Genomic DNA, 69945 nt, shown 5'->3' on the forward strand with positions numbered 1-69945 from the left:
AGAAATTTTAGTATTTTATTTTATTTAGTGGAGGCTTCAAGGTGGATTGATGTGGTCCACAATGTAAGTCAATACGCATATCAAATTATTGATTTAATTGAAAACTACAATAGTTTAGAAATATCATAAATTGAATATACGATTTAAAAATTTATGATTATTTTTAAGTCTTCTATAAGTGCTAGCTTGAGGAGAAAGAGAAGAAAAGCATATGACAGAGGGAAAGCTGGCTAGAATTGTTAGGCGGAGTCCATTTGTGGGAGTTTTTTTTCCTTTAAAGATAATTTTGGATTTAGTTGCTATGGAGATAAAAAGAACAGAGAAGGAATACTAGGGAGAGAGGAACAGGAGGAATAGGAGGGAGGGAGGAGTTTTGGGATTTTCTTTTAAAGATAGAAGTGGAAACCGATGGTTAGGTGTTTTATTTTCACTTGTCACTTATCGAATTATTTTAATTTATTAAAGTGTTACGTGGCGACCATATATTCGTAGTTAGAATGGCTGCATGATCTAATATGAGCAATATGAATTTTGATTTTGATTTTTGGTTATAAATAACACAACAATTGACAAAAACATAGAACAAAATTGTAGCTTGAGAGTTATGAATATTTAGATGTCCGAATTATTTTTGATATATTGAGTGTTAATTAGAACATATGATAAGTTAGCGGAAGAAGGAGTACGTATTGCGGTTTTTATTACCTCATGTACATAAGGTGTTGGCGGTGGGGATACCTGATTTATTTTTTTTGAGATAGAGATCTAATGGTTAAAATTAATGGGTCCACCGATTTAAAAGAGAATTGACCGTGTGATTATATAATGCCACATGGCGATCTAGGATCATTTGTAGGAGACCATGTGGTGGTCTGGTAGCGTTTATAGGAAGTTTAATTGGCTTTTAGTATATAAGTCTATTAAACTTCTACAAATGCTATTAAGCTGCCACGTGCCACTGGTATAAACGCTCGTAGGTCACCACTTTTCATCTCTCTTAATTAAAAGAAATATTAACCTAACCGTCGATTTTCACTTAAATCGCGGTAAGATGTGATTTTATATCTATTAACACTCCCTCCTAAACTCTCATATGTGTACGTACGATGTGTGTAGTAGTAGTACTGTTTGTCAAAGGTGTAAAGGAAAAATACTGTTTGTTAAAAGGCAAATTTTGCTGCAGGGCACTCAAAGATTGTGGTCTTTGCTGTGAGACACCCGAAGATAGTGTATTTGCTCATGGACACTGTAAAAAATTGGTAATTAGGAGCTGGACACTCCTCCCATTATTTTATTATTTTCGATGAAAACGGAGAGAGAAACTTTGGTTAAAGACAAGTTTGCCCATGGGCCCACTTGTCAATCTCTCTTTCTCTATTCCTCTTCCTCTCTTTATCTGTTCTTCTTCGACAGCAACGCGACGCTTTTCATCGCCCTCGGCGCGCCCAACAGCACCAACACGGCGGCCGGCTTCTTGTTCACACTGATGTGCCGCATCCCCATGGTGCCGACGTTCTACGTTGTGACGCTCACCGGCATCAGCTGCCGCAACACGCGTCGCCGGTCTCCGACGCGTCGAGCCGCTTCACGGCGAAGGCACGCCCGCCGCCGAGGTCGGCGCGGTACACGGTCCCGAAGCTCCCCTTGCCGATGCAGTACGCGTTGTTGAAGTGCTCCGTCGCCGCCAGGATTGTCACCGAAGGAGAACGTTGTGTCCTTGCTCCATATCGAGGCCGACGGTTGGCCTCGGCCACAGCGGAGTGGCGGTGGGGGCGGCCACGGCAGGGCAGTGGCGGGAAGATGACGAAGCTGGCCACGGTGGGGCGGCAATGGAGGTGACGAAGCTGGCCGAGGCTGGTGCTCGCTATCACGCTCTCCGTCGCCGCCGCTCTGCTGGTGTCCATGGTCGCGGTGGTGTGCGCGGTGTCATGCAAGGCGAGGTGAGCCACCGACGTCGTCGTAGAGAAGGCGGAGATGTCGGCGAGCGGCGGGAGCTCGACGGTGGCGGCGGCCAGCTTCGTCATCTTCCTGCCGCCGCCCCGCTGTGGCCGCCGCCGCCGCCGTTGCGCCTCTGCTATGCTGCAAGGAAGAAAAAGGGGAAAAAAAGATAGAGGGAGGAAGAACAGTGTCTAGTGGTATTTTGGTACTTACACAACTCTTTCTCTCTCCATCTCGATCGAAAATAATAAAATAATGGGAGGAGTGTCCAGCAGCTAATTACCACTTTTTACAGTGTCCACGAGCAAATACACGATCTTCGGGTTTCTCACAGCAAAGATCACAATCTTTGAGTGTACTGTAGTAAATTTTGCCTTGTTAAAAAAAGGCCAAAAAAAATTAATACTAACGTAGTAACGTTTGTACGCCACCCTGATCCTCACCTCTTGTCTAGTTATGGTGTTCTGCTCCTATTTTTTTTCTATATACTAGAAAAAATACTCGTGCGTGGTAACGGGTGAAGTCTATTTTAATTTTATTATTGCTATATGATATAATTAAGATGAAATTCACTGTGGGGGTTCCCTTGGATATATATATTTATAGAAAATCATGAGCTGCAGTTAGGAGTCCGATCGTCTCAAGTTAGCAGGTGAGTTTTTTAAACAGATTTCTTATATGATTCCTTTTGCATTACAGAAAGTAAACGATCTTAAAAACTGACTCAAATACGGATATATATTTCAAAAAAACGAACTTAAAAACATACTCATACACGGATGACGTATCAAAATAGCAGCAAAATATCTTCAACTTTTATAATAGTAGAGATTAGTTAAAGAAAACACAGAATTTTTTTTTCAAAAGAAGTGGGGTACAAGATTTAGTATTTTTTTAATGCAAATCTAATAGTAAAATTAACGGGTCCACTTATTTATAACAAAATCGATAGTGAGACTATAGAATGTCACGTGACGACCTAGAAGCATTTGTAGCAAGCCACGTGGTGACGTGAGAATATTTATAGAAAGTTTAATGGATTTTTAGTATATAATAGTTTTCAGTCATTTTTTCACCATTTTATTGTTAACTCTCTCTGTCTTTCTGTCCCTCGCTCTCTCTCATGTGTAACAGTGTAAGTATCTCTCAGTATTTTTTTTTCGTTTCTTTCTGTTCATTTATTATTATTTTTTGGAGGAGTGTCTCAATTTCATGTGACTTCCATCTATTGGTTTCCCATCCAATCGGTTCCCATCATTTAGATAAATTGAAATAAAACCATAGTATATATTATTCTAAACTACAAAAACTACGAATTTCATGGAAGAAACTTATGATTCATAAATGTTTACAAAACTGCATAAAAAATATTCATACTTGGATAAATTAAAGTAAAACCATAGTATATATGACCAAAATTGTAGTAAAAAAGAAATAAAATTGCACATTGCATATTAATATAATTTTAGGCAATTTTAGGTGGTTCAAACTTTACAGGCACCTAAAATTTAGCTATACACTCTACAGAAAGTATAGTACTACTTCCGCCCGAAATATATCAACCTACTATTGAATGAAACACATACTCCCTCCGTCCTAAAATATAACAAATTTAGCCCTCAGGATTTATCCCAAAATATAACAACTTCTCCATCAATATTCTCTTTCCAACCAATCACAACCCTCCACCATTTACTTTTCCCACCTACCTCCACTTCTCATCCAATCACAACTCTCCACCACTCACTTCTATCTACTTTCTTAATAATCGTGTCTAACCCTAAAACTTCTTATATTTAGGGATGAAGGGAGTACTATTAAGATTCATAATACTGGTATGTGTTTCATTCAATACTATATGTCATATTTTAGGACATAGTATGAAGAAACCTACGAGGACAGACTGTGCTTGTTTGTCGCACAGTGTAGTTGTAAAAGAAACGCTACATATTAACGGAGGAATTTTGATGTCGATATTTTTTAGATAATGGATTATATTAACCCAGCCTCTACACGTGTACACAGCCTAAACCACAATCAAGAATACATAAGACTCCACCCATTATATGGGGATACCAAATAATAGTGTAATAAAACGGTTAAAAAAGAACCACAGCCTAAGCTTCAATTCTTCTACTAAAATTCCAACCAAAGGTAGAAAAAAACTTCATTACTCTCTTCTCCAGAAAACTGCATTTGGCTTGAACTTTCTCTCCCTCATCTTCTTTAAGAAGCAAAGACCAAAGTCTTGCACAATGAGTTGTCTTGAAAATCACCTGCAAGAAAGATATATGATTGTGATCGTTAAAGACCATGTCATTCCTAGTGAGCCGTAAAGCCTAACAAATTATCGCTATACCAACCTAGGCTACATTTGTCTTTTGAGTCTAGGTTCAACACCATGCAACAAATTCCCAAACATGTGAGTAGTGTTCCGGGGTTGTCTAATTCCGAAGATGAAAACAACGTAGTCCATATGTATGTAGCAAAAACACAATCTAGGAAGAGGTATTGAATCGACTCTTTAGAGTTGCAAAAGCTACATAATAAGCTACCCTTCCACCTTCTCTTAGCTAGATTATCCTTTATTAGAATCATCCTTTATTTACAAAAGCAGCAGCGCGCAGTTACCATTGCTTGGAGAGTGACTTGTTTATAAGACGGCTTGCCCCGTGACTGTTAACACTGAGTTTGAACTTGTCGTTTCGCAGTGTAGGTACGATTGAACTCGATGAGTTAGGTCCAATATTGTTTTTGCCCTACAGTCGAACACACAATGCAATGTTCTCGTGTTGTTTAAGTTTTCACGAAGTGGTCGAGCATTTCCAAGACATTAATTAACTTTATACAATAGGACATGAATATATAGTACTAGTATAACAGCAGAACGAACCATGTAAAATAGAGCAGAAACCCACAACAATTCTTGCTCAAATTAATATTTTGGGCTTCTGCTGCAAAATATTGCTTCCAGACAATACTATGTCATCACACCACAAATTAAAGGTACTACATTTTAGAAGCAATAGAAGTGTATAGTCCCTTCATACTTATAAAGGAAGTTGTTTAGGATAATGTTTAAGTCGAAATATAAATATAAATTATTAATGACTCTCAACATGAAAATATGAAAGTTATATGAATAGATTTATCTTGAAAAACGTTTTCATAAAAGTATACATATATCACTTTTCAATAAATATTTTTATATAAAAAAAATCAAAGTTGTATTTTGAAAACCGTGTCGCTGTTCTATACGACTTCCATACGGAGGGAGTACTGTATAACCAGATCAATTACCGAGCTACCCTCTACTCATCGAGACTAAGGAGCTCGAGCGCCTCCTGGAGGCTGGCTACGACCTCTGTCATGGGCGGACGCTCCTTCCCCTGTGAATGCACGCAGCGCACTGCCGTCCGCGCCACCTTCTCGGTCGCCTCTAGCTGCCTTGGCGTTGGCTTCAGCCCTGGGCCCCTATCGATCTCCTTCATCAAATCCCCAGCCTCCATGTTTGGCAGCACGGATGCAACCAAGCTTGTGGCAACAACGGCGCCGTGCTTCTCGTCGTGAATTGCCTTCTTCCCCGTCAGAAGCTCTAGCATCACGACGCCGAAGCTGTACACGTCGCTCGCCGGCGTCAGGTTCCCCGTGCTCAGGTACTCGGGGTCCATGTACTCGAACGTGCCTAAGATCGGCATCTCGGCCGTACGCTCTACCTCGTCGCAGCTTACCGCCAAGCCGAAGTCCGACAAGCGAGGGGCGTAGGTGGAGTCGAGCAGGATGTTGGACAGCTTGATGTCCCGGTGGATCACCGGCGGCGCGGCGTGGGAGTGAAGGTGGTCGATGGCCCGCGACACGCCTGCTAGTATCTCGATGCGCGTCTTCCACGATGTGGTCACCAGTGATGATGCTCCATCTGATCCGTGGAGGTGATCGTAGAGCGTGCCGTTGTCGACGTACTCGTAGACAAGGAGGCAGTCCTCCTCCTCCTCCTCAGCCGGCGACGACGTCGTCGCCGCCGCAACGCAGCAGCCAAGGAGGCGGACGATGTGGTGGTGGCAGAGCGGGGAGAGGATTGCGAGCTCCCTCAGGAAATCCCCCTTCCTGCGCGGAGATGCGCGTCTGATGGCCACCTCGCGCCGGTCGGGAAGCCTTCCCTTGTACATCATGCTGCCAAAGCCGCGGCCTTCACCGATCTGCCTGTCGACGGCGAAGTTGTTGGTCGCCATCGCGAGCTGTGGCATGGTGAATTTCTCACAATATTCGCCGTCCCCATGGAGTACCTAGTATAAATAACACAAAAGCACAGAGTAGTGAGTTTCATCAAAATAAGGAAGAGGTAGCTAGCTTGATGTACGATTCCTAGCTCTACCAGCCGTCGTTGAAGCTGGGAGTCTGCAGAGGGAGATGCCATGGTCCTGCAAACGCCGTCGCCGGTTGAAATGAGCACTCGGTGGATCTGGTCGAGGCAGCGGATGATGTCGATGTGGCTGATGAGGGGGAGGAAGAGGAGGTAAGAGTCGATCCTAGCCTGCACGCTCCTGATCTTGTCAGCCAGCCGCCCCGCCATCACGAACCGGTAGGTTGGGCCCTTGTGCTGGCAGCAAGTCACGAGCTGGTGAGCCTCCCGGAGCGTGTCCTCCAGCAAGGCCAGCGGCCGCAGGACCTCCGGCCGCCGCACCACCTCCGGGTGTTGCAGGTGCGGCAGCAGGTCGTAGATCATGGACGCGCGGACGGCGAGCTGCTCGCACTCCGCCTTGTTCCGGCGAGCCGTCGCGGCCGCCTGGATGATCTTGGAGATGAGCCCCCCGAGGTCCGCCCCGACCAGCTGCGCCACCGTTGCCGCGTTCCCCAGCTCACCCCACATCTTGCAAACTCTCTCGAGGATTAACTAACTAGTATACTAATTTGCGTGCTGGCCGGCCTTGATACTTTTAAACGGGGAAGAAGCGCAGGATGTAGAGGATTGACGAGGAAGACGCAGAGGCTGACACGTGGAGAGGAAAAAAAAATGAAAATCCCGCGATACCCGATCGAGCTGAGGCTCGAGACGGCATCTAGCTGTCGGCACCGCTGGTTGAGCGAGATGAAGAAAAGAGACGCGTTGCCGCAGCGTCGACCGAGAGGGCGGCGACGACGAGACGGTCGTGTTGTCGTTCGATCGGCGACCCCGCGCGAGTCTGACTAGTACGTGGTCCCGGTAGGAGCGTAGGAGGGCGCGACGGTGCACCGTGTACGTGCAGAGTGCATTTGTGGTCCTCGGGATGCCTATATTCACGAGGCTCACTACATTGCTATTTACTAGTAAGTAGAAAATAGTATAAAGTGTTGATCTCATTTAATCAAATGTTCATATCTATTTATACTACCACTTCAGTTAACGGTAGTAGAAATATAAATGAGCATTATTATAAAAAAAATAGGTGTGAAGTGGTATAATCGTCAATTAAGCGGTGACAAAACTTTTTTTCTCTCTTCACTAACTCCATTCCATTTTAATTCTAGTTGTGGGTTTCCGTGTACAACGTTAAACTGGCCGTCTTATTTGAAAAAAATAATCACACATAAAGTACTATTCATGTTTTATCATCTAATAACAACAAAAATACTAATCTTAAAAAAATTTCAAATAATATGGAGAGTCACATTAGATATAAACAATGCAAAACTACATTATTTATAGGATGGAGGTAATAGCTTTTTCGATGAAATATAAGCGATGTCAGCGCAATGGATGGTCATAGATTGTATTAACAAATTACCTTTTTTCCGTAATAATTTGGCAGTATAATACTATGGGCCTGTTTAGATCCCACTCCAAAATTTTACACCCTATCACAACGAACGCTTAAATATCTGTATGAATTATTAAATATAGGCTAAAAAAATTACTAATCGCACAGATTGTGACTAATTTACAAAACAAATCTTTTAAGTATAATTGCACTATGATTTGACAATGTGGTGCTGCAGTAAATATATGCTAATGATGGATTAATTAGGCTTAATAAATTCGTCTCGCAATTTACTGACGAATTCTATAATTAGTTTTTTTATTAGTACCCAAACACCTCATACAACACCCTATATAATATCTAATGTGATACGCTAAAACTTTACACCCCTACGTTTAAACACCCCGTACAAAGAGCACCGGAGCTCAATTGCTGCGAAGCATATCTCACGAGCATATATTCTCTGTTTGCTGATAACGCGCGGCCGTCCGCCGACCGAGAGGGTGTCACGTGTGAACAGTTTCGCACATTTTGACTGGAGCCAACCCACCTGTCATTTCTCACATGTTTGGTTCGAATGTGGTAACGCAAATACTAAAGGTAAATATTCGGTCGTAGCTGATACCATTGTATCCAATTACGTGATTTGTTTGGTTACGTAACAACTTTTTTTTACACTAGTTAGGTGTCTGTACGTTGCAACGAGAAAATACTATAGCACGAAACAATATATCAAATTTTTTAATATGTTTTAAGTAGAAAGTGTGTCAACAGATGCATGTTGCACCATAAAGTTCATCCAAAAATATTTGTGCAGCAATTCACGGGAAATGGGTAAAATGCCCTATTTTAGAAAATTTTCCCAAGGCTTTCTACACATCATTTTCTCACAAATGATCAACACCCAAACTCTTTGAACATGGCTCTAAAGATGAACCACACTCGCTTCGTTGTGCAAAACACAACTGCATAGGAGGCAGTTAGCACATATGCCCGTACTGATCCAGCTCACAGAAACTGCGGGATCTATTATATACGTCTCCTTTGGAAAAATAATATGACAATCCTATTTGTTTTTTCGAGAAGGGTATTTTTTACCCGACTTCTACATCCAAACAGATATATGCAGTCTAATTAGAAACTTAGCCTGAAATTCGCTCCTACGGAGATTTGAACTCAGGACCTTGGGGTGCTACTCAGATCACTGCAACCACTAGGCTACATGCCCTTTCACAATATGACAATCCCATAGAAGTGGAGAAAAAATAATTATAAATAATATATGTAAGAAACAAATTATATTTTTGGTCATTTAGATAGTAGGTGGCACGGAAATATATAAGAATGCGTAAAAACAATTTATATTGATGTGTATATAATCGGATGTTCCGAAATATATAAAGATGTGTACATAATCAGATGGTGGAAAGGGCGTACTTGCAGCAGATCATCTTCAACTCATTGTACTTGAGCACGCGGACGAGGAGGTTGCAGTATTGCACAACCAATTTCTTGATGCACTGCCTATGTACTTTTTTATCTCTCTGAGAAGGCCATGCAAAAGCTCGGCCCTAATTGCACTCATGAGAAAAGGGCAAGGTAACCAATGATGAACCCATAGCTTCTCAAGATATTCATGGAGACATGTCTAGCGATAATTCAAATATAGTAGCTGATAATTCTCTAATAACATCTAGTGTTCAATTTGGAGCTATTTATTTTGATGAGAAATATGGTAAAAATATGGAGAAATTTACTAGCGCTGGTCTATCATCAAATATATATTTTAGAATCACTAGTAAACAATATCCTTATTTGTTAAAAGATCAGAAAGTAAATTATACTCATAATAATAGTTTAGTTTTTCAGTAATTTATCTCCAAGATTCAGTGTCAATATATTTCACAATATTCTATTTAAGAGCAATGAAATAGAATATTCAATGTTCTACAGTTATATTATATATAGCACATAGGAGCAGGTGATGCATAGTTAATTAATGTCTTTCCTATTAAGTTATTAGAAGGTTTAACAAAAGAATAGTGGAAACTGGCAAAGGGTTTCATGGATAATGCACCAATTAAAAAAAAACTCGAAGTCATCTGATACCTTGCCTGAATTGGAAAGCAAATCAAACACTGCTTCTTGTTGCTTAACTGTAAAATATAGGCTTCTGTCAGCCTTTTGACCCAAGGAATCCAAGTAAGGCCTTGTTCATGGGACGTTTAGATCAAGTGGTGTAAAATTTTAACTTGTCATATCGAATATTATATAGGATGTTACATGTGGTGTTTGGACACTAATAAAAAAACTAATTACAGAATCCGTCAGTAAACCGCAAGACGAATTTATTGAGCCTAATTAATCTGTCATTAGCACATGTGGGTTACTGTAATACTTATGACTAATCATGGACTAATTAGGCTCAAAAGATTCATATTGTGATTTCCATGTAAACTGTGTAATTAGTTTTTTTATTTATTTTTAGTGCTCTATACATATGTGCAAAGATTTGATGTGACCTTTTAGAAAAAAAAATTTCGGGGAACTAAGGCCCTGTTTAGATCCCACACAAACATTTTACACCCTGTCACATCAAACGTTTGAATAACTGCATGAAATATTAAATATAGTCTAAAAAATAACTAATTGCACAGATTGCAATAAATTTGCAAGACGAATCTTTTGAGCCTAATTGCTCCATGATTTGACAATGGGGTGCTACAGTAAATATTTGCTTATGACGGATTAATTAGGCTTAATTAATTTGTCTCGCGGTTTCCAGGCGAGTTATGAAATTAGTTTTTTCATTCGTGTCCGAAAACCCTTTCTGATATCCGGTTAAACATCCGATGTGACACCCAAAAAATTTCTTTTCGCGAACTAAACATACCCTAAGAGGAAATTATGTACGTATATGTAGGTCCAGAGTTAAATGATGATTTAAAAGTTATATTTGGTACTATTAAATTTAAATTTTAGAACCCTTGTTGACTGCATATTTTAGAAAAAAAAACTATAAATCACGCATATCATAGGAAACAAGTTCAAGGATAATAGGATACATATATCTTTTGTCCTTATTCAAAGTATGTAACAAATTGCACTAACATAAACTAATTAGGAGGGGTAGCTTGATGGTACGAATAAAACATATCTTTTAGCAATAATATGTTTATAGAATTTGTTAAAAAATATGGCCCCCTAAAAAAGAATAACATCTTACTTTTTAATTTCTTAGTTTGTTAGACATGCCTTTTAAACAAACTAAGTAAACATTTTTCTAGGTAATGAAAAAGATTATAATAGTTTCGTACAGGGATGGATCAGATACTATATAGTTTAAACTTGGAAAAACTGTCCAAACAAGGTTGATAAAGAAAATATGTTGAAAAATAGTACTTTCAAAGCGTGGCATATGTCATCTGGTAGATATTCCGCTCTTGAAACTTAGTATATAATGATCATGCCCACACAGATACACGTACGGACTACCTCTCTACTTATATCTACTTATATCAGTTGTTATATCTTTCAGCAAATCGTTTCAAACAATGTACTATATATATATGAATTATTTCCTGCCAGAAGAGTGATATTTCATCCTCCCAATAGAGACCGGATGATTAACATGATAATCATTGATGGCAAAGTAGAACGGAAGCGACATGGGTTCTCTACATAAATGTTGGTGCCGTATGAGTCACTAAATATAGCAGTATTCGAAATTGTCCGGATGAATGAGGGGGCATCATAAAACTTTGTATTACAAATAGTACACTGATATTCCAACACACAAGTGGTTCTCTTTATCATTTTAGAGCTGTGTATATATATGTACGATCTAGAATACATGATCAGCAGCTTCACAACGTCAACGTGCAATATACGGTAGATACATTACCCTCAACATCAGAAATGGAGCTCGACAACACATAATCAGCAGCCTCATTCGTGCCGATGGTCATGCTTGAAATTCAAATATATATCGATCCGTTCTATAGTATGATGGAAAGCCCGAGTGAAAAGAACATCTATCTATCTATCTAGAGTAAATTTCATAAAACTACATGTTTTATGGTTCAAGTTGCAGAAAACCACACACATTTTGACACTTGGCATTTAAGTACATATATTTTAGTAGTTTAGTTTCACAAAACTACACTATCGATGAATGGATTCACCCATGAGATGACATGGTTGTTCCATCTAGGATGATGACACGGTATATCCTATTAATTTCGTGATATGGCTAGTAATAGGATGTCATGTCCTTGTCCTATGTGAAACAACCACGTCATCTCGCGGGTGAATCCATTCATTGATAGTGTGGTTTTATGAAACTACACAACCAAAATATATGTACTTAAGTACCAAGTGTCCAAGTGTGTGTGGTTTTCTGCAACTTGAACCATAAAACGTGTAGTTTTGTGAAATTTACTCATCTATCTATTATCTATCTATCTATTATATACTAAAAGTCCATTAAACATCCTATAAACGCTCCTAAGCCGCCACGTGGCGCATTATAAACGCTCCTAAGCTGCCACGTGGCGCATTATAAGCGCTCCTAGATCGCCATGTGGCATTCTACAATCCCACCATCGATTTTCATTTAAATTGGTGAACCCATTATTTTACACCGTCAGATTAAATCTATTTAAAAGTTTATGCTTTCTATATCTGAGATAATCCGTCCACCATAAATATTTACGTATGTACATGGAAATACCCAAATAGTATGTACGTTACTTTGGATGAAAAAAAATATATACCTTGGTACTGTTTATTTGAAAAGAAAACAAACAGCGTAGTACGTACGATAAAAAATATAAAGAAAAAAACTGTTCACCTGGGAAAAAACGAAGGATACGTACCATATAAGCACGATTAAAGATGTACAATGTTATAACCATCAAGGCCTTTTTAAAATATGATCTTATACTATAAAAATAAAAATAAAGTTTATTACTCTACATATATGGTCATTTGGTGCTTCTACAAGTGTTTTTAAGACCGCCACATGACACTACGTAATTTCACCGTCGATTTTTATTTAAATTAATGGACCATTTATTTTCTACCATTGCATTAGCCCGCTTTCTCTTAATCTCCTGTGTATGAGAGAAACTATTTTCTGGATAGTCGAATAAAAAAACCAAAGAAACATACGTACATACCATTAAAAAAAGCTATAAACAATAAATATGTACGTTGGTACAACATCGAAAAAATATAGTTAGTCCTTAAAATAGGATTTTTTTATACTATAAAACTAAATTTATTACTCCAGAAATATGCAAGTTAAACTATATCAATATAAGTATCAAATCAAAGGTATTTAAACACTCATTTTTAAATTATAATTCATTGTATTCAAATGTTGATGACTTACCATAGTTATATTATGATGCTAAATACATTACAACACATGGAGCTGACATATAATAATTAATATTAATTTTCAAATGATTTAGGTGACATATAATAATTAATTTCATCATAATCTTTGAAATAATTTCACATCATATTTTGTGGTGTCAAATATCACTTGACAAATATATAACACTAACTGAAATCGACATGCGTTAAAACGAAACAACATTATGTTTGGTCAGTTACATATGATTTAATTTTAATTTATGAAGACTAAGATTCTCAAATGTTTTTTTTCATATTTTCAAAACTATTTCATTGGTGTTCCTAGGCAATAATCTTGCTATAATATGGCCCCTTAATCCATACGTTTTTCCCACCAGATTAGTTTGTTAACAAATGTGCATTAAACTACTCATGATATATTTTGTTTATAGTCGAGGAATTCTAATATGTCGGGTATAAGTGATAGTTGATAGTTGATGAATGTATGCTATAAGTGCACTCCAAAAAAATAGTTATTTTTTAATATTTTTTGAAAATAAATAAAATTTAAAATTAGTAAATGTGTCTCATGCAATTATGAACAACAGGTCATGAAAACAAACCATACGCTAAAATATTGATCTTTGTCAATATATAAACAATGATATAATGATATGATACTCTGAAGATGGTTATGGTCGTATATCTGTTTAGCGATACATTTTTTAATGATCAACCTCACTCATTTCAAAACGGAATATTGTATTTATACCATAAAAATTTGGGTAGTACTGCTTAATACTAGAAAAAAAAATTATGTCTACACAAAACGTAAAAACAACTATTTTTTTATGGGAAGAATTATTTTCATTACATCGCTTTCTGTAAAGGGTATTGAACATCTTTTACAAGTATAGTTGAGGTAGCCCCAGTGGAGACCACCATTGATAATAGTGCTCACCTTTTACTTACTAATGCAATCGTTTTTGAGGGTGCTGATAGTGAATTAGGCCTTAAAATTACACTGCATATTGGCCTTGAGAGGCACGAGTATGTCGATATGGAACCCATGTTTAGAGGCAACAGAGAAATAAAGACTTTGTATCTCCACCTGTTAGAGGGGATATTCATGTCTAATTTTCAACACTGTTATCATATTTACTATTAGATGTAACATTTTAAGTATATTTATTTATTGATTTAGAACTAAGTGTTGACATAAACATTTAGGTATATAGTGGAGATAAATGTTTTATGTATTAATGATGTATTAGGCTTATTTTGGTGCTACAGATGCAGCTTCATTTATTAAAAAGGCATCTAGCGACAATGGTAAAAACTAATGGTGACAATAGGCGAGTTTACATAATCAGGACAAAAGTGATTTTTTAATATAAAAAACATTCCTATCGTTTATATTAAAATCTACAATATATTTCATGACATAGATTTTTGTTATTATGAGATAAAATATACAATTTCTTATACGTATATGATGAGATATGACTTAATTCTCTTAACGTTATTTTTATAAACATAATGAATAAGATCCCCGCGTATCTGCGCGGGCTTTCTTTCTAGTTATATACTAAAAATCCATTAAACTTCTTACAAACGCTCCTAGGCCGCCAACATAGCACCCCTACAAACACTATCAGGTCGCCACATGGCACTATAGAAAACCAAAAACATCTGGCCATCGGTTTTCATTAAATCCGGTGGACCCATTGTTTTCCACCATTAGATCTATATTGAAAATTTACCATTTAAATTTTCCACAATATAAAATGTACATCGCTCCTCTGTAGATGCACGTATGTACGTCCGTACATAACAGCCCCTCCCAAAAATAGGTACGTACTTTGTTTTCTTTTTTTTCTTTCCCAAAGTAATAATTCAATTCCATATTATCTATGCTTTTATGCTTTGATTTATAAAAACATATGTGATTAGTATTATTAAAAGTTACTCGCTCCGTACGGTAGAAAAAGCATGTCACATTACTAAATTATGGTTTCATTTATTTTATATTACTAGCAATAGTGCTCGTGCGTTGCAACGGGAAAAACACCGTTTGATAGCGTGATGCCTTGAAAACCTTAAATCGGTAAAAATCAAGTCTAATTTGATATATTAACAAATAGGTAGAACCGAGTCTAATTTGATGAATTAGCATAAGATTTAGGATTTAGTTTTAGATTTATTTTTCGAGCCTACTTTGGAGTTTATCCGACGGACATTAATTTAAAAAATCTGAGCCATATTGTTTGATCAAATTTACTTTTGGCCCAGGTCTTCCCAAGCCGGCCCAAACATGGGATGGCCCATCTTCGGGGAGCCGAGTCAATTCGACGGCCCGCAAGCCGAGCAGCTGACCGTGGCACATATGCGGGGCGGTCCGATGCACTTCCGCGGCCCATTGGGCGCAGCGTAATCTGCGGCAGCGGTGGCCCGACGCTAGGCAAATCTGAGCCGTCCGATCTAATGGACGGCTCCGATCATCCCCTTGCCGGATGAAGTGCCGGCCGAGAGAGAGGGGCAAAACCCTAGCTCCCAAATCCCTCTCTCCCGATCCCATTTCTCTCCAGCGATGAGCGAGCGGAACGACGGCGAAGGCGGTGACGGCGAGCTGGTGCGCGCATGCGGTGACGACCGCCGAGTGGCTCCTGCTTCGCCAGCTGGGGGCGCACCCGAGGGCGGCACAAAGCCGTGCCACGGCGTCGGTGGTCCGGCTAGGCGGGTGCGCAAACGGCAACGAGCGCTGAGCGGCATGAACCTCTCAGTGGGAGGAGCGACGCCAAACCGACGCTTCCCGTCTTTGGCAAGGGTGGCGGAGGGGTGCTCCAGGACAACGTGTGTGCAGGGAACCCGACGTGACTGCGAGAAGGTGAAGGTGCGGCGGTGCCGCTTCTCGGAAAGCTCCGGTGACCTTTGGGACTTCAAGTCAGGTAAGTAACCCGAGCCCTTAGCTTAATTGATTTGGATTTTGTCTCTTAGGGTTCTACCCGAAATTAGGGTTCTTTGAATTTGGGGAATTTTGTCGAAAATTTCAATCTATTTTATTCCCTCTTTTCGAGTTAGGGGAGTTTCAATATCGTTTATCCTCTTTTAATTTTGGGAACTTCAATCTAGTTTATCCCTTTGTTCAATTTCGTTTTTTTTTTTTTTGCTCTGGCCAGCGTTTCATCGCGCGGGCGGGGACGGAGGGCGCCTCTGGGTCCCCTCGGAAAGATTGAGATTAAGATAATATAAGATTTTCACGGACGACGGAAGTAAATTCTATCATAAGATACTATTTTATTCTTTTTTTGTTTTAATGTGTTTTTTGCCTTTTTTTAGGAACGATGGAAACGTTTTTAATTTTTTAATTAGTAGAGACAGAGATAGAGATATATTGTATAGTGTCACATATAATATATTCGATTTTTTTTTACCGCGTCATATATAATTCTTTTTTTTAATTGGACAGAATTCGTTTTTTTTTGCCTTTTTTTACCGCGTCCACGAAATCGGATTCTTTTTTTCCCTTTTTTTTCACCCAATTTTTTTTCACCCGATTCTTTTTTTTATCGGACAGATTCGGTTTTTTTTAATTTTTTTCGCCTTTTTTTACACGGGATCGGATTTGTTTTTTTTCCGGTTTTTTCTCGCCTGATTTTAATCGCAGACGGACGAAACAGGGAAAAGTGACGATAGGGAAAATACTAATCTATTAATTAGTTAAGATTTAAAAATTAACGATCAAATATATTATTTTGACACCATGTCCTATATCTCCTACTTTGACTACATTTGATCTAGCTCATTGCCTAAGCTAATAGTCTATTAAACTTCCTATAAACACTCTCAAACCGCCATATGCTACTCCTACGAACGTTTCTAAGCTGTCACGTACGTGGAGCTCTAATAAATAAGAGAAAATCTTACAAATTCTGAGAAAAAAAACAAAAACATCTAACCCTCAATTTTTATTTAATTCGGTGGACCCACTTTTTTGAACCATTAGATTAGATATATTTAAAAACATCACACGTATATATACGTACGTATACGTACTTCCATACTTTGCTACTCACAAAAAAAGAACAAAATACGTAATTATGATTGAAAAAAAAAGAAGGAGGATTAGCCATGCCTCGGTCCCGCCTAATTGCTACGAGAGAAACGTACATACGTACTGCTCAAAAAAAAAACGGAAAAAAATCTCACATGTATAATACGTGCTACTAGCCACAATTGAGAAAAAATAAAATCTCCCGGGTATGTACATACTACGCACCGTTCTTCCCTACTGAAATCTTTATACATACGAGAAACATCCATCCATCCCTAATAAACTTATCTAAATTAGATAAATTAGATGTATATAGCTAGGGAAAATACTACGACTGCATTTGATATTAATTATATTTTCATTTAAAAATTAACATATTTAGCTCTTTGTACATTAAACATTCTGTAAACGCTCTCAAGCTGCCATGTAGTACTTCTACAAACACTTCTACACTGCACATGACATTTTAATAAATTAGAAAAATCATAAAAATTATGAGAATAAACAAAACGTCTGTTTGTCGATTTTCACTAATATATGGTGGACCCATTGTGCGTATGTACTCTCCCACCTATATCCTTTCTCTCCTATTTTCCTCATTTAGTTAGATAAAAAAATATTTTATGATAACAAATTTTAAACAACTATATTATCTAAATTATATAGCTAACTTTTTATTGGTGCACACCATTAGATTATTTAGTATAAAACTTAAAATTGAAGAACCAAGTTAACTATATTTTTACCAAAAAAAAAATCATTACTTTGGGTCATGCATATTCTATGGAATGGCTATTGTTCACTAATCCATACATTTTTAAGAAAAACATGAAATAGATTTTTAAACCTTCTGATTAATAATATACACTTAAATTAGAACAATTTAAGTAGTTTAATTAAAAATACAATACCTAAAGTATTTTCTAATAGATCTAAGATTAAATGTATTTATAAAAATAAACAACTCAAAACTAGGACCTATTCCGTTTATCTTAAAAACAATAATCTCCTCCTGTCCTCCTGCTTTACGTACACCCTTTACCCTCCCCTATGACTCTCCCTTCCTCTCCTCTCCAATTCAACCATCTCGTCTTCTATTTTTTTTAACTAACATAAAATAAAAATAGTCATAGCTATTGTTTTATTTATAATGTTAGATTTTTTTTTAGAAACAAATATCTCCTTTTTTTATCTATTAAACAAAAAGAGAAACAACAAATAATGTTGGATTTTTTTTAGAAACAAAGTACATACGCCCCTATGAACACACACCCTACCCCTATGAGGACCTCTGAGAGATTAGGCTGATATATTTTGAGATTAACGAAGTCACCACGAGTGTCTCATTGTTGATGGATACGTCGTCTACCACTAAAAAATTTTTCAAGTCTGGGACTTGAACCCAAGTGGGAAAGTTCCACCATAAGGAAACTAACCAGTTGAGATATATTCACTTCACAATAATATTGGATATTAAAACAACCATAATTTTTAAGCAATATCTCTGGAATATTCCTATGTCTTTTAAACCGGTGGAACCATTATTTCTAATCGTTAGATCTATGGTTATATGTATTCATGGTACATCACATTTCAAAAATATTATTGTGCAATTATATTTCATCTATATTGTATTCACATTAGGTTGTGTAGTACCTCTTACCAACTCTACATAAAATGTTCATAGATGGACCGCCTCTCAAACTATGTCAATCATTGTGACATCCCGGCCCAGGACTTAATAGGATTAATTGAATACTTATATCAATAAATTGTAACTTATTTTCCGGAAGCCGATCTCCAAAGAACTCTGAGGATAAGCGTGCTTGGCCTGGAGCAATTTGGGATGAATGACCGACCAGGAAATTCTTCCCCGGTGCACATGAGTGAGGACAAAGTGTGCAGCAGTCTATGTCCAAGAAAAGCTGCCAGATGTAAGTGGGCCCGGCCTGGGAGAGGCAGGACGTTACAATCATATTAAGCTATATAAAATTTAGTGGAGCTTTATGTCCCACCTAAATCATCCTCTAATAAACCATGATAATATGTATGCAACTAAAAAGAAAAACATCTTACTTTTATTTTACACTTACTTTTACTTTTATTTTACACTTACTTTTACTTTTTCGTTGACATGTTTTCTAAAGAAAATAAGTATACCTTCCTTTTAAATGATGAAGAAGATTATAAATAATTGTTTATAGATATTACTTAAATATGATATAATATAAAGGTAATAGGTTAGAAAATTATAAAAGCACTTAATGCCGACAAAAACAATTTAGGAGAAATCATGGTAGATGTTCTCCGGTTAATATTTCGCTATTATAAGTATCTCAAATCTAGCATACGACACATGCCTGCACATTCGCGCGGGCTATCTTTTTAGTTATATACTAAAAGTCCATTAAATATCCTATAAACGCTCCTAAGCTGCCACATGACACTCATACAAACGCTCCTAATTTGCCACGTGACACTATAATAGATTAGATCTATTTTGCTTTAAGTATGGTGGACCCATTATTTTCTACCATAAAAACTTAAAAAATTGAAAGGATGTTCCACCCCATCCAACCTGTACATATAGTTCTCACGCCATGCTACCATACATACCATACATAGGTACGTATTGGCCCCTCAACGTCTCTTCTATTTTGATGATGTATTAGATTGAAAACATATTATATGACTATACAATCTAAAATCTCAAATAGCTATTTTTTATGCACGTGCATTAGATTTTGTTGCATAATTTAAGACACAAATTAATAACAAGTAAAGAAATATGTTACATTGGACTAGCGGTTGATCACTCGAGACCCAATTTTAAGGGAAAATTTTATAGAGTTTTAAGCACCTGAATAACATCACATAGCTTATATACAACACTATGAAACACAAAGAATTAATAATAAGTAGAAGAAATACATCATTTTGGTTCGCTAACCATTATATTTATGTTTAAATATAGATAACTCAAAATGGTGAACCCACCATTATTTGGATCTATCGCAATCTATATGTAGCTTGATATCGCGTATAATATATCAGTTAATAAACAATAATAATCTTACTCTGCTTATAGATAAAAGATTAATGGATTATTTTTTTAAAAACAATGACACATAGGGTGTAACGCTTTCACTGTTTATCATATCTTAAAATTTGAACTGAAAATAAGATTTGTATAAAATAAAATAGAAAATAGAAAAATATTCATACAATGTAAATTGAACCAATTGTAGAAATTCATATAATTTCATAGAACCATTATGGTTCTTAATTTTCACTTAAATTGAGACAACCATTACCATAACTATCACATTATTTTTAAGTGATTATATATTAATGGCCTTCCCTTTATCATATTATTGCATATATAAGCCACACTAAGTTAGCACTACATAGTTAGTTTTAAATATTATATTTTTACTATTAAATTTAAACTTTAACACCTTAGGTCGACAAGATGTATTTAAAAAATGCTATAGCTCACATGTATTATAAGGAACCGAGATCTATATCTGTTCTACTTTTAATGATTCATGTGTAAGCCGTATAACAAATTGCGTCAAATGTAAACCAATCAAAATGAGGGTTTGGTGGTACGAATAAAAATTCATTTGTTAGCAATAACTATTTTTCGAGATTTGTTAAAAAATATTCAATTAAAAAAGAAAAAAATTGAAAAAAAGAAAAATATATAACCGTTTATTTTTACTTAAAACTGTGGACCCGATAATACTAACCATTAGATTAAGTTCACCGATCCGATCACCCTTTTCTCTTGGACCCACAGGTACGTATAATACGTTCTTACCACCACATATGCTCCTTCCCCTCTGTATTCTCTTTCTTTTTAAGGTTATATGCACCATAATTTGTTACTATAAAAATTATTAGATCTATTTTTAAGTGGAACATTAATTTATATATGAATGATCTTGGTGATATAAATAAATAAATATTTTTTTAGCCGATCTACACATTCAATTTAAGACACACTTGAGCGAAGCCATCAATGATAAATCATTTGTGATAGGTCTCATACTAACGAATGGATCAAAATGTAGCATGTTTGAGATATGTCTGTAGGGATAATCCATAAAAAAAAGTAAGATCATCTAAGATGGGCATAGTTTTAACGAATTACGCATATGAACTAACTGATGATAAGTCTACGCTTTCCTCACTTCCTCTCTCAGTTTTCTAGCTAATGAGATAAAAAAAAGTCAATACTTAGATGGCTAAATATTTTTTAACATATTTGATTTTTAGTTTGATCCATATTGACCATGTGTTTGGTATGTAATATTATACACTAAAAGTCCATGAAAATTCCTACAAATACTTCTCAGCTACCACGTGTATCCTATAAATGCTTTTAAGCCGCCGCGTGGTACTCTGGTAGATTAGAGAAATTCTTAAAATATCTAACCATTGATTTTCATTTAATCCGGTAGATCCAATATTTTTAACCATTAGATCAATCTCTAAAAGACAAGTGCGAGGGCCGCGGTCAAAGAGCGAGACGTGGGGCCTCTTCTGCTCTGCGCACCACATGGGCAGCTGCCGGATGGGCGCCACGGTGGGCAACGGTGCCGTCGACGCCCGCGGCGAGAGCTAGGAGGCGGGGCAGCTGTACGTGTGCAACAGCAGCGTGCTACCCACCACGGGGGCGTCAACCCCATGATCACCATAGTCCGTACACGTATTGTGTCACCAATGGCATCGCTGACTCCCTATCCGGTAAAACGAATTTGGCCTTGTTTGGATCATTAGTCCCTGATAGAAGATTGAGAAGGGAAATACCTCATTTTAATAATTCAATTAAGAAGGGAAATGCCATCCCTTTAAATAAGGGAAATACCTCACTTTAATTTAAATTCATTTTGTTAGTCCTGTTTTCGAAACGAAATAACAAGCATGCCTGTACAAATGCACGGGCTACCTTCCTATTTACATTTAAATTTCGTTACTAAGTACAAAACTACACTTTAGTTGGGAACCATTCACACAAAACTATACTTTTACAGCGAATCAGGGTATGAAATTTTTGAAATTTTGGTAATTACCCCCCCCCCCCCAACCCCCCACTTTAGTTGGGAACCATTCACACAAAACTATACTTTTACAGCGAATCAGGGTATGAAATTTTCGAAATTTTGGTAATTACCCCCCCCCCCCCCCCCCCCCAAAAGCAAATCCAATTTCAAAATTAAAAACCCTGTAGCGAATGCAACTAAAAGTGTAGTTCTTAATAAGGAAGTCAAATGCGCTCGTCTAACGTGCATTTGTCCCAAATGGCATATTGACACTAACAGAATTGAGCCACACGCAAGAATTACACAAAAGAAAAGCTTTTATCTGAAATAGAATTTCTATTTCTCATCCGCATGGATAGTACTTGGGCTGTCCACTTCTACGAATGAACATATGACATGTGAAGAGAAAACATGAGCATCGGTTTTAGACTAATTCCCCTTCATAAATATTACATCATAAAATACACAAAAAGAGATATGGTACAGGAATCAGTCAAAGCTCTGTAACAGATAATGCAGCTCAATTAGCAATGAAAGAATCGAATCAGCTGGTTGGCTAAATGTTCACATTCCTACAACAAATCTGAAAGAAAAATAATACACTCAAAGTAGGAGATAAATATATACCCACAGGCAGTGGGATTCTTCAGCCAACGATGAACAATGAAAGAATATTATCTAAGCTCGACCATGTTCGTGTGACCTGCCAATCCGTCGTTGACCTGCAACGATCTCGGATCATCGTTTCGATACATCGCATGTACAAGGAGCCCACAGGCCAACTCAAGGCTGAAGCATGGTCAGTGGAAGTGGCCGTTGCCGTTATGCTTGGCAGAGTCGACCAGTCCATATCCGTTGTGACCATTATGCCTAGTGGATTCAGAAAATCCATTTGTGCAGTGGCCATTCTGCTTGGGAGAGCCAGTTGATCCGTACGAGTGGTGTCCGTTCTGCTTGGTGGAGTCAAGTGACCCGTATCCATAAGGGTTCTTGCTAGCCCAGTTCCATTGATCCCTACACATTTCATCGATGCCAAATTTCGCTCTGGGGAAAGACAATACCAGTTAGGTGGAAACCAAGAAAAAGGTTCATGTGATTATCCGTTGATGTAAAACTTACTTCCAGTTGAGTTCCTTCTCTGCTTTAGCAGGTAATGAAAATAGAATCTCCGCATCACCAGGGCGTCTTGGGCCAATAATCAGAGGAATTTTCTAGCACAGCAATAAAAAAAAATAAGAACAAAGCAAATCCTGGCAAGGCGCGCAAGCTGGAGAAAGCATTTTATCTACAATAAATGCTAACAATCACCTAAGCAAAAAAACTTAAGCACATACAAGGCTCAACAGGCAAGACAAGAGCTTAGCATTGTGGTACTATTCATATATAAATTAATGCATACTGATTAGTACTACCATGACAGAAAAGTACTGTGCCTTAAAATGCACCTAGTTAGTGGAAAAAGATAATTTCCCATATTATACATCAATCTAGCATACCTTCCCAGAAGCCTTCTCAAATGCCTTGACTATCTCCAGCACAGAGGTACCTTTACCAGTTCCAAGGTTGTATGCTTCACACCCTGCAAGTACAATAAAGTTCAAAACATGGTTCAAATAAAAATAAATAAATAAAGTCCAATCCCTCTAGTTTCATGTTGCCCAAGAAGAACAATAAATTAGATTATGTATACCCCCAAAGAGATATCCTTGTTTACCTGGGTTCTAAGATCAAATATAAGCTACATAAAATGGTAAGTATTGCTACACATGATAAACTTATATATCTATCTATCAAGAAAGAATGTTTCTTATACAAGTTCATTTACAACAAGGGTTTTGTGTTCGTCCAACTAAAATTTAATATCCTAAATAAACATGCAATAAACATAAAAGCGGCTAGTTACTGCATCTGAAAAGAGGTAAAAAGCACTAGCAAATAAGTATTCAAAAATCATCTAAGGCCAGGGCCTAACCTATGCTGGAGCTCTCAAAGAGTTTCTGCAATGCCGCAATATGTCCATCAGCAAGGTCAACCACATGGATGTAATCTCGGACCTGTAAATCATGTAAGTGTCATTAAACAATGAAAGGATGCCATGACACATGCGAATCACTGTTATTACAACAGCCCAAATATCAGAGGTTATAACTTAATATCCCATATCTAAAAAAGAGGTTATAACTAGAACTGTCAGATGAATAAATACGTTTTGAAATGAAGAAGTATTGACATAAGTAAATGCACATTATACTATCCCTTGCAAGTATTTGCCCAATAGTTCAATGAGATGCCCTAAATGGAGAATTCAAGGTAACCTGACACGATACAACAAACACACATATCCATAGAAGCATAGCAGCTTCAAAAAAGGTTCCTAGAAATGTGGGGCCAGAGAGCTGACTAAGGTAGCAAAGAGCAAATTGCATGAACACACTTAGTAAAAGTACTGGATGGGCACACACCTTTGGTGAAAAAAAATATTACGAGTCTTTTAATTTGTTATCTTTCTTTGTTTCTTAGGAAATACTACATTGTCACATACATTGGACACAGTCTTATTAGATATCATAAATGAACAGACAGTTCCAAGCAGCAGATACAATCAGTAACTGACTATTTTGCCAAATATTCAAGTCTCATCCCCCAAGGACATATCCTGAAGGAAAATAAAGCTAATTTCTAACAACGTAACATGAGAATCAGAATCTTGAAAGGTACTAACATGTATTAATCAAATTTAAACAGACGCAAATAATGACAAATTGAATATACATGTGAAAAGCATTACCCCGGTACCATCTCTGGTTGCATAATCATTTCCTAGTATTGTCAGAGCTGGCCTCCTGCCAACAGCAACTTGCTGAACATAAGGCATAAGATTGTTGGGAATGCCACATGGATCTTCCCCAAGGTATCCGCTAGGATGAGCCCCAACTGGATTGAAGTACCTAAGTAGAATAATCTTCCATTCAGGATCTGTACGGTAGATATCACGGCAAATATCTTCAACAACAAGCTGCAGTTCATTTTTACAATTGTAGTCAATTTGGAGAACTTATGAATGGTAGAAGATTTGCTCATTAAAAGAAAAGTGAAGGGACACAGACCTTTGTTTTGCCATATGGATTGTTTGGAGTGAGAGGAAACTCTTCTGTGCAGGGTGAGTTCTTCGGTGATCCATAAACTGCAGCTGATGATGAGAACACCAACTACAACATTTAAACATACAAAAAAAAAGGAGGAACAGTATGTCAATGCCAGAGTCTAAAGGTAACCAGCGAAATAAAAATATCAAAATCCAACCTATTTGTTGTAAGTACAGTCCACAGAGCTTGATGTTACTATGTGTATCAAAGTGCAAAGGATAAATACCTTCTTACATCCATGAGCAGACATAACTTCCAGAAGATTTACTGTTCCATTAACATTGTTGTCGTAATAAAGCAATGGCTTCTGCACACTTTCGCCCACAGCTTTTAGCCCAGCAAAGTGAACTACAGCATCGAATCTGAAAAGCAAAGAAGCTAACAATAAAGAATAAGTAATGATGATGGGCATGCCTCTGCATGCAAGGAAACAGAAAAGCATCCAGATAAAGTAAAGATACCATAACTAAAAAACCAGTACGATTTACCTTGTTGAAGCAAAAACCTTTTCCAGTGCTCCCTTGTCACGGAGGTCAACCTGCAAAAGCATTAGTAATGGTGGTAAGTTGCATCCATGTCCATGAACTTTTAGATAGTTTTTCAGAATGAGACTAAAAGGGGAAGAAAAAAAATATAATGCTTTCGACAGTAAACATTTTTAAAATTGTAGTACAATCACATAATGAGAATCAAAATTCATGAAGCCATATCTAATCTTGTAGGAAAAAGAAAGCAAGATCACAGAACGAGAGAAGCTGCTTTCATGAAATCATCATACCGAGTTGAAATACCAAACAATCACAACTACATCAGACATTACTCATATCAAGTTACGTTTTCTGACTAGTGCAGTGTATTTCACTCTAAACACACTTCCTGACACACAACTAGGAACAAAGGCATAGGAGTTATGCTGCCAAAGAGACCATTAGCATTTCTCTGAATGTGAAGGTACATAACTTGCTCCTCCAAGAAATTCCTCTGCCAAATTTAGATGAATTTTTCAGGGATATGAAATGCAGACTAGTAACAAAGAATTATAAGGTTCTGTCTGGCAAGTTCAAAGAGAAATCTACAAAGTTAACTTGTCAATAGATGCACTTTCAATAGATGCAGTTTTACAAGGCAATGAATGACCAAATAGCAGAACTCCAATTGTCTCATTGACTTAAACACAAATAACAACAGATGTGCACCTAGAACAAATTGAAGCAAATTTCACCAGGAGATACAGATACAGTCAGACATCACAGGACAGCAGGGTGCTAAATATTGATCCCACTTCAGTAGCAACCAAAAGAAAACCCTGCGAATCTTAAAGCAAAAGCACATAATGCTAATGATAAGCAAATATGTACCAATGATACTAAGTTTGATTTCAAAAATTATTGGTCCCAGTTCAGAACACGATTTTAATGTTTAACAAGAAAATGGTTTATAGTTTAAAACCTGATATTATGAGTTCAACCAAAAAGGGCTTCTAGTTCAGAACATCATTCAATGGAATCAAATAAAAAGAAAAAAATGTGTTATAATGGTCTCAAATGGGATGATGGACCCTACAATTTCAATCTATGGATCTTCCATACAGTTTGACTAACAATAATACCTTCATGCGACATACAGAATTCTGCAACCAGTATAAATCAGTACTTCTATGGCCCTGTTCTTTTCAAGGAATGGATATAGAAGCTGCTCTTTTATCAACATGATATCCATTAGCTTCTGGGCAAAAAAAAGTCAAAGCCCACTTAAAAGGAGAAAGGGCAGGTCATCAGAGCAAGCATAATTAGCAAAGCAATCATCTAGTTTTCCCCTCCCTTTTTGGTTGTCCTTCTGGGATCCACTAAGGCAGCTCTTATAATGTTACAAGCATTTCATTGGAATATATCACTGATAAGTGATCACATATCAAATCCAAGCTAACTACCATAGTACTATCAGTACAGAGTTGCCCTATGAGCTTTAAAAATTAGCTAAAAAAAGGAAGGTACTTTTCAAATGCTAGCTGTGACGGTGTTTAAATTAGCCAACCACTCTAATTGTAATAATTAGGACAGCATATCAATCAGAGCTACCAAATGAATGCCAATTGTGCAAAGTTGGCAGTGCCAACAGGGAAGAGTTAAACAAATCAGCTGGGGGAGACAATGTCACATGCAAACAATCCAATTTGACAGCTGCAAAGCAATAGCAAACCCATTGCCTACAATTAAAAGTAGACTTTGGCAGTTGCCTACATGCCAGGATTATTGTGCGTACCGCACAAACACTCTTGGTTAAACAATTACAGTCAAAATGACCGGTAATTCCCCATTGAAGAACCACTGAGACAGCAAATAATTGCCACAAGAGTAACAAATTTGTTTTTCAGATAACAGCCAGAATAACAAATCTGTATTAGCAATTATTAACGCCAATGAATTACTGTTTTTTTCCTGACATCAGGTGATGTATTAAATCCCCAATAGCCAATATCTCCGACAATCTGGCAGTCTGGCACACGAATTAGAAGACAGGTTTCGAATCGAAACCAAAATACGCTGGCATTTTCCCCTCTAACCAAGTAGAATGAAGAAAGGAGTCCTAAATTCTAGCAAGAAAAGGGGAAAACAACCTTAACATCTAGCAGCAAATCAAACGTTGAAGCACCAGCTATCCTCGCAACGCCATTTTTGTTTCAATTGCCATAAATTGCGACAACATCGCATCGCCATTTATTAAACTAACACCATAGTCAAAACTAACTTAATAATACTAGTAAGATGGGAACATCCAAAAGAACCGTACCGAGTAGAAATCGGAAATGTGGCACAGCCAGACATTTCCCAATTAGCAGTCGAGAAATTTGAAGGTAAAACCACTTGGTTATCAGGTAAAATCAAGCAATCAATGCAGCGAAAAATAATGGGAAAAAAGAACTCAACATTGTGAAGTTCTGTGCGGAAACTGTAGCACGCAGGACTCTGCAGAGATCTAGCCGCACCAGAAAAAGTTTTTGTTTAAAAAAATAAAAATAATTGAGGCATTGCACGGAGAGGGAGAGATCCATGGAGGAGGAGGCGGATGGGCAGGGGCAGGGGCAGGGGCAGGGGCAGCATTTGCAAGTGACCGACCTTGTGGAAGGCGAGGTTCCGGGAGTGATCGCCGGCGAGGGCGGCGACGCGGCGGACGGCGAGCTCGGAGGAGTTGTTGAGGTTGTCGACGACGACGGCGCGGAATCCGGCGAGGAGGAGCTGCAGCACGGCGTGGCTGCCGATGTACCCCGCCCCGCCCGTCACCAGCACCGTCCTCACCCCGCCCGGCACCGTCTTCTCCACCGCCATCTCTCTCTCTCTCACACACACACCTCCCTCTCCCTCCCCTTCCTCTCTCTCTCTCTCTCTCTCTCTCGCTCGTTCGCTCGCTCGCTCGCGCCCCTCCCCTCCCCCAAGACCAGAAGCACCACCACCCGCGAGAGCACGCGCGGCGGATCTGGGGGCTCGGAGGAGGATGCGGAGGAGGTGGAGGAGGAGGACGCGTGGAGAGCGGAGCGGAGGAGGAGGCCGCGAAGCTTCTCTTTGGGAATGTGGGGAGGAGAAGAGTAGGAGGGATTCAGGGAAGAGGAGTTGGGGAAGGGGAGGGGTGGCGATGGTTATGAGCTGTGTGTGTGCTAGTGGCGCGGCGGCGTGGGGGCCCACCGGGCAGCGGCTGCGGTGGAGGCTTGTTTGTCGGTTCCGTGGGGTGGGTTCGTGGCGGGGCAGCACCACCACCCGAACCCGCGGGTCGCTGCGCTCGGCTGGACCGCGCCGTCTCGGTTGGTTTTTTCTGTGCCTTAAACACATTTCGAAAGGGTAAAAGAGAAGAGGGAAAAGGAGCGCACTAGGTTTGTAGCTAGCGGTAGCATTGACTCTAAGATGCATATATGTATGATAGGTGGGACTAGATATTAATTATGTAGTATATGTTTATAGCTAATTATTATATGAATTGGTTATTAAGTTGACTATAGATGATTTTGGAGCCAACAATTGGCTATACTATTAAACTTCTCTAAGAGAAAGTATAATAGTATAGTCCACTACCATCAACAATTCATCTATATTTAATCTAATAGCCAATTCATATAATAGTTGCTTACTATACTATTAATATATGGTCCCACATGTTATACACACATTGTGTCTTGGAGTCCGTGCTGCAGCTGGCTATAGATCTGTAGCCCGTTGCTCTTCTATGTTATCTTTTATCTTATTAAAATATATTTATAGCTGGCTAATAGTCTGCTATTATCCCTACTCTAAGATACGCGTCGGCATATGTAATTGGCCTACGCGCCCTACTGCTATGCTATGCTATGCTATGCTTTGCTTTTGCTTGGGGGTTGGGGTTCGGTTCGGATCCCTGGGCCTAGGTAGCGCAGCTGTTTGTTGCTGTACGTGCCAGCCACTCTGAGGTGGTGCCGCCGCAAACAAAATTATTTAAAAAAAGAGACAATTTGAACCATGCCACATAAATTTAAAAAAAATAGTTCATCAAGCGCGCACACTCATCGCTATAAACGTACTCCTATAAGAACCTTCAAAGACTAGACTGGTATATCTTAAGATTGACGAAGTCACCACACATATCTCGCTGTTGACGGATATATCGACTATCATTAAAAGAATAATAAGGTGTAAATATAAGCACATGTGTCGAATCTAGAACATGAACCCGACTAGGCTGGTTCCACCACAAGAAATCTAACCAGTTGAGCTACGCTCATTTCGTGCGGCAAGCGAAATCATTACGGGAGGTTTGTCCCCTGTCTTCGTCTTTCAATGGTTAAGAGCCCTTTGGAACGTCGGATAAGAAAAATATAGAAATAAAAACATAATAATTAACGTAGCATTTTCTTTTGTCCTATAGGAATGAAAAACATAGAAAACATACAAAACATAAATATATAGTCCTTTCATAACATCATAGAAAATTAACAAAGCAAAATCAAATGAAAGTTTTCCAGTAGGTTAGACTTCTTGCTTATTTTCCTATGAAATTGGGTCATAGGAATACAATCCTATGAAAAATTTCATATCATTTCCTACGAATCAAATTGCTCTAGTGGAAAAACTCGCAAGGAAACCGAATTTACAAAATTTCTATGGCAATCCTTGATTTTAAAGGAGCCCTAAATCTACTAAATTAATATTTACATTTTTTAATCATAGTATCTTTAGATCTATTAAATGTAACATGTATGCAATTTTAATTAATAAAACTAAGATATGCTTTCTCCATCTTAAAATTTAAAAATTGGTTGTCATGTCACCCCAATAATAATTATCTAGCCATGTTCAAATCTAAAAGTAAATTTAGAAATCTTATTGTAAAATTATATAAAAGGTACCTAGTACGCATCCATGACCATTAGTTTATATTAGTAATGCCAGTTTTATGTGATAGATCATAGGATATTTATTTTGAGCTTGTCTAATAGTTTTATAGAACTTAATCCCATGTACTGATTTAAAATTAGAGTGAAATGCACAAATGGTCTCTAAATTTGTGCGGGTACATTATCACGTCCTTAACTCTTAAAACACCTTTTTTTTAAACTTGTCCTAGCAGTCATATAGGTCCAAATGGGCTCGACATGTCAGTCACATAAAAAATAAAATTAAAAGAGAAAGGAGAAAAGGATTTATTTTTAAAATTTTGAAAAAATAAATTTAAAAGGAGAGGAAATGAGATGATAAAAAGATGTTTTTATTTTTTTTCTATATATGACTAACATGTGGGTCTCATTGACACGTAGACACCACCATGACATGCCATGTCATTGCACGATTGCATGAAATGTGTTGAAACATATTTAGATTTATATGATACCCATGATATGTTTGGAGATCAAAAATATATTTTAAGAGTTTAGAGATCAATATGGTCCACCCGTGAACTTTACTACTTAAATAGATATCTATTTAAAATAGGCATATTTCTCAAATATCAACCTATCTAAATTCTTTTATCACTAATATAATACATCTACTATTCGACTTAACCGAACAAGAAACAAAGAAAATTTTCTATGCATAAGAAAAATATAGCAGATGCTATGTCATCTTGTATCGCATACAACTTAGGTGGTGTTTGAAATGTACAAGAGGTTCAGGTAAAACAGTTCGACCCCATGAAAAACCACTGATATCCAGATGTAACAAGCAACCTCATCCGCAATCTATCCAACCAGATTACCAGGGTAGCTTGCAAGAGTGCAAGACCGAGACAAAGCATATGACCTGTGCTCCCGGCACCCACCATCCACTCATTCCTCCCCCTGTGTGCAAACATTTTTGTTGCTACTACCCACATGGTGGGGGCAAAATGGACCCAATGATGGACCTCAATGCTTGGCAAAGGTTGGCAGACCAGTGTCCCACCCACAACTTCAATTTCAGCTCATATGGTTTTCATTGCATTAGCATGCAGGCAGGCAGGTAGGCAGGCATGCATGGATGGATGCTTGCTTGCATGAATGGTTCATTGCACATAGAATATCCAGCAGAATATTTTCCAAAGTTTCCTATTAAGAAGTAGTCAAGCACTCATGCATGTAATGCTGTATATCAGAGGGTGTCTAAAACAACACATGCTGTGTGAGGCTTTAGCTGGATTTGGGAGTTGGCAGACTGTCAGCCCTCACCACCCTTGTCTGAACTCTGAATATTGCAAATTAAGAAGGCCTCCTGACTGTTTCCTCTCCTGCTCTATTTTCCCTTTCTTTTTTTTTTTATTGTGGCCATTAATCATGGACAGATTCCGGCCACAGGCAGTAGGAGTAGGACACATGGAGGGTTTTGTTTAATGTATGATAGCTACTGCACTTGTTTTATTATGCGTTGATGATTTAGGACTTCCTTGCATGTAGTGCATTCGCATATTCCGCAGGCTCGAGCTATAAAATATTTCTCGAGTGGTTCAGAACAGACGTGTGTAGACACAGGAGACTTGTTCACAGGCTGCTCTCTAATTTCCTCCAATTTCATTTTCTTTTGTGAAAAAACGACTTCAACAAATTCTGTTTAAAAATATATACACGGTTAGAACGAACTTTAATTTGGAATTGAGATCCCGCCGCAGTGGCTATTTTTTAGCATCCCTGGCTAGATCTTTAATTTTCAAGTAGTGTTCACTAAACAATCTCGGTCGTTGCAATCATTCTAGCGTTATTGTTTAGAACTAGTAATCTGCCGTGCTAACGCTACAGCGACATTCAGAAATACAAATTAAGATCGATGGATATAGTTGTTATGTTGTTAATTAAATTGCCACATGCATAAAATAACATAGTTATTATCCTTGTTCAAATGGGATCATTAGTGACAACATAGCAAACATTCTCTATGGAAAGATCTGAAATGATCAAACTTAATATTCGACGTGCATGATGAGCATATTGGAAAAGAAAGCAATTTGCACACCATATTCTATAGGTGGATAGTGTTTTAACTATGCTGCACAAATTGTTTTTTAGAGCTAGCTTCATGTTCGGTTCGGTGTTCATTAAGCTTAGAGTGAGTCAGATACAAGGACCCATAGCCAAACATAAGGAAATGACTATCTGATTGCTTTTGCTAGATGGCATGTGTTCTATCTTCAGAATTACACACTTCTCTAAAGTTACAGAGAGCGAGGCAATACCCTTAATAATTCGTAGGTATTGTTAAGGGTATTGTCACCTCTTAATTAACACCCAATTGGACCGATTCTAGGATACTTAATTTTATTTTAATGAAATTTAATGATTTATTAACCAAAATATTATGCCACCGTGGCGTAGCACGGGCATATTATTATATGTACTAAATTTTTACTAAGGCTCCCATCAGATGGCTTTATCAGCCAAAGAAAAAGCTAAATATTAAATTTTCGAACTTAATTTTAAGATTGATTTTGAGATATTTTAAACGTAGTTTCTTTTTAGCATTGGTTTTTAAGTCAAAAAACACATGTATAAAAGTTTTACCTATAAATTAATTTTTATTCCCTAATAAGCCAAAAAAAACCAAACGATGGGGCCCTAACAATCATCTCAACCATTTGATTTAGATATGTGGAAGTTATAAAAAAGCTAGATACACTCATAGAATAGCACATCAGTGTTAGTAAGAATTTAGTAAAATAAAGTTAGTGTGTATAGCCTTTTCCGTTTAAAACCAAGTATCACGGAACCAATCTTACAAGATTGAAATGAATGAATCTACCATTGTATTGTAATGTACAGTAAATACTTGTACACAGCTGCATCTGATGGAAAGGAAAAAAAGAGCTAGATGCCTGTACAATAGCCTGTATCATTCAGCACACTTCCATCTATCATGAGAGCTTAGCCGCATCGTCATCCCTCAGTTCTGTGGCTTCATAGTTAAGTAGCTTGTGCAGCGGGAGAAAATAGGGAGCCACCGATGCCAGCGCAATGCAGAATAGAGATCCAATTCCAACCCACCAGGCAAAATGTGGGATCCCAAACATAAGTTCGTCACAAACTGCACAAAAGAAATCAATACAAACAAAACACCGCTCTGATCAAAGGTGTTATTTCAATGCTTGAACCGGATGAAAGGTTAAGGAGTATAGGCGACAATATCCAGAAGCAAGGAAGGGCAGCAAAACTTGAACTACCTAATTTGACATATTTCTTAGAGCATGGCACTGGTTTGATCTTCTAAGGATTGTTATTATAATTATTATTATAGTTTCCAAAGTAGATTATACATAAAATGTGAAGTAAATAATTTATCAACAGAAATAAATGGTCGTGCAGTTAACTGGTCAACCAGAGACCAAAGTTTTACAGATTGATACTAATCTCATGACCTTGGATGGGCGGGTATAACATTTTCAGTTTCTGCATTATACATTGAAAGTTCAGTAGGAACCTACAACCAAGGTCTTGGTGTACAAGTACGACTAGAAGATGTTCTAGATATTCCTGATTGACTAGGTGCTTTGTCAAAGAATAAACACAAATAGTTGAAGCAGAATCAAATCAAAGCAATATTTAAAAGCTTTTGGTCAGTCAGCTAGAAATAACACAAAAGAACTGTAAAACAAAAGTAGATGAAATCCAAATACTAAAGGACAAGTAACTAAAAAAGCATCACTGATAAATAAGTATTTTAGATCAAGCTTTCTCAAGGTTCCTTCTCAACCGTAGTTATGAATTTCAACTCCACCAAAAAAACTAAACTAGACAAAATACCATTCTCCAACTGAAGTTCAGGCCTCTTTGTCACAGATGAAAAAAAAGGTACGAATGCTTATCAATGAGGCAGAAATTTGGGTAACAACATATGCAATTAGGACGTGACAAGAGTTATAGATCAGGTAATATGTCTAAACTCCAAACCATAATCACAACAGCAGTTGAAATGAATGAGGTTGCTTAAGCCTCTATTCAAAATTCATCCTATGGGATCACGATTCACACAGAACTAACCAACTCCGAGAATATACACCTAATGCTACCATAACACAACAACAAAAGGTACTTTATTAGAGTTTCTAAAATTTCTGTCTTGCTTCGATCGATCCGATTTCATTATCATTGAAAGAAAAAAAAAGCATAACATAAAGAACCATACTGCCATACCAATGTTGAACACCGCAAGCTCTCTCTCCGGCACATTTGGCTTTGCAACTACCCCTTCAGGCTCCACCGTGACAAGAACATAAACCTAAAATCAATATCACACAGCCACTATAAATTATGTATTCTCATCGGAAGATGCCAGTCCAATTCTACGGGGAAGCAACAAATATAGCTGAAGAATTATGAGCACATACTAGCCAGCTATTCTGAGCCTTGAAAATTATCTTCTCCGTGTTGAGCAACCTCCTGTTCATGCTCCCCAAATCCTCCACAGAGTGAGGATCGTCCACAAGCCGGATCGAGAAGCTCGACGGTATCTAGAAGCACAAACAATGCCTTCAAGAACAAGAAGAAGCATCAATGGTGAAACAATGATGCCTCATTTCCCTAATTTTCTCAACCAATGGGGGTCAGGTCGTACGGAAGCCGGGTAGGAGATCTTGACTTCGTACCACGCGGACGACCGCGTCCCGTCGAGCCTGTACAGCCGGCTGCCGTGGCGCAACAGCATCGTCTCACCCATCAGCTCGTCGCCGACGGTGAGGACCCTCCCCTCCTCCAAGCTGCAGGGCAAAACACACAAGGAGAGGTTGAGAAACAGCACGGTGAGGCCGCGTGGATCGTGGCAGAGGAAGGGGACTGACCTGCTTGCTGAAGAGAGCAGAAGCGTGGAGAGCAGGAGAAGCAGCAGGCAGCAGTGTCGGCGGCATGGTGACGGAAGGGGGTGCTGCGGCGGCGGCGGCATCGCCGCGGGATCTCCTGGTCACCGGCGTCGTCGAGGCGGCGGGGAGGCGATGGGCTCCTTTGGCGGATGCTACAATTGGCCAGAACAAAGGGCCGTCAAATGGGTTGTTCGTGGGCCTATTCGGACAATTTATTTTATTTGGTCCTTATAATGGATAGGTTGAAATTATGGCCCATAGCATACAGATGGGCTGGGTTTTAGGTCCATCCAAAACGAGGCCTTTCTTGGGCTTGGGGTACTAACCAAGCAGTTGTATCTCTATCCCAAAATAAATTCATTTTTCACCCATTCACAAAGCAATACAAAACTAAAAAGAATAAAATACCCTTGTTTTTTTTTATCTACTCTCAATGCAAACAAAAATTGACATACCCATAAAAAAAAACAATGCAGATATAATAGACAAATAATGCAGATATAACACTCCGTCTTGGGCCAATAATAAGAGGAATTTTCTAGCACAGCAATAAAAAAAATAAGAACAAAGCAAATCCTGGCAAGGCGCGCAAGCTGAAGAAAGCATTTTATCTTCAATAAATGCTAATAATCACCTAAGCAAAAAAACTTAAGCCCATACAAGGCTCAACAGGCAAGACAAGAGCTTAGCACTGAGGTACTAATCATACATAAATTAACGCATACTAATTAGTACTACCATGACAGAAAAGTAATGTGCCTTAAAATGCACCTAGCTAGCGGAGAAAGATAATTTCCCATATTATACATCAATCTAGCATACCTTCCCAGAAGCCTTCTCAAATGCCTTCACTATCTCCAGCACAGAAATACTTTTACCAGTTCTAAGGTTCTATGCTTATTGCCAGGATTCACAAATTTTGATAATTTGATCCTTTGCAAAAACTAATTATACAAATGAACCATGGCTAAAACTTATTTCAAAAACAACCCTTTTGTTCAGCGCCAAATCATATGACGCTGAATTTAGACACCTCAGCGCCACGTCAACTGGCGCTGTATGCCGTGCCACCACGGATGGGAGTCTGAGTTGGTGTGCCAACGTGCATTCAGCGCTACGCTAGTTGGCGCTAAGGTGTCTAAGTTCAGCGCCAAACGATTTGGCGCTGAGCAAAAGGGTTATTTTTAAAATAAGTTTTGGCCACGATTCATTTTTATAATTAGTTTTTTAAAGATTGCAGGCCAGGATTACTGTGCTTACCGCACAAACACTCTTGGTTAACAATTACAGTCAAAATGACCAGTAATTCCCCATTGAACAACCATTCAGACATCAAAGAATTGCCGCAAGAGTAACAAATCTGTTTTTTCAGATAAATTGAAGTAATGAACTCCCGGCCTCACAGCCAGAATAACAAATCTATACTACTCCCTCCGTTTCACGATGAAAGTCATTCTATATTTTCCACATTCATAATGATGTTAATGAATATAAACATATATATATCTATTTAGATTTATTAACATTAATATAAATGTAGGAAATGCTAGAATGACTTACATTGTGAAACGGAGGAAATACACAATTTTAACCCTAATGGACTACTATTTTTTTTTCTGACATAAGTGATGTATTAAATGGGGGCGGCTAGCTGGCGCGTACGCGCCGCTAGCACGCACTCCCTTCCCTTAAGTCCCTCTATTAGTTACTATTAGGAAAGATTCTAAATATTTTTTGTTAGAGATTTTTTTACTAACAGATTAAAAATTTTTAAGCTAGATTTAAAAACTTTCGATTTGAGATTTAAATTTTAAAGTCAAATTTTGAAAAAACTTTTAACTTAGATTTGAAAACTTTCAACTGTAGATTCGAAAACTTTCAAGTCCAGATTCGAAAATTTGAAAACTTTCAACTTAAGATTTGAAAATTCTCAACTCGAGATTTGAAAACTTTCAACTCGAGATTCGAAAACTTTCAAGTCCAGATTCGAAAATTTGAAAACTTTCAACTTGAGATGTGAAAATTTTCAACTCAAGATTTGAAAACTTTCAAGTCTAGATTTGAAAATTTTGAAAACTTTCAACTAGAGATTTGAAAATTTTCAACTCGAGATTTAAAAACTTTCAACTCAAGATTTAAAAACTTTCAAGTCCAAAATTGAAAATTTTTAAGTTAAGATTTACAAATTACTAGCAAACTATCACTAGTAAAAATAGGAAACTAATTACTCGTAAACTAATTACGATTTTTTTCTCCTATACGTGCATACGTGCGATAGCAAACTGCGGAAAAAAGAAAAAAAAAGAGAAGAAATAGTGGTAGAAAAAAAACTGCGGAAAAAAAAAAGAAGAAGAGAAGAGACGCGGGCACGTGCCGTGGGCCCTGTAGGCCGAAGTGCGTGCCGGCAATACGCGCGCGCGATCTAGCAATCTCGGTATTAAATCCCCAATAGCCAATATCTCTGACAATGTGGCAGTTTGCCACACGAATTAGAAGACAGGTTTCGAATCAAAGCCAAAATACGCTGGCATTTTCCCGTATAACCAAGTAGAATGAACAAAGGTCCATGGAGGAGGAGGCGGATGGATAGCATTTGCAGGTGACCGACCTTGTGGAAGGCGAGGTTCCGGGAGTGGTCGCCGGCGATGGCGGCGACGCGGCGCACGGCGAGCTCGGAGGAGTTGTTGAGGTTGTCGACGACGACGGCGTGGAAGTCGACGACGATGGCGCGGAAGCACGGCATGGCTGCCGATGTACCCCGCCCCGCCCGTCACCAGCACCGTCCTCACCCCGCCCGGCACCGTCTTCTCCACCGCCATCTCTCTCTCTCTCTCGCTCGCTCGCGCCCCTCCCCTCCCCAAGACCAGAAGCACCACCACTCGCGAGAACACGCGCGTGGAGCGGATCTGGGGGCTCGAAGGAGGAGGAGGAGGCGTGGAGAACGGGGAGGAGGAGCCGGGGGGGGGGGGGGGGTCTCGAAGGTTCGGAGAAGGCTCGAAGGTCCCGAGCGCCGTCGCCTCTGCCTCCCACTACAACAGGAACCCCCCTCTAGCAATACATGCTTGGCAACGTACTAAGCATGCGTTGCCAAAATGCGAGCCTAACAACACTTATTAGTGGGTGAGCTTAATTTGCAATAGATAATATGTGTTGTAGAATATGTGTTGCAGAGATTGAGTATCTTGCAACGCCTGAGTCCACTTTGCAATAGATAACATGCGTTGCAATGGTCTCAATGCCCTGTAAAAACTTTTGGACTAAGCAAACTTATTGTTTATTTTTATAAAATAATTGAAAGAGATATTTTTTTTTACATTTCGGACCTCTAGCGAACTGTTTTTTTTAAGAAATCATCAAGTGAGTTGGTTTTTTGCCATGTAAAAACTTTTGGACAAAAGCAAGCTTTTTTAAAAAATAATAATAATTGAGCGAGCTGTTTTTTTACATTGTGTACTGGGCGAGCTGTTTTTTTTAAAAAAAAATCAAGCGAGTTTATTTTATTTTTTAAAAAAACGGATCGGCCTGTGTTAATCGAAACAGAGACGCAACATTCGTGAAAAAGTGCTCTCCGTCCAGTCACCTAACCACCTAGTAATGTTATGCTTTATGTTTATATGTAGGCATAACTAATGAGAACCAACAGAACGATATACGTGAACGAAATACAGCCCAGTGGGCTCAACCCAGCGCCGCCTCCTCGACCCCAACTCTGCTCCGCCTCTTCCTCGCGTCGTAGCGCACCGCCGGCGCCGGCCTCCGACGCCACGCCGCGCAGCACCACTGCCCTCCGCCGCCGCGCCGTCCCCCTCCGCCACCGCGCCGCTCCGCCATCCCCCTCCGCTGCGCCGTGCCGCCGTCGCCCTCCGCCGCCGGGCACAGCGACGCCGGCCGCCGCCTCCTTCGTCGGGCTGCCGACTGCCAACCCCAGCCTCCGAAGACGGTATTTGGAATTGGAGGCTCAACTGCTTCTCTCGAACTCCTACGTATAGCACATTATCCATGGGATAGCTACCTGATGGGCCTGATCTTCTGTCAAAGTGCTAAAAGATTTTTGGTGCATTGAACCTGTTCGATGATATGGCATTATCAATGATGCAAACACCAATTAAACTTATTTAGCTATTGAGTTGAACATGATATTCTGACTAGTTCATGCCATGTACGAGCAGACCATGGACATTCAGCATTGTATTGAATGCCGCAGAAACTTTCTGCTACCCTGTTAATCAAGCAAAGTTGTAGTCAATAGTAGGAAAGTATTACACCAATATGTTATGCTGCTGGATTTGTTTATAAAACAATTACCAATCTGTTTCTCTACATTGCCATGCCTATAGGATTTTAAATAAATTTGTGCTAACAATATTTTCACTGGATTTAGACCAAAGCGATGATCCCCTTCATTTATGTTGCCTCTTTTCCAATTAAAGGAATTAACTAAGTTCTGAATTTTCAAGAGACTAATTTACATTTATGGATGATAATATAATTTTGATAGTTTATTTCTCATGTTAATAGTCCCGGCGCTGATCCTCCGTCAACGTCGTGACTTTCAACCCCGCAGTCGATCGCCGGAGGTCTCACCACTTGGCAGCGCCCCGATCTGTTCCGCGTCCGCTGACGGGGTGAACGCGGGTGAAGGTGGTCTACGGCTAGGCTGCAGAACTAAGGTCTGAGCCCAATCCCCGGCCTGCTCCACTCATTTCATTAGTGTATTTGTTTGATAAATTATTAGAAATGTCTTCATAAAAATGATGGACTGAAGTTGAATGGGATATGTGTGTGTATACATTATATAGCAGTGCATGAAATTTGATTATGTCGAGATACTTGCTGCTGGCGGATGAAGTTTGATGGTTATTATACTTCGTATTTGGTTCCATACAGTTATTTTGAAATTAGAACATTTATGTCTCATTTATTTGCTTGATCTCATCTTCTTGCAAGCTACAGCCATCCTGGGTTTTTCTTAAGTGCTGCACCTCTCTCTCTCTCTCTCTCTATATATATATATATATATATTCTTTCTTGGTAAATTTTAACCCTTAATGTTCACTTTCTCCGAGAGAATCCATTTTCTTTGCTTTAATTTCAGGTAGTATATAGCCTGTTTTTACAGTTTATGGCCTGAGGCTTACATACTATGCTACTTTCAAAAAATTATCATAAGAGACAATTCCTTGTCATTGTTATTATCTACAAGAATCTTAAATATCATTTTTTTATACAGGTCTAAATGGATTTAAAAACCATCAAGATTCTTTTGCGCTACCCTAGAGGTTCTGATGAGTACTTAGCTGGAGTACATGGATTTCTTGAATTTGCATATAAAGATAAGTCAGAGGATACAAAGATTTATTGTCCATGTGGAACATGCGTACATACTATGCTACTTTCAAAAAATGATGTCTATGATCATTTGGTGTGCAATGGAATGCTTCAGAGTTATGACCAATGGGATTTTCATGGTGAGTCTTCAGAGGAGCAAACTAGGAATCAACAACCACAGCCCCACAATGAAAATATGCGTGCTAACATGCACGAATTAATTAATGATGCACTTAGGACTGTATATGACGACGTGCCTATGAGTGATCATGCAGATTCACCATGTACACACACTGATGGGCCAAATTTAGAAGCTCAAGCATTTTATAAGCTGGTGAAAGATTCAGAGAAGCCTTTATGGGATGGATGTGAACTATCACACTTATCTCTGCTAGTGCTTTTGTTCAATATGAAATCCATGAACAAATGGAGTGATAAATCATTTGGAGATCTACTTGATATCCTTCACATGGCAATTCCAAATGGAAAAGAATTGCCAAAAAACTTTTATGAGGCTAAGAAGGTGGTTTCAAAATTTGGTCTAGATTATCAACAAATTCATGCATGTCCCAATAACTGTCAGCTGTTTTGGAAAGATAAGGTTAATGATGATTTTTGTTCAACTTGTAAGGCTTCTAGATGGAAAGATAAAAAACCAGAAACCAAGTTAACGAAGAAAGAAAGAAAGAAAGCAACGCCAAGCAAAGTTTTACGATATTTTCCAATAAAGGATAGGCTAAAAAGATTGTTCATGTGCAAAGAAACAGCATCGCTCCCACGTTGGCATGATGAAGAGCGCTTAGAGGATGGTGCGCTTCGACATCCAGCTGATTCTCCGGCATGGAAGAACTTTGATGAAAGGTTCAAGCACTTTGCATCTGATTCTCGTAATATACGGTTTGGGTTAGCTACAGATGGGTTTAACCCATATGGTATGTTGAGCTCTACATATAGTTGTTGGCCAGTTGTTTTAGTAATTTATAATCTTCCACCATGGCTCTGCATGAAGGAACCTAATCTTCTAATGCCATTAATAATTCCTGGGCCCAAAAGTCCTGGAGATAACATTCATGTTTTCCTCCAGCCACTTCTAGAAGATTTAAGAGACATATTTTTCAATGGCATTTCCACATATGATGCATCTAGAGATGAAACTTTTAATTTGAGGGCAGCTGTACTATGGACTATAAATGACTTGCCAGCTTTAGGAATGCTTGCTTCACATATGGTGCATGGAGAATTTGTATGCCCGCCTTGTGGTCCAAATGTATGGTCCAAACGTTTGGCACATGGGAAAAAATCTTGTTTATGGGTCATCGTCGATTTTTGCCACCTAATCATGAATTTCGTTTTGATAGAAATTCTTTTGATGGAACCACAGAGATTAGTGCAGAGCCTATAACTTACTATAGGCGTCCGGTATTGGATGAAATAAATGCTATTGGTGATTTTAAGAAGTCAAAAACTTATAAGGCAGTAAGTAGTCTATTCACATTACCTTACTGGGATGGCAATCTTCTTCGGCATAATCTTGATGTGATGCACATAGAAAAAAATGTGTGCGACAATATTTATGGTACACTTCTAAATTTAGAAGGAAAGTCAAAGGATAATCTCCAAGCTCGTCTTGATCTCAAAGAAATGAACATTAGAGAGGAGCTGCATCCACAACAAAGAACTTCAAGCAAGTTTTACTTGCCACCTGCTAGCTTTACTATGTCGAAAAGCGAGAAGCAATTGTTCTGTAAAGTTCTTCGAGATATAAAAGTTCCTGATGGCTATTCTGCAAATATATCCAGATGTGTAAACTATGCCGAAGGAAAAATTCATGGGCTCAAAACACATGATTGCCATGTTCTAATGCAACAATTGATGCCAATTGCTTTGAGGGGTGTTCTTCCCGATGATGTCACATCCGTCTTGTTTGACTTATCTGCTTACTTTCGAGGAATATGTTCAAAAGTTCTTCATGTTGATGAGCTTGACCGTTTGGAAGAAGCAATTAAAATCACATTATGCAGAATGGAAATGATATTTCCTCCTGGATTCTTCACGGTTATGGTTCACTTGGTTGTCCATTTAGCTACTGAATGTAAGATTGCTGGGCCAGTTTGCTATCGATGGATGTATTTTATTGAAAGGTACTTTATTAAATATATTAGTATACAATTTATAATATTTGTCATATGTCATATGATATAGTCGTAACTTATTAATTTTGTGTCTTGTATATATATTACAGGTACTTGGATAAATTGAAGTCGTATGTTCGCAACAGAGCGCATCCAGAAGGTTCAATTGCAGAATCATATTTGGCAGATGAGTGTATGGCATTTTGTTCACGATATTTGGAAGGTTTCCCTACCAAGCATAACCTACCATCAAGGAATAATGACAAACCAGATCAGTTTGAGACTCCCATGAGTAGGCAAGAATCCACTTTGTTTCCTCCAGTAGGAAAACCACTGGAAAAACCATCAGTGTACTCCTTAACTGATAGAGAGAAATTGCAAGCCCATAGATATGTGCTATACAACTGTGATGCTGTAGTACCATATCTAAGGTACGTATTGTCCTGACATAGCCTTTTATATGTGGCGTAAAGTGTTTTGCTTAGCCTTTTATGTTTATTTGTTTTGCAGAGAACATGCTGCTGATTTGAAAAGGAATAAGCGCAAAAGGTTAACTCCAAAAAACATTGAGGACATGCAAAATGAACAATTTCCTAATTGGTTCAGAGATCATGTAAGTCTCAAAATTTAGATTTTTCTTTCAAATATGAGTAAAACTAATGCATCTTTTGGTGTGGTGTAGATCTTGCAGTTGGAGAATCAAAGAGGTATCGATAGCATTGATGAAGATATTAGATGGTTGGCATGTGGACCAATTGAGGTAGCAAAACGACATAGAGCATTCAATACCCATGGGTACAGGTTCAGATCAAAGTGTTATGACAGGGTGACTCAAAATAGTGGAGTTGTTGTGACTGCAAAAACATCGAGCTACACGTCCGTGAGTGATACCAACCCTGTCCTTGGTGATATCATGTATTACGGAAGGATACTTGATATAATTGAGTTAGACTACTATGGAAATTTCTCAGTTGTGTTGTTTAAATGTGAATGGGTCGATGTAACTAAAGGAAAAGGAGTGAAAACAGATAAGTTTGGCTGCACACTTGTGAATTTCTCAAATAAAATTCATACCGGTGAAAAGATTGAGCATGAGCCCTTTGTATTTGCAAATCAAGTCGACCAAGTGTTTTACATTGAAGACCATTTAAATCCAGGGTGGTCTATTGTAAGGAAGATGAAACCCAGAGATGTATTTGAACTGGGCGAAGAATGGAATGATGTGGAATGTGAACCATATCATGTTAGTAATCTTGGGGAGCTATTTGACAATGCACATGATGGTCAGACATGGGTCCGAAGAGATATAGAAGGAACAACTGTCGATAACATGGTAACTAATTAAAGGTGAGGTTACGAAGGTTGTTCTCTATCTATCTGTCCATTATCACTGATTTTCTTATATCATTGATATCCTCACTTGGCGAGCTCTTTATTTTTATGGCAGTAATTTTGGATGGAGATTTACTGGGATCGAGGCTTCTTCACCACAATAGCTTTACTGTGTCGTTCGCAGATTTCCTTGGATTGTCCAAGTGATTGAGCCAGATGGATGCATTTTTTTTATTTGCATATATGCTTTGTGTAATAATGTTCTACATTAGTTATATACAGAACTGGTGGTTAGATCTTATTTTTCAATATATAAGATATTATATTGTTTATATGATGAGAAAATGGAATGGCTGACTATAATTTTTGCATCTATCTGTGTTGTGTTATTCTATTTTCATCTCATACAAATACCTAGAGAAAACTATTTACATTGTCAATGGCACCTAACGTGAATAAATAAATAGAACAGACTTCTCCAACGTGAAGTGGACATAGCCTAGTGGTACTTGGCTGCTTCAACGTGAATTGAGGACTCCAGTTCAAATACTAGCAAATGCATATTTTTTTTCATTTCTTCTCTAGTGACGATTTTTCATTTCTTCTCTAGTGGCGATTCCTAAAACTTTTTAAATTCTGTCGGCTCAGTTTTTTTTAAATTTCTTGAACTTTTTTATTTCTAAATTTTAAAATAAACCATTCAAAAACATATTTTTAGAATATGTGGTTTTTCGCTCGTCCTAACATAATTTAAATAACTATTAAGAAAAAAAATATGTTACGTCCAAATTTCACGCGATCTATCCGAATCGGGTCGACAACGAAATAACATGTGGCTTTTTTTGGTGCTAACATAATTTAAATAACTATTATTTTAATACAAAAAATACGTTACATCTGGATTTAATCCGCGGTGTCCGGACTACAAGTGTTTTTTCGGTAGTGCTAACATAATTTAAATAACTATAATTTTAAGAAAAAATTTATGTTACGTCCGGAATTTATCCGGTCTGTCCGGACCGGGTCGACAACGAAAAAACAGGTGATTGTTTGGTCGTGCTAACATAATTTAAATAACTATATTTTTAAGACCAAAAATATATTACGTCTGTTTTTCATGTGGTATGTCCGGACCGGGTCGACGACGAAAAACCGCATGGTTTTTCGGTCGTGCTAAGATAAATTAAATAACGATTATTTTAGGACAAAAAATATGTTACGTCTTGATTTCATATGTTACTTCCGGAAAATATGTTACGTCTTGATTATTTTAGGACAAAAAATATGGTGTCCGGACCACAAGTGTTTTTTCGGTAGTGCTAACATAATTTAAATAACTATAATTTTATAATTTTAAGGAAAAAAATTATGTTATGTCCGGAATTTATCCGGTCTGTCCGGACCGGGTTGACAACGAAAAAACAGGTGATTGTTTGGTCGTGCTAACATAATTTAAATAACTATATTTTTAAGACCAAAAATATATTACGTCTGTTTTTCATGTGGTATGTCCGGACCGGGTCGACGACGACAAAAACGCATGGTTTTTCGGTCGTGCTAAGATAAATTAAATAACGAATATTTTAGGACAAAAAATATGTTACATCTTGATTTCATCTGGTCTGTCCGGACCAAATTGACAAAAAAAAATACGTTATTTCGGTCGTGCTAAGATAAATTGAATAACTACTATTTTAAGACAAAAATATGTTCTGGGCCGAGTCAACAATGTAAAATCAAGTGGTTTTTTTTTGTCGTAATAGGATAAATTAACTAACTACTTTTTTATTAAGACAACAATATGTTACGTCTGGATTTCATCTAGTCTGTCTAGACCATGAAAAAACACATGATTTTTCGGTCGTGCTAAGATAAATTAACTAACTACTATTTTAAGAAAACAATATGTTATGTCCGGATTTTATTTGGTCTCTCAGGACCGAGTCGGCAACGACGCAGTTTGTAGTAGTGCATTTTTGTTTTAGTAGTTAGTTAATTATTTTACTAGAAAATAATTTTTAATAGTGCATTTATGAAGTTTTATAACTAGTTCTTATTGATCCGCACAAAAATAAATTAGCTGAACTAGATTAGATAACCGGAGGTTAAATCTGCCCTGAAAAAAATCGAGCTTAAATTTACTTGATGTGAATTTAACATTTTGTGTATCTGCGCAAATTATTTTGCTCTCCCTCCATTCTTTCCCTCCTTTTCCATACTTATTCCAAATCATTCCCTCCAAAAAAAATTGAGCTTAAATCTACTCAGTCTGAATTTAACATTATTTTTATCTCTGACAAAACGTTTGCTCTCGCTCCGTTCTTTCCCTCTTTTTTTTCTCAGTCTCACGTTATTTTCCAAATCTTTCCTTAAAAAAAAATGAGCTTAAATTATTTTGCTCTCCCTCCATTTTTTTCAGTCTCAATATTGTTTTTCTCACGTCTTTCGTTGTCGCGCCATTTATTCCCTCCATTTTATTCCTCCAAGAAAATCTAACTACCCGTGAAAAACTCTATCCCCTCTCTCTCCATTCTCCAACAAAGAGATCGTGGGTGGGTTTTCTTCTCCAACGAAACTCTATCCCCTCTCTTCTTCTCTCTGCACTGCTCCTCCCCTCAGGCCTAAGCCGGGCACCAATCTGAAGGTAAGGCACCATGGTGATTTGCTGGCCAGCCGCTCCGCGTGTCCACACCTCTCCCAATCTGTGTTGGCTGCCATCCTCTGCACCTACGCCTCCCCGCCGACCAACAACCCTGAGCAGGCGAGCTCCCCCACGGCCGCTGAGGGCCACGCGGTGACGCCTCGTGCCCGGTGGCCGTGCGCTGCAGCGCTAGTGCGGTTTTGCCTCCCCAGCGCCTACGTCTACACCACGCCGCGCAGCCCACGGCCCTGCCGCCATGCTCCTGCATCTCCGCCTCCCTTCCTAGTTCCTACACGTTTCACTGCCTAGCTGTGTTGCCAAATCACACTCGGGTCTAATTCCATTTCAGCACTATACTACATTACTAATTTGATATATATGTTCTCTGTATGCAGGTTTTGGATCAGATGCAGTGATCAATCCTAGGTGACAGAGCCTATTAGGCTAGAACAGACCAGTGAGCAATCCAATGTGTGATCTTTTTATATTCCTCTGTCCTGGATGTTGCAATCTAGCCGAATAAACCACTTTTGCTTTTGATCATTCACTGTCCATCTATGCATTTTATCTCCTTGCGTCAAATTAAATTTTGTTCTTTCTATCAATTACTTGTTTCAAATTGTTGGCCAATTAAAATGGACAAAGGAATTAGTGACTGGCAAATAAATCCAAATTGGAATTGGTAAATTTATTGTTCAATTTTTAATGTGTTGACACCTCTATTTGAAAATTGTTCATTAGCTAACAGAGGTATCTAATAACCTGTAGGCTAGCACCTTTCTCATCAATACAAACCATAGTGGTACTTTTTTGGACAACAGTAGAGTAAAATGCCTAAAGTTTTAGCCAATTCTGAAATTCTTCTTCTAGAGCAGTAGAGAAAAGTGGTACTCAGACTGCAATACATAGGTTTATGCTATTTTTGTTTTGGTGCAGCAGATATGGCAAGGAGTAGAAGGCGGTGCATTGTTCAAAGCCATGAGGAATATTTGTCAGAGGAACACATTGCAGAAGAAAATGCCCCTAAACAGCTTGCCACACCATCTGAACAAGAAACAATATGTAGTGATGTTCATGAGGGTAATGAAGATACTGATGACGATGTTGGAGAAGCCAATGAAGATACTGATGACGATGCTACTATGAATGCTGGAGAAGGCAATGAAGAATCTGATGATGATGTTGAAATTAATGTTCGAGGTAAATACTAAATCTTGATGGTAAGAAATAATGAAATTATTCTTCTTATCCTGGACTGTTGAGCATCACTTTTATCTTTGCAATTTAACATTGAACAGATGAAAATGGAACAATTGAAACACGTGGGAAGACAAAACTGAAAGATATTTGGAACCTTCCGAAAGGGCTTAGGATTGTGGTTCAGTGCAATGATCTCAACCAGGCAGTAGGAGATGAAGCTGGAATTTTGTCTAAATTTCTTGGAATGGTAGCTAGGAATGGTACTTTGTGTAGCTTAAGCTACACAGACTGGAGATTTCTAATAGGAAAGAGAGAGAGAAAAACAAATGAATTAAAAGTTAAAAAGGACATGCTTAAGCAAGTAAAGGTAAACCCTTCCCACATCTACACTTTTGTTAACTTCCTGTATTATTGTACAGTGCATATCCCTAGATGAGTTTCTTTGTTGGTATGCAGATGAGATTCCTTTATGCTCCTCGGATGGAAGAATTCATATTAAAAACTATTAGAGAGAGATGGAGGGGACATAAAGCAAAACTAAAAGAAAAGTATTTTGATGTAAATAAGAGCAAAGAAGCTAATTGCAACAATGTCCCAGCTGATGTGCTTCCTGACCAGTGGATTGCTCTTATCAATCATTGGATGAGCGAGAAATCGAAGGTATATAGGCAATGCATATTCACTACTGTGATGTTCTTACAAATGAGACTATCAATTGAACTAAACAATGTTGTGCTCATGTATATTTGCTAACTCTTATGATACGAGAACAGAAAATAAGCAAGCAGAACAAGGAAAATTGTCGAAAGAAGAAGGCATTACACACAGCAGGGACAAAGAGTTTTGCTCGTACAAGAGAAGAGATGGTAAAACATGTCCTGGAATAGCATTCGTCCAATTTCCATTCCAATCCTATATAGACTGTGTAGGATTTAATGATTTGTTCACATGTTCCATAGAGACAAAAAGATCCTGCAAAGAAGAATCCTCATAGAGCTGTTGTGTACATCCACACACACAAGTGCAAAACTGGCAAGAATCTAAATGGGCATGTGGTATACTATCAAATCTAAACCATAGATAATTTAAGTTTCAACATTTTTCATATGTTCTATTCATATTGTTCCTGTGTTTAGGATAATTTGAAGAAACTTGTAGCTGAACAACCAGCTTTAGCAGACACTAGTGAAGGAAGGACTGCTTGGAAAGGAGATGCATTGAACCAAATACTTGGAGATGACAAGCCTGGGCATGTGCATGGTCTTGGACTAGTTCCAAAGCCTAAACAAGTTCTCGATGTGCCAACTTCCCGACGCTTAAAGAATATAAATGTTACTAGACTGGATGATAACTGGAGTGAAGATGTTATGGCTGCTAGACTGCAGTTGGAAAAGATCAAAAATCATGTCCAGAATCATGATGCTGAGCTTTTGGAATTGAAAGCGAAGACAAACAAGTTGGAAAAAGAACAAATGAATCAGGTGAGAATTTGAAGAAGTTGTCCTAAAATGTTTGTAACTCACTGAATGTATCTAACCTACCTAGTTGGTGTTACAGGGAGGTTTAGATCGAGTATCTACAAACAAAGAAGCTAGTGTTGATGGTCCTATTTTGAAAAGGAGGGTATGTATCTATATGGAAGATTACCCTATATAGTTTGGAAAAAATATGGTCTAAATCTCCTTTTCTTTTCTACTGTTGACAGAGGGTGTATTCTGACCGTCCCTTGCAAGAAATTTGTATTGCTGAGGAGGAAAACGATATGGTTCAGGAAGAAAACAATATGATGGTAATATACTGGAATTGCACTATTGTATTGCTAGGAATAGTTGCACTATTTTGTAATTGAGAATATATGGTCCCTTTCAAAACAGAATACATGCTCCCTTTCAAAACAGAATATACAGAGCCATGTTCCAAATGAGGATTTGCAACCAAAAACCAAGCAATGTGTTGAAGACAAGGTACTTGTCTTACCAACTATATTATTATTCTGAACCCCCCATGATTACTTAACATTACATGATTTTGTACTGTTTGTAGCTATGGTTGTTTACTATAGTTCATAATCTTATGCATTTTATTTTAGAACAAACAAAATTGGGAACAACATGACTATGGGAAACAAAGGAAGGTTATTTCTGCACAGGTTAGTTTTCATTTTTTTTATTGATTGCAACTCACCATGTTTGCGCTATTCTAATGCAACAATTGATGAAACAATCCATGTCTTAGAGTTTTCGTAATGGTTTTTTTGCCTTCTTCTATAGAAAAAAAAACTAACAAGGAAAACCATGTGATGAATGCACGAAAAGTTGTTGAAGCATCCAAGGTTATTTTTTATTCATCATGTCTATAAATTTCTGTTTTTACAAAATATAGCATGTATGATTGACTAGTAGTTTTGATTACATTGCAGAATAAAGAAAGAGAAAAAAATGCTCAGAGCCATGTTAGACTAGGCCAAAACCAACCAACTGCTACTCCTAAGGTTAGTATTGTTTATTCTATTATATTTTGCAAGGGATTGACTTTGTGCACAGATTTATGTTTTGCTTTAGCACTTCAACATTTATTTTGAATGTATGCAGTTAAGTTGCAGACTCATGATCGAAACAATTCTTATTTTTACAGAAAAGACAGTGCAGCACAACAAACTTTATCGCTGACAATTCAATGGAGGTAAACCATATTAAAGTTTTACTGTACACTGCTTCATAAATATATGGTATGAATCTCCATTTGGTTTCTACTATTGTTAGAGAGTGTGTGTTAACGGTCCCTTGCAAGAAAATTCTATGGTTGAGCATCAAAACAATATGATTGAGCATGAAAACAATGCTATGGTAAAGTATAAAAATTACAATGTTTTTAGCTGGGAATAGTTGCACTATTTTCTAACTAGTAATATTGTCTCTCTTTCACATCAGGACACAAATATCCATGTTCAGGACAAGGTTTTGCAACTACCAACCAAGCAATCTACTATAGATAAGGTCATTCTCTTCCTATTTGTTATGTCGAACTCACCACATAGCATTATGCTATTGATCTCGATATTGTTTGCAACTGTCAACGTTTATTGTAGCTGTTCATTACAATCTTATGTCTTATTTTATTACAGCGCAATCAAACTTATGGCCAAAATCACCTTGAGAAACAGAGGAAGATTATTTGTGTGAAGGCTAGTCTTCACTTTTTTATTGATTGGAACTCACAGTGTTTAATTATAAAAATAACTAGATTATTGTAGTTTGTGCCAATATTTTGATATTCCATGCAGAATAAAGGAAACATGAACCAGAATGATCACATGCAACAAGGGAAGAATAATTCTAATGCTTATAAGGTAAATTTTCACTTCTGAAGCCACCTAATATAAAGATAAGCTATAGAATTCTATTTGGTATAATATGTTTGTACTTTATAGTTAAATTGTTGAATCTTGATCCAAATAACTTTGTACAGAAACAACAGTGCAATATAGTGGACATTATGGATGCCAATTCATTGGAGGTAAAACTTTTAATATGGTGTTCTTTTCCATACTTAATTGCTCTTTATATAGAGATAATGCTGATGGACATATATTTATGCACCAGATTGGAACTAATGTATTCTTGAAAAGCTGGAAAAATCGAAATAAGAATGTGGCTGTTGCTTCAATTGTAAGCTGTGATCCAACACGCAAAGTTGCAGGTGTTGAGCTAGGAACTGAATACTTGATGGTGCATGTTCATTTTCTATTGGCAAAATATGAAGAATTGATCAGGCCATACAAAGGCTACAAAATTATTGGCAATGTCGTAGGACTTGATATTGCGTGGCCAGCAATTTTTGTACGGTGCTATTTCTCAATTTCTTTAGATGTGGTCTTCTTTCTTCCAATGTTGTATCAATGGTTGTTTTTTTTTCTGTTACAGGTTGACAAGATAAATGGATCATGATCTGGGGCAATATGGTTACTGCAAGGTGGAAAACTATGTCATCTAAAGATCCCTTGTGAATATGATGATGACTGTAATGTGGAAGATGATGACAATGATAGTGGCAACTTCAGATGCATGTTTTTTTTTTCTATAGTTTAGATTACATTTGTGCATGATGTTCTGAACAAAATTTAATGCCATGACTTATGAGGATGATTTTCCATGTAATAAAAAAAATCTCTTTAATTACAATTAGTTTTATGAATGACTTGGTTTTTCTCATGTGTACATCATTTGAGTTTATGGGCCTCTAACGTACCCAGCAAGATAATTGTGCAAAGGCATGCTGGAATGAATAGTTGCCTATATTGCAATACTTATAAGTGTTGGTGCAACTTGATTATAGCCATTGCAAGGATTATATAGCATTGTTCATCACCGAAACTGCCAACGCATACAAGTATGGCTGAAAACTATTTACTTTGTTGCTAACTAGCAACGTTTATTCTTACATGTTACCAACGATTGTGTATGTGTTGTTATTGGTGCTAGCAACAGCAGCATAGGCAACGCATATTAAATGCGTTGATACAGACCCTAGCAATGCTTATTTTCACTTTTTGCAATATATATATGTATTGCTAAAGGGGGTTCCTCTTGTAGCGACCAAATAATCAGTAACGAGATACTACGTAGGATCGTTTTTTATATGTATTATAATATCAGTATATTACCGTAGGATTGGGATACTATCAGATGTTAGAAAATATATTTTTTTATATAAATATATAATATGGTGTATAAATTAAAGCATATAATATTGATTTTGATAATTTAATAGGTTTTTAATGTAAACTTGAGGATATTTTTTCATAATATTTTAAATCCACCTGATTTTAACTAATATTTATTAGGATTATAGTATTGAGATACTTCCGAAAAATGAACTAGAAACTATAAGCTAGATAGGAAATCTAGTTTTTCTATAGGTTCTTAAAATCTGGCTAAGCTCTTCAAACAGACCCTAGGATATCATGCTACTGATAACCTTGCCAAAAAGGCGAGCTAGCATGATTGCCTGGATGTGCCGATATCGTAGCTAGCTAACCATGCAGATGAAGGAAACGTATCCTAACTAGTACTCCTTGGTTTCCGAATCGGATTAACTGTAGATGATCCGTCTCTGACTCGATTTTAACAGATTAATTAAACAGCGCTATGCAGACAGCAAATCGATCGACTCCGTCTCGGATCAGAGTTGATGATTCATGCTATAAATACAGGACCCACCAAACAGTTCTCCAAGCCGTACCGAGGAGAAACAAGAAAACGACCTCTCTGTTCGGTAAATTAGCGCGGATTAAGATCGATCAAAAGGCTGCATCTACTAAGTTCGAGTAAAAGCAAGCCACCCGTTTCAATCCATGGCGGCGACAGCGGACAACGGCGAAAAGATGATCCTCCTGATCAGCTCGGACGGCGAGCGTTTTGAGCTGTCGGAGGCGGCGGCGAGTCAGTCAAAGACGTTATCCCACATGATCGAGGATGACTGCACCGACAATGGGGTTCCCCTCCCCAACGTCACCGCCGTCGTTCTCGCCAAGGTGGTCGAGTACTTCAAGAAACACGCCGCCGTCACCCCCAAGCCGGCCACAGAAGCCGTCGCCGCTGATAAAGCGAAGAGGGAGGAGGAGCTCAAGAGCTTCGACGCCGAGTTCGTCGACGTCGACAGGACGATGCTGTTCGAGTTGATTTTGGCCGCAAACTTCTTGAACGCGCAGGACCTGCTAGATCTGACCTGCCAGCACGCGGCGGACTTGATCAAAGACATGTCGGTGGAGGAGGTCAGGGAGGTGTTCAACATCACCAACGACTTCACGCCAGAGGAGGAGGCGGAGGTCCGTAAGGAGAACGCTTGGGCTTTTGACAACTAGGGCATCGAATTTAGATATAATTTAGGCATTTATCATTAACTATCGTCGTGTGTTAGTTACTAGTACTTATTTAGCACTGATATGATCTAGCTGTTTAGGTGGTTGATATATACTTGAGTAATTTACTGCATTGCCTCCTAATTTATTTACTTATTATTTAACTCTCGGTTTAGTCTAAGCTTATACTTGCTTGCTCTTCGGTGGTTTCGATTGAGCCATCAAATTAAAGGAAAAGTTCAGTGTAGCACAGGCAGGAAACAAAATCATGGTTCGGAATCTCAGGGTCGTCTTATACCGCAGCTTACACAACTTTCTTTGGTTTATACTTTATTATTCCACCTCCATCCACAGTAAAAGATGTGTCTTCTGTTAGAGTCGACTTTTATACACGAATCTAAAATTGTCGATGATACCCTACCTAGATATCACTATTATAATTCACCTTCTCATCTAATGCAAGTCATTGTGAGGTTACCCGTGCTCCGACTTTCTCATCTCTACGAGCTATTGTGAAGCTATCGGTGCTCTTGGGAAAGGAGGATAGGGATCTTTGATTATCGAGTGAATAGCTTGGGTTTTCAATTGTGCTCCTCGTGACGCTTTTCGATCCATTTTTTTTATAAAAAAATATTTGCAAAAAACCACCCAAAATATCGCCATGTATTTAAGATTCCTCCCTATAAAACAATTATTGCAAATACTCCTCGGCTCCTCTTAATTCACCTTGGACTGAGATTGGTCGCTCCTCCTCCTATTATTGTTGCTTGCCTATTCTCGTGGCCATAAAGCCGACACACGTTCATATGAATATATACTAATATACGATGAGCCGTGATTATCATTCATGTCGACCAGGCCCTATGACATGATTGTGGCATCCCTCCTCAGGCACACGCCTAGCATTTCGTTGGGCGATAGTAATCATGAGTCTTCGCTCTTGGACATCAAGGTTGCTACAAGGTGAACAATTATGTTCTTCGGTAGATTCAAGATGAGAAAGATGAGCTTAGTGCGACATATATGCCGCTGAGAAAAAAAAAGTGGTTGGGACCATGTCCATCAAAAAGTCATATAACACATCCGGAAAGAGGTGAAAAAAGGCGGACAATTAGTAATTGAGAAAGAATATCAAATTGATGTGAACTACGAGAGGGCTATTAAATCGTGTTGTAAGGAGAAGAAAGAAATTTGCGAATATACTTATTCTTTTAATAATTTAAGTTTATATATCGGCACGGAAAATTGCATAAATATACCCGTACCACAGGGTGAAAATGAGGGACCGAATGTTTGCCACAGCACAAAAACGCATGACCGACTGTATTGCAGGATGGCCACAGCGCAAAAACGCGTGACCGACTGTATTGCAGGATGGTCGTACAGCACCGCAACGGTCCCGAATCTCAAAAAATGCGGCACTGTGGTGGCTAGCGGTACTACATAGTACCGAGACAGTCCGGAGGCTCAAAAAACACAGTACCAACCTGTCCCGCTGCGCGGTACTGGCTCTGTGAACAGTAATAAACAGTGGTAAATAATGTCCAAACAGTGTATTAACAGCGCTAAACAGTATTATATATGCCCACCCAACGCATGCCATAGCCGGTGATTTGCGACCATCCCGCGAGATTGTCGGTCCCGCGTTTTTGCGCTACGGCAAACATTAGTCCCACGTTTTCATCCCAGGGGATTGGTAGATTTATGCAAATTCTTCTCGTTCGTGTATATAAATGTAAATTATTAAAAAAAGGTATATTCATGATTTTTTTTCGTAAGGAGAATCCAGGATATTATTTCGTATGAATTTTTACTCCCTCCCCCCTTCCCCTGCTTTTTTTTAACTCCACTACATTTAGGTTTGGGCAACTGCACTTGACGTGAGGGTATTTTCGACCATGGTCATGGTATAAACTGAATATTGTAGTGCGGACTGTGGTATGAGGCAATAATGGGATACTTTTATGGTATTTTCTGATTTGGACCCTACTTGTGCTCTAAACATAATTTTCCCCATTTAGAATTGAGAAAATATGTCCCCAAGTGTTTCACAATCCTATCTATACCTATGAATTTTGCCTCATTTCTTCCTTTTTTTTTTCATTTCAATTCCCTCTATATCTATACTGTTTAGTTGATTATGAGTTGGCTATTAGATTTTTCTGAAATGGCTAGCTATACTGTTTGTCGCTCGTACTTATACAACTTATAGATCTTATGTGCTACCTACTTAGAAACATAAATCTCAATGCTAAAAAATACTATATAATCAAATAGGACAACTAGTGAAATACAGGGAATTGAAGAGTATGACTATACCATTCAGTGACAATACAGTCATTTTAAAAAATAAGTTAACTGTTAATTCACGGCCATGTCAACTAGCGAAATGGATACAGAGGGAATCAAATACCTCCTCTACCTTTTTGACAGCCCATCTTTTTGTCTCAGTAGAGTCTTTCAGTGGCATGTTTCAGTCCTCTTCCCCATTACTTAGAAAAAGTGAGCCACCGGTTCAGGCACCAGAATAGATAGAGTTTTCCGAAGAAACCTGCTAGTGGAGGAAGGCCTCCTAGGGATAAGAGACATAGGGCTAAAGAGAGAGCCAAAAAAGGAGGATTTAGGTGTTTTTCTAGTGAGTCCTGGTAAAGCTCCCAGACGGAAATGATCCCCTTATTCCCGTGTCTTCCGGCTACTTTATCCCCAACTTTACTTTTCACATGCTCAGAACGGTCTGAAAAATTAGGGACTTTTTTCTTCTATTGGCTGATCTTATCATGAAAACTTTCTCCATTTATGTTTTATTTCCTCTAATTGGGTGGGGTATAAACGAATTTGCGCCCTTCATATACCCATATGGCTGGGTATTAATTTTCAGTGATATACTTCTTGTCTGTTTTGGTGAGAGGTTGAAACAATTTTTAACAGGCATCCCTTGGAAAAACCTTCGAGTCAGCAGTAGCTACAGATACAATTCTCAATCAAAAAGGGCAAGATGTAATATGTGTTTATGTAGCTATCGGTCAAAGAGCATCCTCCGTAGCTCAAGTAGTAACTACTTTCCATGAAGAGGGGCCAATTTTCCCTTTTTTTTGATTCCTTCGAATCTTTTTTTTCTCTTTCTAGTGGTATCAAACTGCCACCTAATATCTTATCCGCCTCTTCAGGAATGAAAACCTAGAGGCGTGCAGAGGAGGATGAGATATAGAGTATAGTTCTGAGCTTATAATGGGTTGAATAAGAACTCACAATTACATAAGTAATTTTCTCATTAAATTATGACACGTTATTTTCCTCGTTTCGCTTTTGCAACTCCCTTATTTATGAAGTTAATAATAATAAATAATTCACGTAATCATGCGCTAGTTGCTCGTTCCATTTTTCGTGCTCCATTGTTCAGCTTTAATGGGCCACCAATTTAACGGGGCTTTTAATTATTTGCCACTTTTAGATTTGGCAAATAACTATTTCCTACCCCTATCTCAATAACATGTGGGTCCATATGTGTCTATGACATGTGGGTATAATGACAAAAAGTTAATTGCCACATCTAAATGTGGCAAATGGTTAAATATCTCCAATTTAACAAGATAGCCAAGAGGTTAGCCCAACGCGGCCCAGCATGGTGTCGGCCATCTTCTTCTTCTTCTTCCCAGCCGCCATGGCTCCTCCTCCTCCTTCCTCCTCCGTTGCTCTTCGACGATTCAACCCAGCCGCCATGGAGAGTGGAGGGAGGTAGCTGACTAGCTGGGGCTGGGGATTTCCGGCGAACGGAGGTGAGGTTGGTGCCGCTCCGGCCGCTACTTCCGCGACCCAAAGAATCGGCACGTCCATAGATACCGGACCTCCGCGAATGCCCCGCGGCCATAGACGCCGCCGCCGCTGCGCATGCGCCACCACCAACTCTCCGTCGCCGCCGCGAGGTCCCACGCCTCCCTCCTCAAGTCCGGCGTCGCCGCCCCCACGCCCTGGAACCAGCTCCTCACCTCCTACTCCCGCTCCTCCCCCGACGGCCTCGCCGCCGCGCGCCGGGTGTTCGACGAGGTGCCCCGCCGCGACGAGGTCTCCTGGAACGCGCTCCTCGCCGCGCACGCCGCGTCCGGCGCGCACCCGGAAGCATGGCGCCTCCTCCGGGCCATGCACGCGCAGGGGCTCGCTTCCAACACGTTCGCCCTCGGCTCGGCCCTCCGCTCCGCCGCCGTAGCGCGGCGTCCTGCCATCGGCGCCCAACTGCAGTCGCTCGCTTTGAAATCCGGCCTTGCCAACAATGTGTTCGCGGCAAGTGCATTACTTGATGTGTATGCTAAATGTGGCCGCGTGAGGGATGCCCGACAGGTGTTTGATGGAATGCCAGAGCGGAACACTGTTTCTTGGAATGCACTCATTGCCGGGTATACTGAATCTGGGGACATGGCATCTGCACTGGAGCTGTTTCTTGAGATGGAAAGAGAAGGTTTGGCTCCAGATGAAGCAACATTTGCGTCGCTGCTCACAGCAGTTGAGGGCCCAAGCTGTTTCTTGATGCACCAGTTGCATGGGAAGATTGTGAAGTATGGATCTGCGTTAGGGCTGACAGTGTTGAATGCAGCAATCACTGCATATTCACAATGTGGGTCCCTGAAAGACTCTAGTAGGATCTTTGATGGAATTGGGGACATTAGGGATTTGATCTCATGGAATGCGATGCTTGGAGCTTACACTCACAATGGAATGGACGACGAGGCGATGAAATTCTTTGTTAGGATGATGCAAGAGAGTGGAGTTCATCCTGACATGTATAGTTTCACAAGTATCATAAGTTCATGTTCAGAGCATGGGCATGATGATCATCAAGGGAGAGTAATTCATGGGTTGGTGATCAAGAGTGCTCTGGAAGGAGTCACGCCTGTTTGTAATGCTCTGATTGCCATGTACACTAGGTACAATGAGAATTGCATGATGGAAGATGCATACAAGTGTTTTAACTCTTTGGTGCTTAAGGACACAGTGTCCTGGAATTCTATGCTGACTGGATATTCACAGCACGGTTTGAGTGCCGATGCCTTGAAGTTCTTCAGATGTATGTGTTCGGAAAATGTTAGAACCGATGAGTATGCATTTTCTGCGGCTCTGCGGTCCTCTTCTGAACTTGCTGTGCTTCAGTTAGGTAAACAAATACATGGTTTAGTCATCCATTCTGGTTTTGCTTCCAATGATTTTGTTTCCAGCTCGCTAATCTTCATGTACTCTAAGAGTGGCATTATTGACGATGCACGGAAATCTTTTGAGGAGGCAGATAAGAGTAGTTCAGTGCCCTGGAATGCTATGATATTTGGTTATGCACAACATGGACAAGCTGAAAACGTAGACATACTTTTCAATGAGATGCTGCAACGTAAGGCTCCTTTGGATCACATAACGTTTGTTGGCCTAATTACTTCCTGCAGTCATGCTGGTCTTGTAGATGAAGGGTCAGAGATTCTCAATACAATGGAAACTAAGTATGGAGTTCCTCTTCGAATGGAGCACTATGCATGTGGTGTTGATCTGTATGGGAGGGCTGGACAGCTTGATAAAGCAAAAAAGCTAATTGATTCTATGCCATTTGAACCAGATGCCATGGTATGGATGACCCTATTGGGTGCTTGCAGAATCCATGGGAATGTGGAACTAGCAAGCGATGTGGCCAGCCATCTATTTGTGGCAGAACCTAGACAGCACTCTACCTATGTTCTCCTGTCCAGCATGTATTCTGGTCTTGGGATGTGGAGTGATAGGGCAACAGTGCAGAGGGTAATGAAGAAACGAGGATTAAGCAAAGTCCCTGGGTGGAGCTGGATTGAGGTGAAGAATGAGGTGCATTCTTTCAATGCAGAGGATAAATCACACCCAAAGATGGATGAGATCTATGAGATGTTAAGGGTGTTGCTTCAAGTAGAGCAGATGCTTTCTAATTGTGAAGATGAAGATATTCTCATGATAACTTCCAGTGGCATATGAACTTGAATTTTGATAGCCCACTATTGTGTACGATATGTTCTCATCCAGATAGTGTTATTCCTTAAGTAAACATATATCACAAATATTATTTTTCTGACCATTTATTTGGTTAGAATTTTGTGTATTTCTTTGCACCTAGCATATTTAAATAGTACTATCAAGAGCTTTAATTTAGTTTCTGGGCAACTTACCAAGGAAATATTTTTGTTTTTTAGCTTGCCTATATCCTTGAGTCACCCAAGACCAAATGGTAAGGAAATATGTTGCTCTATCTTCTTTTCTGAGTTATGTTATATTCGTATTAAAATTCTTTCACACATTGCTTGCTTTTTGTCCCCAGCAAAGGGTAATGATGCTGCATGTGGATCCTTGACATGTCTATCAGATATTCCAAATGGTCTGCCACCTCAGATGTTTTTCAGGGCATTCAGGAATGATGCATTATTGTCGTATAGGACAACATGTGCCGGATTATTCTCTTATGGATGAAGAAATCTGGCAGGTACACGTACATGTTTATTCATCCTATATATGCAACTAGAGCTTACAAAGGTCGTCTTTTAGCACTTGATGCTTATTCACAAATGCTCATATCTGTTATTTTCAAGCAAGTAATGTGAAGCATATGCTTATCTTTTCTAGTAATTAAGAATAACAGCTATTCCTTACCTGTGCGCTGGGGGCTGTGGTGGATCTTCTTATACATTTTCTCTTGTAGCTCCTGCTGTTACTTCTATTGTTCACTAGGCCTGCTGCAGGGCACCTTTGGTCATCCTGTGATTGATTTTTTATGAATGCTTCTTGCAAAATTTCAAAATTAAAATTGAGACAAATATGACAGTATGGTGTTCTTTGTGTATCACTAGTCCACTACCTGCACTAGTTAACCAATTTGTGAACCCGTTATCTTCAGGCTGATCTTTTAATTGCTATTAAATGCGAGATGGCCTTATCCTGCTGGTATGTTGAACAGTAAACTATTGTTTCAACTGTATAATTGATGATGAAAAAAATTGTCATAGTCTGATTTTCTGAGATTCCCTGCTACATCACTCGTCAGCATTTCTGCAGAAAAGCCTGGTGCTTGGCTATTCTTTTAAGCATAGAAAACAATCCAACCAGTTGCAATTATATATGGATTTCAGATATCATACTCATGTGATGTAGCAGTACGGTGGAGAGAATTAGAAATAAAGATATTACATCATTAGAATATGGGGGAGCAAGTAGTGACAATGTGGTCAGGCAGATCCAGATAGATGTACGGGTTTGCAGCAGAACTGCTGAGAATGTGGAAACTAAACTATAGGATGTGGATACATATATGTTGCGTGTCTTTTGGTGTGTTTTGTGATAGAGTAAATAATGGAAATATTGGCCAAGTTAAGCACTCGCAATGAAAATATGGACCAATGTCAGTCCAAGAAGATAAACGCAAAGCGACCTTTTCTTTATCATTTTTTTATTTCATTATGTAATATATTTTGTTTTGATTAGCGTCAGTCTTTAGAAACTCCGATGCTCATTCTGTTCTAAAAAAATTCAATGCAATATGTAGCAAAAGTCGAATTATATGGAATCAGGATTCTGAAAATACATACCGTTAAATTGTACTTGCAGGAAAAAAATACATGCTCTGGAGACTGGACAGACCTTGTATAGTCAGAATTTGGAAGTTTAATATCAATTTTAGTTTGGGTTAATTTGATTGGATACAGTGGTGCTCACTCAGTAGTAAGTACGTTGTCGCATGAGTGTCAGGTGCCTCCTACCAGGTTGAACAGCAGAGAAATGCTACAATGTTTTTGTTTATTTTTTTTATGTAAATTACTGTCAGGCATTTGCCCAACAGTGTGATTTTATAAAAATAAATAAATATTTACAGATTACAAAGGGAACAAAACACACTGAAAAAATTACAAAAGTTTGTAACCAATCAAAAACTAATTGCTTATTTACTGCTCCCACTTCGATCTTGGGACAAGCACAGATGCGTTTCAGAAGGGCACTTGCGAAAAAGCCGCTGGAAGAAATAATCCATACTGAATTATTGATGTTTCAAAGAACCTGATACATGTCAATGAGATTCCCTTTTTCAAGTCCAAAAGGTTGAGCATCTTGGTGACAGGAGAGTATTTTTCGTAAATAACGGAAGCAAGATAGAAATGGAAATACATGCAAGACCACGTAGAGATGTGTATGGCGAGGCGACTTGATTAATCAAATTTAATATATGCATCGTGAACTAAGCCTATAGCTTCTTTCGGAATAAAAACTACTCCAATCAATCTTCTCTTTTTCAGATTCTTGGAAGGCTAGAATTCATAAAACGAACCAGAACCTAAAAGCTGGTTTTTCTCCTCCAAACATGCCCAAAGATAATGTGTGTTTGTATGTTTCTATACATTATATAAAGTTACAACTCATTATGTATCTAAATCTCAACATACAAGCATATTAGTTATTACTACATCGTTATTACTACATCGTAAAGATTAACATACAAGCATATCATATCAACCCACCGAACACCTAAAACCAAATATGCATGCATAGCAATAACATCTACAATTCATTACATTCTAAACCTCTAGCATACAAGTATGCCAAATTATCACTTCTTACATTATTTTCACAATATTTACTCCAAATCAAATCTATTGATAAGTATGCCACGTCAATCCACTAAGCACCTAAAACTCAACATGCATGTCTAATAATAACATCTACAATTCATTACTCTCCTGTCTACAAAAGTTACACATATTATTTTTATCACTAAGACCAAGAAGAAATTAAATCATCTTGGATGTTACAAAATCAATGAGTGAATACAACCATGCAACCAATGAGTATTTAAATAACTTCTTAGGTTCTAATCAAACATTTAATTTATCTTTTCATTTAAGTCTTGAATGTATACAAACTAAAAATAGAAACAATTTATTTGGAAAAACTTAAATGTGAAATATGTGTAACTTTTGTGGATGGAGGGAGAGTACATTCTAAACCTCAAGATCCAAGCATGCTAAATTATCATTTCTCATGTTATTTTCACAATATTTACCCAAATCAAATCCATCGATAAGTTTTACGACATTCAACATATATACATATATCTCACAGCAAAGTGGGGGCTTCATCTAGTTTACAGAGATGAATGTGCACCTGTGTATACAAATATATATATATATATATATATACTTGTATTTTTTTAAAATAAAAACAGATTCTTATAAATATTTTAAGAACATAACATGATATGGTACATTAGGACCAAATCTTGATTTACTTCTAATCATTTAGATCACATTGTTGAGAAATTTATATTTGTAACTGTTTTTCTATTATGTATTTCCTTCATCCAAAATATCAATAGCTAGGACCGAACAAGATATGAAAAAGATCTATCCATATCCATATTTACAGTAATAGTAAATTTTCTATCCAATTCTGAGTTATTACTCCCTTTAACCCAAAATAATCATTATATATGTTTATACACCAAGACTAAAAATAATTTAAATCGTATCAATTAAGATACCATGTACGCATTCGATTAAAGCATCATACGAATTACACCCTAGCATGTACATATTCTTCTATAATGTGTTAATTGTATTTCGATAAAATCCGTGTTTATGCGATTATATGATGATCAATTTATGAAATTTAGGAAGGATGGAGTATATTTTAGGACGGGGACAGTACACCAGCGTAGCATTGCTGTATTATAAATGGAGACCGTCTACACTGTACACGACCGCGCAGACCCAAGTACCAAAGCTTTCCATGTCCACCGATCTCACCATCCCACCTTCCATGGAGGCACCCGGCGCCGACATCCAGGCGCTCATCCAGCGCCTCAGGCTCCACCGCCCGCGCCCCTCCCCGTACGCCGCCGCCGCGGCCCCCTCGCCCGACGCGGCCGCGCCGCCGGCCGAGCTGCTGTTCCGCCCTCGGAGGGCCGCCGTGCTGATCTGCCTCTTCCGCGGCGCCGCCGGCGAGCTCCGTGTCCTCCTCACCAAGCGCTCCTCCAAACTCTCCTCCCACTCCGGTGAGCTGTCCTCGGTATCATCGATCCCAATCTTTTTTCTGCTTCTCCTCGATATGATCGATCGATCGGATACTTTGGGCAAGGTGAGAAGCCTTTGAGGGGAATGGGTCAAATTACTGGTTATAGTCTTATAGAGTATCGCCATTTCCAGTGCTTCTTCTTTTTACGATTCGTAGGTGAATTGCTGTTTCGGGCGTATACCGCTGCGAATTTCTTTTTTTTTTTTTGGAAGAAGTTGCAAAGCAATAAACTATAATCGAGTACTACAGTTCTAAATTGTAATCTCTTACAGAAATCTTAGGCTGTCAGATTAATCCAAGGACGATTTTACCGTGGTCTCAGCTATTCCATTAATGTGGAGGGTGGCGTTTATGATGAAACCTTTTTTTTTTCCTCGGCAGAGTCTTCGACCCTATTTATTTGGCGTAAATATATAGCAAGCATCCAATGAGCATCGATCATATTTAAAAAATGGTATCAATTTTGCATTGACATTAGTGACATAAACCATGGCATAATAATAGGATGGTGGCCTGACAGTTGTTTGTAATGATATACGCGAAATGGACCACATTTGTTTTCTGATGCTGGTTTCACATATTTTAGTTATCCTGAGCACATGAGGAGCGTACTTGCGGTGTTTTGTTGAGTTAACAGTTTGGACAAATGGTTGGAATTGATTGCATGGTTGGATGCTGATAATGACATTGAATCTTTGGTGCTTGCTTGGACAAGTAGGGTGCACCAGATGCTAACAATATGCTTCAAAAACTATCATGCAATGCTTGTACTATGCAATATTCTAAGGTGCATATGGGTTGGTCTCCTTATCAGTGTTGCACTGTTGCTGCTGGCCTAACTGGGTGCCCTTTTTTCCCTGGTCCACGGAAAGGCTTTGAGCTCCGCAATTGATTTAGATAGGGTAAATAAAATAATATGAGTTGGTTCCTTAATTCCAAACCCATACAACCTTCTTTTCTGCTCTGCTCGTTTTGGCTGCCACAGATTCAAGCTAAAAAATGGTCCTTTAGCTGATCCATCTTTTTGGCTGCCTCAGAGAGCTTGCTTAGCTCAAATTGGCTTCTGAAACCTGCTTGATATTTATTTCTTCCATCTGGGGTTTGCAGGGGAGGTTTCTTTGCCAGGAGGAAAGGCTGAGGAGGGTGATGCTGATGATGCAGCAACAGCATTAAGGGAGGCAAAGGAGGAGATTGGACTTGATCCAGCTTCTGTTACTGTTGTTGCCTCTCTTGAGCACTTCTTGTCAAAGGTAGAATACCATTTGGCTCTCCCTTACACCACATGAAACAGCAAGGAAGATGGAACTATACACCATTTTCCTTAATAATATTTTAGAACCAAACACGGGCAACTAAACCAACTTGACTCAGGATCTGCTTATAGATGTTTTGATGCATAAGCTGCTAACTGTTCTTTCCAAAATCCTTTCTTGTTTGGTAGCAATCATGTTTGCATGCCACAGAAAACCATATTGTACTTTAGTGCTTTGAATTGATATCATGCATCGCAAATGAAACTTCATTCTCAAAGACCGAATATTAAAATTGTAAGTTGAAACGAACCAAATTTTGTTACCAATGTTACTGTGGGACTATAGATCTTTGCATGGTGCACATTATTTTTTCATTGAAGGAACTGTGAACATGGTCACTTTTGCTGTCTTGGTTGTCTTGTTTAGGTTTTGATTACATCTGAAGGCTAGTCTTACTAGTATGATCCGTCTGTTGATGGATCATTTCACATGTCATTTAGCTAATTTGTCCTTTGAAGTTTGAATTGTGCTCGCCACATGTTTTATTAAGACTAACTTGGTACTTGTGCCTTGTCATGTCGTGAGGTCAAGTGAAACTCATATAGAAAATTATCCAAAATTTTCAATTCATTTTACACATATAAAGGTAGTCTCTTCAAATTGAATTAGCTGGGAGAGGCTAATTCTATGTTTTTTCATGTAAATTACTGACTTTGTTGCACTGTTGCAATTCTAAAATGTAGTTCCTTTGCTTCGCTTCAATACTTAATATCCAACTCCACTACAATTCTTATGCTGTTGTGCCCCACTGTTTTAATTACTTTTAGTTTGTTTCTACTAGCAATCAGTAATAAGATTACTCTTACAATGTCATCATCAGGATTAATATTCTCCATATTTTTGGCAGCATCTTCTGGTAGTTGTCCCTGTTGTTGGCATACTCTCTGATATACAAGCATTTAAACCTGTTCTTAATGTTGATGAGGTGGATAGCATTTTCGATGTACCCTTGGAGATGTTTCTCAAGGTTGGTATTATCACTGTCTTTTCCACCATGCTAATTAAAAGACCACACACATTTCCAGGCTTTTATGTGAACCTGGGTTGCATGTTTGTGATATTTCCAACTTATAACAAAAAAACAAAGGAGACCAGTTTATTGTGTAAAAGATACCAACCACATAGTTTTCCATACTGTAGTTTTCTGTACAGTGGTAATATAGGTTAGAGTTTAGACTTAACCAGAATAGCATACTATTATAGTTTTTTTTTTTCAACATATGGAACAAACTAGGGGATAAAGAAACCACTTATTTTACTGAAATCATGGAATATCTCAGTGACTTGGTGTCATTTCTATCTTCAACCTGCTGATCAAATACTGCAGGATGAGAAAAGGACATCTGAGGAGCGTGAATGGATGGGACAAGAATTCACAATTCATTACTTCAATTACGAGAAAGGGAGTGAGAAGTACGTAATATGGGGTCTGACTGCTGGCATCCTGATACATGCTGCTTCAGTTGTATTCCAGCGGCCACCAGACTTTCCTGCACGAACAGTGCAATTCAACTTGCCGAAGTACTCAAAGGAGTGTTCTTCAATGCCATGAGCAGCACCTGTGAAACACTAATGTTTACAATACAATTTCAGTTGTAGACCATTGGGGTGTACAGCAGAGCAGATTTCATCTCAAAAGATTGGTACTGAATCAAAAGGTTGTTTTATAGTTTATATTCTTTGCACATTTTTTGTACATAATACTATGAGAACATTAACATTTATGAAAATGTTAATGCTATTCGAGTACATCCCAAATCCCTGATTAGATGGGAGTAACCCATTATAAATATGGGTACCCATTAGTCCGCTAGTTTTACTAAAAACACACTTTTTCTTTATTTCTTTATTTGTAGGTGAAATAGAGTTGGGCAATGGGCACCTATGGATTAAACTACTGTCATCCCTACCCCCAGTTGTCCCAATAAGTATTGATGTAAACAAAGACTTGTACTAAAACAGTTTGTAATATGTCAAAATCAGGTTGAGTCCATTATTTAGTTAGTGCTGGAAGCTTGTAAATTCACTTTGTACTTCTTACCCAGTTGATTCTTCATTAATCTGCTTCCTCAATCTGGATGGTGGCTGCTAGCAGAACTCTGGTCCTAGTAACATGGACCACTCTACATTGCATCTAGTAATCATTCATAAGTTTCCTTTTTCTCTGAGCTTATAAGTTTTCTAGTTGCTTTCAGTTCATCCTTTGAAACAATGGATTGGACTCTTGCTGTTTGTGGATCCTTGTCTGGGATAGTAACCACAAATTATCATGGTTACCTACGATGATTGACACCAGCTATTGGGAGAGCTAGATAACCATGTTCATTTCCAATAAGAACAGTAGGGCAATCTACGGTCATGCATCTGCTGACTTTCTCAATACAGGTCAGTATTTCATAAACTTGATTGTATATTTACATTCCATAAGTATTATGGTTTTGCTTCTGTTCATCGGTCTTGAGGTCATAATTTTACTTTCATATGTACATCACTCTCACTGTATGCAGCAAAGTCCTGTTATGCTGGCATCACCCCCAAAAGAGAATCCTTTTTCCAATTCCAGTCATAAGAGCAGGTGCAATAGCAGTATGAGCCATCTATAAGTGAGAGTGATGTACATAGATAAGAGAGGAGAGAGGAGAGAGAAAAGAAGTGAGTTACAAATTTATAGCCAACTGCAACATGGATTTCAAGAAGCTATGCGTGTATGAGAGATAGAACTAGATATTAATTGTTTAGTGTATATTTATAGATAACTATGGTATAAATTGGCTATAGATGATTTAGAACTATGAATTGACTGTACTATTAAACTTGCACTAATTTACATTGTTATGCTCAGAATGTACCTATTATTCGATGTATTGTTTTGCGGTGGTAAAAGGAAATATATACTAAGTTAACCATATTCATGCCACTGGTGTGTGGTGACTGATCCAGCGAGATCCGTAATTTATTTCTGTATGGCAGCCTCTTGTTCGAAGGGAACAACGATGGCCGATTCATTTGTTCTTATTTATGGAACTAGCAAGCTGTTATCACACAAACTAGAGCATCTACTCTCGCGTCACCTCCTCTCAGGCGACACGGGAGGCGCCCCGTTCGCCATCGCCCACCGCCCTCCCTCCTCCACCTCGTCGCCGCCCGAGCGGCTGTCGGCAAAGCCGTGCGGCCACAAGGACAGCGGTGGCGGGGCTTCGCTCCGTCTCACCGCACAAGGGCAGGGGGGATTGCCCGGCGTTGGGAGGCGGAAACCGCCCAAATCCGCGCCAACCGGCCAGACTTGGCGGGGAAGGGCGTTCAGGCGGCTGCGTTTGGCGGGGGTGGCGGCGGAGTTTGGAGGCACTGGCTGCAGAGGACAAGGCCGCCAGATTCGCGCTGGATCTGGCGAGGAGGCATCCAGCAGTGCCTAGTGCCGGCGGGAAGTGTGCTAGCACTTGCTGTGGGATGGCGACGGCGGCGCCGACGCCACGGCGGCCGGATCTGGCGGTGGTGGAGTGGGATGACGACTGGCGGCGGTGGTAGCATCTTGTGGATGCGGTGGTTGCGGGCGCCGGTGACGGAGGGTGCGGCTGGCGGCGGCGGGCGCAACAGCGCGGAGGCGTTGGAGACAGAGGCGGAGGCCGCGATGGCGGCGGAGGGGCAGGAGGTGCGTGGGTGACGGCGAGGGCCGGGGGGGCTATGGCTGGCCGATGCCGGCATGTTGCGGCTGACAGCCGTGCAGCCGGTAGCCATGCAGCGTGGCCAGCGATGTCGAGGACTGCTGGCACATGATGGCTATGCAGCAGGAGGCGAAGCCGATGGAGACGGAGCCCGGCGAGGTAGCTGCACGCGAAGACCGGCCGGCGGGGGGCGCCGGTGCGATGTGCCCACACGCCGGCGGAAGTTTAGTTGGCAGTGGAGCAGTGGTGCATGTATGGTAGATTGGCAGGTGGTGGATGGCGGGTGAAAACCCAGCTCGGCCTTGGCCGGACCAACAACGATGACGCTCGAGTGTCATTTTCCCTCCTGAGGGCGTTATCGTGCCGTCTCACACCTTAAGGGCGGTTGCCGGGAGAAAGCCCAGTCTTGGCTCTCTTGAGTCCTTGACGGACGGCGGCGGCGGTGTTCCGCGAAATGGCTAACGGGCGATCGATCGCCCCTAGCGCGCCCCCCTCTCCTCCACGTGGTTTTCTTTTTTGGCACCGCATTACTTTCCTATTTTAGTAAATTTATGCACCTAAAGTTTATACACCTCAAGTTTACACATCTAAAAGTTTACATACCCGATTCAAATTTGAATTTAAATTATATCCGATTCATATTTGAATTTGAATTCAAATATTTTTTATATATAGTATTTCTATACATCTAAAGTATATATACCTAAAGTTTAATAACCCAAATTTTATAAGTTAAAAGTTTACATACCCGATTCAAATTTGAATTTAAATTATATTTGATTCAAATTTGAATTTGAATTCAAATATATTTTATATATAGTATTTCTATGCATCTAAAGTTTATACATCTAAAGTTTATAG

The 69945-nt window shown here is 38.9% G+C and overlaps 8 protein-coding genes across 13 annotated transcripts; 5 read left to right on the forward strand and 3 right to left on the reverse strand.

Moving 5' to 3' along the window:
• Positions 1-5072: 5072 nt before the first annotated feature.
• On the reverse strand, positions 5073-6834 carry LOC127781585 (putative serine/threonine-protein kinase-like protein CCR3). The gene is made up of 2 exons (XM_052308564.1): positions 6311-6834; positions 5073-6221 (listed from the first exon to the last, which is right to left on the reverse strand). Exons 1-2 carry the CDS (start codon positions 6803-6805, stop codon positions 5250-5252), a joined length of 1467 nt encoding a protein of 488 aa, XP_052164524.1. The 5' UTR covers positions 6806-6834; the 3' UTR covers positions 5073-5249.
• A 15701-nt stretch (positions 6835-22535) lies between these two features.
• LOC127781896 (UDP-glucose 4-epimerase 2) lies at positions 22536-38331 on the reverse strand. 2 transcript variants are annotated; one of them, XM_052308961.1, is made up of 9 exons: positions 38169-38331; positions 25771-25820; positions 25509-25644; positions 25244-25345; positions 24925-25152; positions 24109-24190; positions 23633-23715; positions 23256-23347; positions 22536-23180 (listed from the first exon to the last, which is right to left on the reverse strand). In XM_052308961.1, exons 1-9 carry the CDS (start codon positions 38301-38303, stop codon positions 22937-22939), a joined length of 1152 nt encoding a protein of 383 aa, XP_052164921.1. In that variant the 5' UTR covers positions 38304-38331; the 3' UTR covers positions 22536-22936. The 2 variants fall into 2 exon arrangements, with proteins under 2 accessions (XP_052164921.1, XP_052164919.1); XM_052308959.1 differs by lacking the exon at positions 38169-38331 and adding an exon at positions 28399-28902.
• On the reverse strand, positions 33419-35697 carry LOC127781897 (uncharacterized). Its single transcript, XM_052308962.1, has 5 exons — positions 35543-35697; positions 35320-35461; positions 35093-35215; positions 34899-34983; positions 33419-33792 (listed from the first exon to the last, which is right to left on the reverse strand). Exons 1-5 carry the CDS (start codon positions 35641-35643, stop codon positions 33623-33625), a joined length of 621 nt encoding a protein of 206 aa, XP_052164922.1. The 5' UTR covers positions 35644-35697; the 3' UTR covers positions 33419-33622.
• A 4884-nt stretch (positions 38332-43215) lies between the features above and the next one.
• On the forward strand, positions 43216-44024 carry LOC127783071 (uncharacterized). The gene is made up of 4 exons (XM_052310341.1): positions 43216-43451; positions 43531-43633; positions 43703-43900; positions 43992-44024. The coding sequence occupies exons 1-4, from the start codon at positions 43216-43218 to the stop codon at positions 44022-44024; spliced, it is 570 nt and encodes a 189-aa protein (XP_052166301.1).
• A 2884-nt stretch (positions 44025-46908) lies between these two features.
• Positions 46909-51354, forward strand: LOC127782884 (uncharacterized). 3 transcript variants are annotated; one of them, XM_052310159.1, is made up of 17 exons: positions 46909-46996; positions 47389-47450; positions 47933-48193; positions 48292-48560; positions 48650-48853; positions 48967-49059; positions 49153-49248; positions 49330-49674; positions 49751-49816; positions 49899-49982; positions 50068-50157; positions 50283-50342; positions 50464-50525; positions 50613-50684; positions 50828-50875; positions 51124-51189; positions 51318-51354. In XM_052310159.1, exons 3-13 carry the CDS (start codon positions 47935-47937, stop codon positions 50491-50493), a joined length of 1596 nt encoding a protein of 531 aa, XP_052166119.1. In that variant the 5' UTR covers positions 46909-46996; positions 47389-47450; positions 47933-47934; the 3' UTR covers positions 50494-50525; positions 50613-50684; positions 50828-50875; positions 51124-51189; positions 51318-51354. The 3 variants fall into 3 exon arrangements, with proteins under 3 accessions (XP_052166119.1, XP_052166118.1, XP_052166120.1); XM_052310158.1 differs by lacking the exon at positions 46909-46996 and having other exon boundaries at positions 47321-47450; XM_052310160.1 differs by lacking the exon at positions 46909-46996 and having other exon boundaries at positions 47321-47450; positions 50092-50157.
• A 2092-nt stretch (positions 51355-53446) lies between these two features.
• Positions 53447-54174, forward strand: LOC127782834 (SKP1-like protein 5). Its single transcript, XM_052310106.1, has one exon. The coding sequence runs from the start codon at positions 53547-53549 to the stop codon at positions 54054-54056; it is 510 nt and encodes a 169-aa protein (XP_052166066.1). The 5' UTR covers positions 53447-53546; the 3' UTR covers positions 54057-54174.
• Positions 54175-57581: 3407 nt separating this feature from the next.
• Positions 57582-62035, forward strand: LOC127782261 (putative pentatricopeptide repeat-containing protein At3g25970). 2 transcript variants are annotated; one of them, XM_052309387.1, is made up of 2 exons: positions 57582-60282; positions 60373-62035. In XM_052309387.1, exon 1 carries the CDS (start codon positions 57942-57944, stop codon positions 60030-60032), a length of 2091 nt encoding a protein of 696 aa, XP_052165347.1. In that variant the 5' UTR covers positions 57582-57941; the 3' UTR covers positions 60033-60282; positions 60373-62035. The 2 variants fall into 2 exon arrangements, with proteins under 2 accessions (XP_052165347.1, XP_052165346.1); XM_052309386.1 differs by having other exon boundaries at positions 57582-60534; positions 61653-62033.
• Positions 62036-63713: 1678 nt separating this feature from the next.
• On the forward strand, positions 63714-67495 carry LOC127782262 (nudix hydrolase 15, mitochondrial-like). Of its 2 annotated transcripts, XR_008019156.1 has the most exons (5): positions 63714-64089; positions 65217-65359; positions 66270-66389; positions 66750-67080; positions 67279-67495. XR_008019156.1 is itself a non-coding variant. In XM_052309388.1 (4 exons), exons 1-4 carry the CDS (start codon positions 63714-63716, stop codon positions 66972-66974), a joined length of 864 nt encoding a protein of 287 aa, XP_052165348.1. In that variant the 3' UTR covers positions 66975-67495. The 2 variants fall into 2 exon arrangements, 1 of the variants encoding a protein (XP_052165348.1); XM_052309388.1 differs by having other exon boundaries at positions 66750-67495.
• Positions 67496-69945: the final 2450 nt, after the last annotated feature.

Source organism: Oryza glaberrima, chromosome 8 (genome assembly GCF_000147395.1).
Source record: "Oryza glaberrima chromosome 8, OglaRS2, whole genome shotgun sequence".
Lineage (NCBI taxonomy): Eukaryota > Viridiplantae > Streptophyta > Magnoliopsida > Poales > Poaceae > Oryza > Oryza glaberrima.

Excerpts from the sequence above, each read along its gene's own strand:
- LOC127782834 (XM_052310106.1), top strand. The coding sequence starts at position 53,547 with ATGGCGGCGACAGCGGACAACGGCGAAAAGATGATCCTCCTGATCAGC.
- LOC127781897 (XM_052308962.1), bottom strand. The coding sequence starts at position 35,643 with ATGCCGCCGCCGCCGCAGCACCCCCTTCCGTCACCATGCCGCCGACAC. Across the intron at positions 35,216-35,319 it reads AGATCTCCTACCCGGCTTCC|ATACCGTCGAGCTTCTCGAT; the intron begins GTACGACCTGAC and ends TTGTGCTTCTAG. Across the intron at positions 33,793-34,898 it reads GCTTGCGGTGTTCAACATTG|TTTGTGACGAACTTATGTTT; the intron begins GTATGGCAGTAT and ends TCTTTTGTGCAG.
- LOC127781896 (XM_052308959.1), bottom strand. The coding sequence starts at position 28,608 with ATGGCGGTGGAGAAGACGGTGCCGGGCGGGGTGAGGACGGTGCTGGTG. Across the intron at positions 25,346-25,508 it reads CTGCTCATGGATGTAAGAAG|TTGGTGTTCTCATCATCAGC; the intron begins GTATTTATCCTT and ends TAAATGTTGTAG. Across the intron at positions 24,191-24,924 it reads CAACCAGAGATGGTACCGGG|GTCCGAGATTACATCCATGT; the intron begins GTAATGCTTTTC and ends CATGATTTACAG.
- LOC127781585 (XM_052308564.1), bottom strand. The coding sequence starts at position 6,805 with ATGTGGGGTGAGCTGGGGAACGCGGCAACGGTGGCGCAGCTGGTCGGG. Across the intron at positions 6,222-6,310 it reads CCCAGCTTCAACGACGGCTG|GTACTCCATGGGGACGGCGA; the intron begins GTAGAGCTAGGA and ends TATTTATACTAG.
- LOC127782262 (XM_052309388.1), top strand. The coding sequence starts at position 63,714 with ATGGAGTATATTTTAGGACGGGGACAGTACACCAGCGTAGCATTGCTG. Across the intron at positions 65,360-66,269 it reads TTGAGCACTTCTTGTCAAAG|CATCTTCTGGTAGTTGTCCC; the intron begins GTAGAATACCAT and ends TATTTTTGGCAG. Across the intron at positions 66,390-66,749 it reads CCTTGGAGATGTTTCTCAAG|GATGAGAAAAGGACATCTGA; the intron begins GTTGGTATTATC and ends CAAATACTGCAG.
- LOC127782261 (XM_052309387.1), top strand. The coding sequence starts at position 57,942 with ATGCGCCACCACCAACTCTCCGTCGCCGCCGCGAGGTCCCACGCCTCC.
- LOC127782884 (XM_052310159.1), top strand. The coding sequence starts at position 47,935 with ATGGCAAGGAGTAGAAGGCGGTGCATTGTTCAAAGCCATGAGGAATAT. Across the intron at positions 48,194-48,291 it reads TGTTGAAATTAATGTTCGAG|ATGAAAATGGAACAATTGAA; the intron begins GTAAATACTAAA and ends AACATTGAACAG. Across the intron at positions 50,158-50,282 it reads AGCAATGTGTTGAAGACAAG|AACAAACAAAATTGGGAACA; the intron begins GTACTTGTCTTA and ends ATTTTATTTTAG.
- LOC127783071 (XM_052310341.1), top strand. The coding sequence starts at position 43,216 with ATGGCATTTTGTTCACGATATTTGGAAGGTTTCCCTACCAAGCATAAC. Across the intron at positions 43,452-43,530 it reads GCTGTAGTACCATATCTAAG|AGAACATGCTGCTGATTTGA; the intron begins GTACGTATTGTC and ends TTTGTTTTGCAG. Across the intron at positions 43,634-43,702 it reads CTAATTGGTTCAGAGATCAT|ATCTTGCAGTTGGAGAATCA; the intron begins GTAAGTCTCAAA and ends GGTGTGGTGTAG.